General features: G+C 39.5%; 2 protein-coding genes across 7 annotated transcripts; one reads left to right on the forward strand and one right to left on the reverse strand.

Annotated features, from left to right (window-relative positions):
• Window positions 1-2,435: 2,435 nt before the first annotated feature.
• C18H17orf75 (chromosome 18 C17orf75 homolog) lies at window positions 2,436-13,574 on the reverse strand. The gene is made up of 10 exons (XM_032321585.1): window positions 13,219-13,574; window positions 12,407-12,487; window positions 11,445-11,570; window positions 10,135-10,278; window positions 9,828-9,885; window positions 8,220-8,339; window positions 7,240-7,304; window positions 6,751-6,887; window positions 5,150-5,253; window positions 2,436-4,621 (listed from the first exon to the last, which is right to left on the reverse strand). Exons 1-10 carry the CDS (start codon window positions 13,356-13,358, stop codon window positions 4,406-4,408), a joined length of 1,191 nt encoding a protein of 396 aa, XP_032177476.1. The 5' UTR covers window positions 13,359-13,574; the 3' UTR covers window positions 2,436-4,405.
• Window positions 13,575-18,198: 4,624 nt separating this feature from the next.
• ZNF207 (zinc finger protein 207) lies at window positions 18,199-36,965 on the forward strand. 6 transcript variants are annotated; one of them, XM_032321574.1, is made up of 12 exons: window positions 18,199-18,395; window positions 19,886-20,012; window positions 24,329-24,467; window positions 26,036-26,206; window positions 26,341-26,416; window positions 26,916-26,963; window positions 28,273-28,343; window positions 30,591-30,748; window positions 31,929-32,021; window positions 33,020-33,262; window positions 33,851-34,010; window positions 34,171-36,965. In XM_032321574.1, exons 1-12 carry the CDS (start codon window positions 18,355-18,357, stop codon window positions 34,329-34,331), a joined length of 1,488 nt encoding a protein of 495 aa, XP_032177465.1. In that variant the 5' UTR covers window positions 18,199-18,354; the 3' UTR covers window positions 34,332-36,965. The 6 variants fall into 6 exon arrangements, with proteins under 6 accessions (XP_032177465.1, XP_032177466.1, XP_032177469.1 ...); XM_032321575.1 differs by having other exon boundaries at window positions 26,039-26,206; XM_032321578.1 differs by lacking the exon at window positions 26,916-26,963 and having other exon boundaries at window positions 26,039-26,206.
• Window positions 36,966-71,724: the final 34,759 nt, after the last annotated feature.

A 71,724-nucleotide genomic window follows, 5' to 3' on the forward strand; every position in this document is an offset into this window, starting at 1 on the left:
TTAGGGGAGTCATTGCTCACCAAGCCCAGATATTCCCCCAGGGTCCAATTTCGTTTGCAAATAATGCAGATTCCCGGGTGCAGCGGAAGCCCTTTCCTGGAGTCCTTCATGCTGCTCCCAGGGCTGGCCAGAAAGCACCACACTCCTCTGCCTTAAAAAAACAGTGCCCAACATTGAATATCCGCCCCACCCCCCACCCCCAGGACTTGAGTAAGTGGGAAACAAAAGGAAACACAAGCTGCAATGTTTGTTTCTAAATATTTTTGTATTGTGTACATTCTGTATATTTTTGTTGTAACATATTATTTGAACACAGATTCCATTAAAGATTTTTTTTTTTAATGCCAACGGTGACTCGGAAAGTGGCCTGAAGGGCTAGCACTGGAGCCTGTTTTGTCTCGGTCTGGGTCAGGGAGGTGGGAGGCGGTGGGTAGCAGTGGCGCTGGGCCTCTGATGGACATACAGCACAGCTCTGGGAGTCGGTGAGGGCGCTGGTGTTCCTAGCTTAGTGGTTCTTAACCATTCTTGAATTGCTGAACTCTTTGAGTGGTTGATGGAAGCTGTGTTTTCTCTTGCCCTAAAAATGCGCGGATAGACAATTTTGTGTACAATGTGGAGGGGGGGAGGTGGTGTGTGAATAAGGAAACTGGTCCATGGCTTCAGGTCAGGAACTTCTCTGCCTGCTGTCCTGCTGGGCGCCCCGTCTTGCTCTTCTCCTCTAACCTAGATTCTAACGGGAGATTAATATCCTACTATCATTGGAATGATCTTTGAAATATCTAGGAACTTCCTTCTCTACCCCAATAGTCTATTATTTAGGTCTTTCGAGGGGCAGTCAACGCCTGAGGATCTTGAGGAAGGGATAGGAAGGTTCTCAGGGTAAAAGAACAGTTCGCAAATGGAAGAGGAGAACAAGAGGGGCGTAAATGCCTGGTGAGTTTAATAGTCAAATGGGCTTCAAATGGACACAGTCTGAGAAAGTGAAGTTTTTTCCCAGCTTTTCTAAACCGACGGCTGCATACATGGGTTTGCTATTCATAACCGTTAAATTTCATTGGGGGATTAAACAACCTTGTTACACGGAGCACGGGAGCTGTTCCCCATAATGTTGTCACATCGATTTCCTGTAGGTCATTGCAAAACAGTTCTAAAAGCTGCAGAAGGCATCCCAGAGCCAACTTAAGAGTACAGCTCAGGCTCAAGGTCAAAGAATTCATTCCTGCTTCACGTCCCTGGAGGGAAAAATCAGGGCCCTGTCTGAGGCCTGGTGCACCTCCCAGTCAGTTCCAGGCTCCAGTAGCTGGGGCACTTACATGCCAGCACCCTGGACAGCCAGAAGCTGTTTAGTAGCTTTGCCTTTGGCTTCCTATCACTTCCCCCTTAACTTTTCTGCTTCCTCCTTCCTACCAGAGCCTCTTTCTCCGGTAACTTCGTGAGACAGTGAATAGGTAACCCTAAAGACAGTTTACGGATTACTTAGTATGTGCTGGGCATTGCATAAGGCATTTTCTGTGGAAGATCCTCATTTAGTGCATGGCTACTTGGTGTGAAATGGTATCAGTATGCCCATATTTACACGAGGGGCAGGCTTAGAGAAGTGTAGTGACTCACGGGTACCTTGTGGCACAGATTGATTCGCACTGTGGTTCCCAAGTTCATGCTCTCACCCCTCTGCTGTTTGTGTGGGACTTTTAGGGCACTAAACCTGTGAAAGGGCCAGGGCGTTCGTTTCAGGACCCAGTCTCACTGCATTAGTAAAGTAACGGATGTTGGAACATTGATTTGGTGCTCACTTAACAGGATCTCTGCTTTATCAGCCCTTCTAGAATAGTTTTCAAGCAAATCCATAGCTATTAATTCATGGCCGCTCCCTATCACCACTGACTTCCGAAATCTAGCATTTATGCCATCTCAGAATGATCTGAAGTCTGGGTCACATTTAGGAAGTTTAGCACTTGCGGGACTAGAGCTGCCCTCTTACACCTCCAGGTAGAAGGACTTCATTGATGCCAGGGTGTGTGCGGGCGGGGGTAGATCTCCATCACTAAGAAGACACATGGTTAGGAAAACGTGGTCCTCGTCTTGTTTCCCGGATGCCTGCAGGCTTTCCTAGCATCTGGTTTAAGTGCGTCTCTGGTGAAGGACAGGCGTTGTGTCATGGTTAATAATGAATGAGAGTGAAGGGAAGTGATTTGGGTTATTGAGTTCTAGGTGTGTAACTTCCCTGGACAATGAATAAAACATCGTGATGGAAATTGCCCTCACACCCTGCCTGACGCCTCCTGCCAGGTGCCAAAAGGTGTATTCCAGGAGGGGATGTGATTGTCTTCAACAGATTCCTTAGCGTGACAAGTATGATCTCGCCCCAAACTTGCCGCACCTTCATAAAAATGTCAACTTGAGAATGGAGCTTGTTAAACAAAAATGACTCTTGATGAGAAGCTAGAGTGGTTTATTATTATTATGATTATTGTTACAAATATAATTACAATTAAACTGAGGCCATTTTTGATAACATGACGAACATATATTTCCTGTGTGTAGAGCACACAAATAATACATAAATGTATTCCACACCTGAACAAGTCCTTTTTAAAACTTTAAAAGTTAATACGTTAGCTTATTAAAATTTGAATACAGTCCATGTTTCTGGTCATGAGCTCTTTGGGTTTCTTCTCATGGCCAACAGGATACTTGATTCCACGTCACCATTTTCCTCACCTACAATAGTGATGGTTTGTCACAGACTTGTAAAAAAAGACTATATGGTAACACAGGGTAACACAGGGTACTGTGGCCTGCACCACAAAATATATATTTAGAAGTTCATGTAAGGAATAGCTAATGAAACTTTGACTATATCCAGAAATGGCTTGAAGCAGGTAATACATTTACCTTAAAATGCCATTTACATCACGGACTGTTGAATGAAACGTGAATTTGAAAATGAAAAATATGTTTTTTTGACTCCAAATGTTGATGTCCTAATGTTGTCTATTAAAAAATTGATTTCTAAATGAGCAACCGAGTACATTAGAAAAAGTCAGATTCAAGTGTAGTGCCTTGGAATTGCTTATTTCCCATAGTCATTCTGAATTTAATGCTATAAAAAATGCTATGTGGATTTTGTTTTCTACACTGCCTACAATCCAAGTTATTAAAATTTAAAACCATATGAGAGCCTTTATGAAGATCCTGAATTGTATTTCTCATTAAAGGAAAAGAAATGGCTTGGTGAGTCATGTCCCCAGACTTCTGTAGAAGAGAAAGCATAGGCCATTGTCAGTCATTTTCAAAGTTAAAACTCAGCACTTATGTATGAGTTTAGGAGAGGATTTTTACGGGCTTGTGTTCCTCTGAGCATTCTGAGGGCAGTGAGAATAAGACTTCTGATCTTCTAAACAAAAATCATTATCAAATGGATTTATTAAAGAGCTTTGCAGAACAAACTGCCATCACGAGTGTAGCTACAACTGGCTTCCTTGGGAATTATAAATGGCTCTAGCTGAGGACCCGTTCAGTTGATTCAGAGTAAAACAATATGAGGCTTGTAACAAATACACAGAAAAACCTAAAATCAATGAGTAACTCTGATATGAAGAATCTGTTTGCATTCTTTGTTACAGTTTGCTTGTAGAATTTAAGTACCTGGTTTCTTTTTTAACACTCTTGTTGGGAAACTCCAGCACTTTCGACAGAAAAAGAGAAAAGAAAATATAGGCTCCTGGCAAGTAGCTGTGAACAAATGAATGAAGAAAGGGGCTGGGGGCCACTTTGGCAGTAGCTTTCTGTCAGAGATGATGTTTTGTCTTGAAGCTTATGCATCTAATTTAATGCCTTACACACTCATGATTTGTGTATTGTCTTCCAAGCTGGCTCTGTCATCCATGCCATAATCAGACAAAAAAGAAAATCTATCCAAGCACCCACAGGATGCACAAATCTGTCTCTGAAATGGTGTCACAGCGCTAATCTGTCCTGAGACTAGGAGGACATTTTTTTTTTTTTTTTTAAAGAAGCTATAGTACATGGAGAAAGGAGTGTGACAATTTTTCTGGGAGGAAAAATTGCTAAATACTGCAGCTAACTCTTTAGAGAAGCCACAAAATTACCTTTCAAGACTTCTGAGCCTCAACCCCCTGAAGCCTGGAATTTATGGGGCCAGCAGTGCGCTAAAACGCCACGACTCTAACACACACACACACACATCTAAGGCTCAGTGAAAAATGGTCCTCGGATTTTTATGACTAAGTAAGTTAAATTTTAAAATTACAAAATGAAGACATCTAGAATGTGTTTGAAATAGTCTGAATTAGCAATCCTATGGACAATTACAACGACCGCAGTTTCAAACACCAAGGCTTGAAGGTGCAACTTCACAATACAGTTATCTTAAAACATGTGATCAAAAACTTTGAGCGAGAGCTTCTTTCATAAATTCTTCAAGGACAGCCACCACGTTTTTGGCTTCAGGCATTTCTTCATGTTCTACTTTAACAATCTTCAAAAGGATATCTCCACTACCACAGTTCTTTAGGAACATGTAACATTTAAACAAAGCATAATGATTCATTTCTGCCTGTCGGATAAATCTCTTCAAATTATTTGTGTCTTGTATGGCCTAGAAAAAAATTACCCAGTTAAATACGTGTTTAGTGAGATAATAATGAAGCCTGAAAAATCTATCCTATCCAGCTGAGAGCTTGACATATGTTGCTGAGATGTTTGCCTTTTATTTTAAATATTTCCATCATTCTTAGGGCTAATATGCTTTGCCCTTGGGAGAACACAATTTCTTAAATACCTTTAAAATCACCTAAATAAAGTAACAACACTCCTCCCCATCAGAATTTTGAACCTTAGGCATTGAACCAGTGCTTTCCAACTAAGATACATCACAAATTAGAAGATAATCCCAAGATACAAGCAAGCATTCAACCCAATTAATTGGAAATGCAATGATAATATAAGCAGAAGCTCCTAGAAAATATAGTAAATAAAGTAAATGCCTTCTGGGAATTCTAGTTTTGAGAATGTCCTATTTAATAGACATCACAGCTGTAAAGCAGATTTGTTACTCTGTCATCAGTACTAACGAAAATTGAGACAAAAATGTTATGTGGCATTTGGCACGTAGCCAATTAATTACCTTTAGTTTAAAGTTCTCCAGTACTTGTCGAAAAAGAAAAGGGTTACCTCCTTCAGTGCCATTCAAAAAAGCCTGCATCCACTCCTCACAAAACCGGTTGCTTCCTATGAAGTATTTTAGAAAAATTAAATAAATAAAACTGAAATTCTACCAATACAAAGGTTCCTTCCTTACAAAGCATAAGACATTTATTTTCTATTTGTTACTTATTTATCTTTAATGGAGGTGTAACTGACATCCAACTTATTAGTTTCAGGTGTACACCACATGTATCTATTGTGATTTTCTTTCTTTCTTGGTAAAAACATTTACACTGTATTTTTTTTAAAAGATTATTTATTTGAGAGCGAGACAGAGAGAAAGAACAAGCACATACAAGTGGGGGGAGGGGCGGAGTGAGACTAAGAGAATCTCAAGCAGACTCCCCACTGAGCAAGAAGCTGGACACAGGGCTTGATCTCATGACCCTGAGATCATGACCTGAGCCAAAATCAAGAGTCAGACGTTCAACCGACTGAGCCACCGAAGCGCCCCACTTAAGAGTGAATTATTTAAGAGTTCTCTAATGGTCTAAAAAAATAATCTATTTACCACCTGGCTAAGAAATACCAAATGGTTGAAGCCCTGAGTTGTGTCTTCCCCATCATATCCCCTGCCTTTCCCATCAGAAAGGATTATCATTCCCACATATTTCTTTCAACTTTTGTCAATTTTTTAAAAAAAATCTCTAAGGCCTTTATAGTATTACTTTACATAGGTTAAACTTAATGTGTTTTTCTTTACTGGCTCTTTGACTAAATAGTATGCTTCTGAGCTAGTCTGTGCATTTTCACTGCTATATGGGACTCCACTGTATGACTACAGTTTTTCAGTTTTCTTTTTTTCTTTTTTTTTTTTTTTAAAAGATTTATTTATTTATTTATTTATTGGACAGAGAGATCACAAGTAGACAGAGAGGCAGGCAGAGAGAGAGAGAGAGAGAAGCAGACTCCCTGCTGAGCAGAGAGCCCGACGCGGGACTCGATCCCAGGACCCCGAGATCATGACCTGAGCCGAAGGCAGCGGCTTAACCCACTGAGCCACCCAGGCGCCCTCTTTTTTTTTTTAAATTTTAAAGATTTTATTTATTTATTTGACAGACAGAGATCACAAGTAGGCAGAGAGGCAGGCAGGGAGTGGGGCGGGGGGAAGCAGGCTCCCCGCCGAGCAGAGAGCCCGATGTAGGACTCGATGATAGGACCCTGAGATCATGACCTGAGCCAAAGGCAGAGGCTTAACCCACTGAGCCACCCAGGCGTCCCACTTTTTCAGTTTTCTTGATGATAGACATTTGCATCCATTCTTTGCTATTTAAAACAATGCCTTTCTGAATATTTCTGTACTTGCCTCCTTACATACACATACAAGAGCTTCTCTATATACATAGGAGTGGAACTGCTAGGCATGATGGGATTTCTGTGGTTCTAGAATTGATAACTGTTTTTGGTGAGTGTGAGATAAACAGGTACAAGTGTACAAGGCAAGGGGGATAAATCTGTATGATGTGTTCTCAGGGCAAAAATAGGCTCCCACCAGGAAGGCTGCCTTGGGCTGTGGCTCACCTGCATTGTAGAACTGAGGCTGGGAGCCGCTGCAATCGATGACCACAGGTTTATGTGGCTCCTCGGTCATGGCCATGCACAAAGACGTCATGGTGCCTTCATGAATAAGGCCTTGAAGACTGGCCACACTCAGAAACCTGCCGCATAAACAAGTTCTTTTCCACACAAAGTATTGCAGGGTAGGAAGGAGAAAACAAATTCATTCTGCAGTGGGTGGGAGGTTTGAACATGTACTATCAGGCTTGCAGTGAAGAAGGTTCCCTCCTTACAAAGCCTTTTTTTTTTTTTAAAGATTTTATTTATTTGACAGACAGAGATCACAGTCAGGGAGAGAGGCAGTGAGGGAGAGAGGAGGAAATAGGCTCCCTGCCCAGCAGAGAGCCCGATGCAGGGCTCGATCCCAGGACCCTGGGATCATGACCTGAGCTGAAGGCAGAGGCTTTAGCCCACTGAGCCACCCAGGCGCCCCATTACAAAACTCTTCTTTACCTGTTAATGTCTCTCTTTGTCTTTTCATCTGATTCTTTAACTTCAACAGGAGTATAACTCAGAGCCTATGGGAGAAAAATAAAGCCTAATTGATACAGGATTCTACTTTTCCTTATGGAGCAGCTACTCGACAGTAAAAGTCAGCTTCCCCAATCAGAACCACACTGGAACATTCTTGACGGGCACTACCCAGTGCTCTCCAGAGCCTTGTTCGGTGGCTGCCCAACGACAGCCTAAAACCTGGCTTTATCACCCTGGTCTCATGGGACCTTCCAGTTGCATCTGAATTTACCCACCACATATTTGAATAAAAACCTGTCCATGTACTCTAGCCTTCCCCCATTGTCTGGATATTTTGTGAATTTTTCATTTTTTATCCGGACCTTTTTTTAAGTAATCTCTACCCACAATGTGTGGCTTGCACTTACGACCCCAAGATCAAGAGTTGCATGGTTTACTGACTAAGCCTGCCAGACACTCCTCTCTGGACTTTTTATATAGTTAAAATTCACTTTGGGTTTTTGTTTTCTTTCTCAAATTGTTTTGGAAATTACGCCTCTCCCAGATCACTTCAAAAGTATTATTTTAAAATGTTTTATCCTAGGGGCACCTGGCTGGCTCAGTTGGTTAAGGGTCAGACTCTTGATCTCAATTCAGGTCTTGCTCTCAGGGTTATGAGTTCAAGCCCTGCTCAAGCTGGGCATGGAGCCTACTTTAAAAAAATAATAATAATGTTTTACCCTATTGGGAAGATTTAGTATTTGCAATTCCACCTGAGTAATGGAACTTTCTAGATCTCAGTAAACAGAACGTGGTCTATTCTGATTACAAGCATAGTTTGAATGAATATTCAGCGGCGAGGGGGAGTGTGTGTATGTTCAGGTGTTCAGAGTGTTGAGAGAAAGTGAGTATGTCTTTAATCCAAACTCTGCCAAAGTGACTCTCTATTAAAGAAATGCTTTTGTTTAGGCGATACTTACAGCATGTAGCAGAAAGGTAAGCTTCTCCTGAAAGAGAAGAACCACCCTTTGGATTGGGCATACAACATCCTCAAACCAGCTGCTCAGGTAGGATTTTATGTGGTTCTCCAGGCCGCTTTCCTAGATCAAGAAAGAATGTCATCGCCTTTAATATAAGCATTCATTTTAGTAGACTTAACATTTTCTTCTTGATATTCTTGAGATTTTTTTTTTAAAGATTTTATTTATTTATTTGACAGACAGAGATCACAAGAGAGGCAGGCAGAGAGAGAGGAGGATGTGGGACTAGATCCCAAGACCCTGGGATCATGACCTGAGCCGAAGGCAGAGGCTTAACCCAGTGAACCACCCAGGTGCCCTGGAGATATATATATATTTTTTAAGATTTTCTTTTTAAGTGATCTCTACACTCAAGGGGGGCATCAAACTCATAACCCTGAGATCAATAATTGCATGCTCTATCAACTGAGCCAGCCAGGTGCCCAAGGAGATATTCTTTTAATAATCTCTATCACCCCAGCCCTTGGTAGTGCCTGAAACACCCATGCACGAGCTTAGAGGGGACCTGCTAAATGGCTGAAGGAGACAGCTCACTCACATTCCAATAGGATCAGAGAAGGACACACCCTAATTCATCAAAGCACTCCAGCCCACTCCAGCTGTCAGACATGCTGCCACGATTGCTGCCATGAGCACACCTGGCTTTCTAGGCTATACAGCTCACTGGGGACTAGTAGGAGAGCTCTACTCTGGGAGAGCAGCTCCCCCTCGACTCATTTCCCTGGCACACTCCTATGCTAGCCTTTTTTCTCCCACAGAATCTTGTAAGCACATGACAAGTAAAAGGAATTGATACCACATGTAATGGGTAGTAAAGTTAGAAGAGTTACGACTTAACAACTACTACACGCTGAATGTGTAGTTTTTTAAAAAGGTATGGATAATTTAATCAATATGGATGTGACTAGTTTGCGAAAGATCGACTAATTAAAAAAAAATGGAACTTTTCTACAAATCTTTGATGTTGGTTCAAGGACAGTTATACCGTTATATAGCATGTCTTTGGTGCCAGAGGCTTTGCGGACATTAATTCTGACCAGAACCTAAGTCATGTGAGCCTAGAAATCAGGAAAAGAGCGTCCTCTTTCTCACTTGGCATGTTACCACATACCCTGAATTGAATGGAATCCATTTTTCCTGGATACAAAACATTAGAAGCAGTCTTGTGAAACTTAGAGCAGTTACAGGACTATGTTCCCTGCTTCCCTTAACCAGCACCCTCCTATTAGCCCACAAAGCAGTACATTTTTAGAATTGGGGTGTCTTTGTGTCCACCTGTGTGATTTTAGATTTTATTTATTTACTTGATAGGCAAATCACAAGTAGGCAGAGAGGCAGACAGAGAAAGCTGGAAGCAGGCTCCCCACTGAGAAGAGAGCCCGATGCAGGGCTTGATCCCAGGACCCTGGGACCATGACCTGAGCCGAAGGCAGAGGCTTTAACACATTAAGCCACCCAGGTGCCCTACACCTGTGTGATTTAATAAGTAGAGCAGTTATACTGTGTTTATCCTCTCAGTATTACCAATTAAATCTTCGATCCCCTTACCTCACGGTTCATGTCATTTTTCAGCCCTTGAATATACTTGTCCAGTTCAAGCCTGAAAGTACGTTCTTAAGGAAGCAATAAAGGGTGCATCAGGACAATGTTTTATCTCTCAATAGGATACATAAAATCTTTCAAATGATGCAAACTGTAAATTAAAACATGCCAGGACAAACTGGCGGTATGAAGGTATGAAATGAAGTAAATAGAGAAGGGGTAGAAAAGCTCTTTGGAGGTTGGGAGTAATCCTCCTCCTCCTGGCTTCCCATGTTTTCCTTCCTGATATCCTCGAAGACCAAAGAAAGGATATAGCTCAAGTCCTTTTTCAGACCCTCCTAGAAAACAGACCACATACTCTGAAGCGTTATGTTCACAGTCCACTGTTGCTGCTTCAGGAAGCAGTTTTTCTTGCTGGAAAAGACAGTAATAACAACCAACCCGGGATTCTGGAATCCTAGAAAAGACAAGACAGTGAAATGTATTATTGTGCTAACTCGTGCATCTAGTTGTTTGTTTTTTTTTTAAAACACCATTTATAGATTTTATTTATTTATTTATTTATTTATTTGACAGACAGACAGCACAAGTAGGCAGAGAGGCAGGCAGAGAGAGAGAAGGAAGCAGGCTCCCCGCTGAGCAGAGAGCCCGATGTGGGGCTCGATTCCAGGACTCTGGGATCATGACCTGAGCCGAAGGCAGAAGTTTTAACCCACTGACCCTCCCAGGTGCCCCTCGTGCATCTAGTTTTATGGACTGCTCCAAACCCTGGTCATCTTCATTTGGCAATACTGTTAGATTGCAAACTAGGTCAGAACCTCCTAGACTTCTCCTTGGTTTGCTTGAAACAGCAGAGGAAAATTAACACGTACCATTATGGGCTTTAGCGAAAGCAGCACCTGGAATTTCAAAAGTGCCATTTCTTTGAGTTCTCCTCTCTTACGTAAAAAACTCGTGCAAGTCTTATTCTCATTCATAGTATATCCACGTTTAACATAAATATAAGCATGTTCTCTTTCTCCCCCGAAGCTTCACAGATCACTGAAGCTCCAAGCAGATATGACATGTTAATCCTGGGGCTTTATCTTTTGGCTGTGGCTTCATACTCCTGAGGGGACTTGGTGGCAAAACCATACTTCTAAAGTGAACTACAATCAAGGGGTATGATGGAAAGATGGCTGAAGTGAATGGAGGACTCCTATGACTAAGCCTGAACTCCATCAATGTGACCAGCTTTGTGACCTTAATGTCTTTTTTTTTTTTTTTAACCTTCATGTCTTCTCATTTATTTGCCCATCTAAAAATGGAAGTAAGAGTATCTGCTCTATGGCCCCTTTGTAGAGAGAATGACATCAAAGTTTGTGAAAGCACTTTACCAACTGTAAAGTATGCACTTTTAGTTTTGGTAATGAACTTATTGTCCCAAGTACAAGACTAAATAAGTACGCTTAGGTGGCAGAATCTGCCGTTCACCAAATTCCATTCCACAAATGTGTGTGTGAGACCCAGCTCGGCTGGGCCTAGCTTTACAAGCCTAGTAGGACCTGATCTTTTGCAATTTCTCCTTCCTTCTCATATTCAGCTCAGATTAAAAATTCCAGACACAGCACATTTTACACTTACCTCAGCTCCACAGATGCAACATTACCCAGCCCTTCAAAGACTGCTCCCTTAGAAAGACGCTTAGCAATGAAACTGCGCAGCTCTGGTTCCACTTCCGATGGCAGATTAGTATCCACCAAGGAGAGGCTTGACAAATGAGAGACACACATTCCTTATCAGTGGACTATACATTCACACCTCGTAAGTCAGAATATGACTAACAGCCAGAATCTCTTTAAGGGTTTGACAAAGCTTTTTATAGGACTCCTGTTGGGGAGGCTTCTAGATGTGTATGTCCCCAAGTATGATCTACCTCCTCAAACAGTTTAAAGTAGTCCTATCTTCCCAGCTCATTCTCTCTAGTATTATGACTCTACCGGGACCCCTAATCAGCCCTGACCTTACCTCCTTTTCACGTTACCATCACACTATTAAGACACCTAAAAAATTCCTTAAATCATCCGTCATCCAGTCAGTGGACATATTGTTGTATTATACCCTACTTAGCATCAAGTGCTAAGATTCATTCATTCATTTACTAAATATATACTAAACGTCTCCCCTAGTTATCTCTCAGGGTGCCAGGTAGGGAGACATCAATGTACCAAAGAGACAAAAATCTCTGCTGTCCTGGAGTTCACATTCCAGTGTGTAGCAACGCAGCTCTGAAAGAAAACTGAAGGCAGGGAAAAGGAGCATTTTAGATTTCTTTACACTCATATGACGTTGAATATTTAATGCAGTTCCAATCAAGATCGACTGCTTCTGGCTCATCACCAGGGGCCCTACGGGTATTTGGATCTGCCCAGCCTTGAGTGAGTGAAGGAAGGAGGAAATCCAGATGCAGTTCCTAGGGGACGGGTGGGCTCGGTGGTTTGAGTCGGGGAAAGCTGAAGGGAAATAAGGTACCCACTAATATCTACAAGACTGAGACGCACAGAAGATCAAAGCACACACGTGGGTTAGGGGCGAGCTGTTTTTACCTGAAATCATCACCAGAGGGCGTTTCTGCATTTGTGCCGCTTGCGCTTCCCTCGTCACTGTCCCCTCGCTGTTGCGCCGATCTGCACATCACAAAAGCAATGCCGCTATGAGTTATGGGCTCTAACTCAAGCGCGGTATGGCCCCCTCCCCGCCGGCAAGCAGGGTGAGAGGGTACAGTCCACTGAAAATGCTGCAGGTTAGAAGGGCGTCGATCCTCCACTGCCTACCCTAATGACAGGGAGAACCCATGCAACGGTGCGGACAAGAGCCCCTTCTCTCTCCAGGCCGTCTAAGGGGTGGAAGAAAGGCTAAATTAAACATTCACAAGAGTCGAGGGAATTTCCTCTAAAAACCAGACTTTCCAGGGCCAAGAGAGCTCCAGGAATGTCTGCCCCGACCGAGGAAAAGGGGGCAGCGGGAACAGAGGGCAATCAGAGGGTGGGGTGGAAGTGTGGATGCGTGGGGTTAATGGGAGAAAGTGGGGCGGTACTGACAAGGAGGACGGGGTGGAAACTGACATTAATGAGTGGGCGAGGCGCTGCGCCCAACAAGGGCAGGGGCGACAGGAAGGGGATGAGAAGTCGAGAGGGACAGCTGGAGCGCAGAGGCTTAGGAGGGGCAAAGTCCAGGCCGGTGGCCCTTAAGAACGGCGTGAGGTTAGGGGGCCCTTAGGGCCAGAGACTATACAGCTGGGCGAGGGGAAGGTCTTTGCGAGCTACCGGGGTTGGGATGCGGGGCCGGGGCGCAGGGTTGGGATGCGGGGCCCGGTGGCAGGGCCAGGACGGGACCCCAGGGACGCTGGGTGCTGCACCTGCTTCCGCGGTAGCTGTAGAGACAATAGTGGCTGCTGGGTGGCGGCTCGAGTCTCCGCTCCTCCGCGGAGCCTCCCTCCTCGCTGCTCTCTAGCTCCTTTTCATCCCCATCCAGAGATTCCTGCAAGGAGGGGAGCATCGCGGCGGCGGCTGCGGCGGCGGCCTCCGAGCGGCCCTGTGTTCCCGCCAAACCGCTCCCCCGCTGCCGTACAGTCCTCCCAGGCCGGGCTCGTGCGGCTCCAAGCCTTCGTGCACCTGCGTTCCGCCGGTTTCCCGGAGTCGCAGGCGGGGAAGCTGGCGGCCCGGGGCGGGGGCGCTTTACTCCCCGCAGGGGCTAGTCCGCGTGCGGAATTACCTCCCGCGACTCTTTCACCGTTTCTCTTTTGACTCTCTTTTCTCCTCTGGCTATCGTCTAAGACGTCCAGGAGACGTAATAAACATAGTACAATTAGCTAGCCACCTGGGAAGAGATGAATGGGCCCTCCGACTACCCTTCAAGTGCGTGGACACGTACTCATGTGCACCAGATTGATAAAAGATAGAAAATTTATTTTTAGGGACGCCTGGGTGGCTTAGAGGGTTGGGCGCCTGTCTGCCTTCGGCTCAGGTCACGATCCCAGGATGCTGGGATTTTGAGCCCCTCATCTGCTTCCCTGCCTTGCGGAGAGCTTGCTTCTCCCTCTCTCTCTGCTTGCCCTTCCTCCTGCTTGTGCTTTCCTTCTGTGAGAGCACGCACAGGCAGAGAGAGGGACTGAGGGAGAGGGAGACAAGCCGGGACTCCCTGCCCAGTGGGGAGCCTCACCCCTGGGTTGACCCTAGGACCCCAAGATCATGACTTGAGCCAAAATCAAGAGTCAGAGGCCAAACTGACTGAGCTACCTGGGTGCCCCAAATGATATGACTTTAAAATGCCCACTTCCAGGTAAGAACATGGGAGAACTTTGAAGAGTCTTGAAAAAGGCCTCTCTAAATATTTAAAACACTTAGAAACCACATGGAAAAAGAAAAATCTTTTAGGTAAAAACGAAACTTCTGTGCCACCTGAAGTCAAAACACAAATGACCACCCAGGAAAAATATTTGCAACATATATATATATATAATAGATGAAGGCCTGTCATTTGTCAATAAAAAGAAAGACAATAGGCAGTTCATAGAAGATATAAAAATGAGTATATAAGCAAATAAACTGTTCAATTTATTTTTATTTATTTTTATTTTTTTATTTTTTATTTTTTTTTAAAGATTTTATTTATTCATTTGACAGAGAGAGATCACAAGTAGGCAGAGAGGCAGGCAGAGAGAGAGAGAGGAGGAAGCAGGCTCCCTGCCGAGCAGAGAGCCCGATGCGGGACTCGATCCCAGGACCCTGAGATCATGACCTGAGCCGAAGGCAGCGGCTTAACCCACTGAGCCACCCAGGCACCCTCTTTTTATTTTTTTAAAAGATTTTATTTATTTATTTGACAGATCACAAGTAGGCAGAGAGGCAGGCAGAGAGAGAGGAGGAAGCAGGCTTCCCGCTGAGCAGAGAGCCCGATGCGGGGCTCCATCCCAGGACCTTGGGACCATGACCTGAGCCGAAGGCAGAGGCTTAACCCACTGAGCCACCAGGTGCCCCTAAGCTGTTCAATTTCAAATGAAATTGGTGACATATTGTACTGCTTTTCACCTGGCAGATTAGCAGGGATTTGAAATACCTTGTGCTGAGCTATGTAAAGAAGCATTCTCCTAAGCTGTTGATAGGAATAAAATTAATACACATGGTTAATTTTATTTCGTTTATTTTTTTCAGACTTTATTTTTTAAAGTAATCTCTACATCCAACATGGGGATTGAACTCATAACCCTGAGATTTAATAGTTGAATGCTCGGGACACCTGGGTGGCTCAGTGGGTTAAGGCCTCTCTGCTTTTGGCTGCTGTTGGTCCTGATCTCAGGGTCCTGGGATTGAGCCCTGCATCCAGCTCTCTGCCCAGCAGGGAGCCTGCTTCCCCCCCACCCTCTCTGCCTGCCTCTCTGCCTACTTGTGATCTCTGTCTGTCAAAAAAAGAAAAAAAAAAAAGTTGCATGCTCTACCAACTGAGCCAGCCGGATGCCCCAATATACATGATTTAGAAAGGAATTTGAAAATGTCTATCAATATTTCATTTTTTTTCTGTCAATATTAAAAAAAATTTTTTTTAGGATTTTATTTATTTGACAGAGATTACAAGTAGGCAGAGGCAGGCGGGGGGGGGGGGCGAGAAGCAGGCCCCCCACTGAGCAGAGAGCCCAATGAGGGGCTTGATCCCAGAACTCCGGGACCACGACTGGAGCCGAAAGCAGAGGCTTCAACCCACTGAGCCACTCAGGCGCCCCTCTATCAGTATTTTAAATTCACATACCCTTTGGCTATCGGTGCAACACCAGGATCTCATCAAATGGATACATTTATGTAAGTGTGAAAATACAAGTCCAAAAATATTCCTTGCAACGTGGTTTAAAATGAAAAACTAGATAATCTGAATGTTGGTCAATAGAGTACTGATATAAATTTTGGTATATGCACTGGTAGGCAGAATAATCACACACACACACACACACACACACGCGCGCGCGCACACACACACCCTGCCAGCATGTCCACATCCTAATCTCTGGAATCTGAGAATATGTTACCTCGCATAGCAAAACGAGTCTGCAGGTGTGATTATATTAAGGAACTTGAAATGGGACAATTATCTCGGATTATCCAAGTAGGCCCAGTGTAACCATAAGAGTCTCTGTAAGGAGGAGGGAAATCAGAGAGGAGGAGGCAGTTGTGATGTAGAGAGACTGAAGTGATTTGGGACCACAAGCCAGGAATTTGTGTATCCTTTAGAGGCTAGAAAAGGCAGTAAGTGATTCTTCCCTAGAGGCTGCAGAAGGAATGCAGGCCTGCCATTTCAGACTTCTGATCTCCAGGGCTGTCATATAATAAACTTACGTTGATTTAAGCCACTAAATTTGTGATTTTGTTATGGCAGCAATAGGAAACTAATACACATACATACCAGAAGACTATGCACCCATTAAAAAGAATGAATCCGAATGAGAATATGTGCACATATAGAAACACAATCCAGTATTTAAGTTTTTATTCTGGCAACACAATTGAAGGAGACAAGGCATGCACATGAGAAGGGCAGAATGTAATTACTGACAAGAAACTAATGCAGACAGATGATCTTAATGGAATCTCATTACTGACTTCTTTTTCTTTCTTCCATATCTTTTGTTTTTAAAGATTTTATTTATTTACTTGCTGAAGAGAGAGAGAGCACGTGGAGGAGTGCACAATCAGAGGAGTGGCAGAGGGAGAGGGAGAAGCAGATTCACTGCTGAGCATAAAGGCAGACTCCCACTCCATCCAGGACCCTAGGATCATGACCTGAAGGGAGGGCAGATGCGTAACCTACTGAGCCACTCAGTCGCCCTGATCAATCTATAATCTTACCTGTTATTTTATATTGTTTTCTCCAGCTTCAGTCTTAGAAACCACTGTAAGAAAAAGGCACTGGGCGGCTCAGGTGGTTAAGCAACTGCCTTCAGCTCAGGTCATAATCCCAGGGTCCTGGGATCGAGTCCCCTATCAGGCTCCTTATGCAGCAAATAGCCTGCTTCTCCCTCTCCCTCGGCCTGCTACTCCGCCTGCTTGTGCTCGCTCGCTGTCAAATAAGTAAATAAAACTTAAAAAAAAAAAAAGAAAAAAGAAAAAGGCTCTGACTGATGTGCAGAAGCCTTCATAGGTTGGCCTCTACCTCCCCCTGTGACTTCATTTCCTATCACTCTCTCCCTTGCTCACTCGGTGCTGGTCACATTTCCTGCTGTTTCTCAAACACTTCAATCCTCCCCTCCCCCCGCCGACCCCCGCAGTGTAACCGTCTTTTAATTTGCGCTTCTGTCTGGAATGCCCCCAGATATGTGCATGTCTTTTTCTTATCAGTTTTCTGCACAGATGTCCCTCCTGAGACGGAAAATGCCCTGTACAAAACACATCCCACACAAACCTCTCCTGTCATCCCAGCAGGTCTCTATCATGTCCCCTAATATTGTTTTAGTTCTTTTCCAGTGCACTGAATCACTCCTGACATTATGCATTTGTCTGTTTCCTCTACTAGAGCGTCAGCTTGCGCACCGCTCAAAGTCTCCTTCGGAGGTACTGAGGGTTAGGACTTACTTTTTCTTTGAGGGTGACTGCGTGGGGTGGGGGTGGGGGGACACACAAAGACACAGTTCAACCCGTAACATTGTGCTGTGAACACGGTTTTCCTTCTTCCCTTCCAGCCTAGATTCCTTCTTTTTCCCTCCTCCCTAGGATTCTCTTGCCACCAACCAGCCCCATCACTAGGAGCTCCAGCCCCAACACCATCAGCGTATTTCAGGCGCTCAGGCTCAAAGACTTGCGCTTTTTGCTCCTTCAAAGAGACTCTCTCTCTTCCACTTCCCTTGCTCCCACGGAGCCTTCAGAAAACCTTTCTTGACACCCCAATGACCGCTAAGACCCTTGTTAGTGCTCCCCTCCGGAGGTCTGCAGCACCTTGTCACCCATCTGTGAATTACAAGGCAGAGACTGACACTTTTTTAACAAAATATGTGACAAGCAAACGCCCAACACTTACTACAGGAAGGATTAATTCGAGCAATGAGACAATGAAAAGTTGGGCGTTCTTTCAGTATTTTTTATTTGTAGTCTGTCCTTAATTACAATAATAATTCTTTCAGTCCCCCCCCCCCCCCCCCCCCCCCTTCAATTACGAGTGTCTCGGCGTACCTCCGTAGCCAGCTCTCTCACAAAAGAACCGGAAGGATCAGCAAACACAAGCAACGAGGCCCGGGACAACTTAAACCAACAAGATGGCGGCTGCACCTCAGCCGCCACGAGTCTCCACCCACTCAGGGAGGTGGCCTGCGTCATGTGACCCTACACTGCCTGGCACCGCCTCCGGCCGCAGAGCCTGACGGGAGCAGAGCGGCGAACGAGGGCGTCGGCCATTTTGTGTCTGTTTCCTGTGGGACGCGGTGGTGGCCGTTGGGTCGGGAGAGTGAGCGGTATTTGCCTCGTTTTTCTTGCTTGTTTTTCCCCCCCTTATACTTTGTCGGTAGAGCGCGGTTATGGGTCGCAAGAAGAAGAAGCAGCTGAAGCCGTGGTGCTGATATCCTTTACCGGTTTTGAGTCGAGGCCGAGCGGGGGCGCCGGTTGGCGGTGACTGGGACTGGGCGGCCTTGCTCAGGCCTGTGGCGGAGAGTGTCTGGGATCTAGGCCTCGAGGTGGGTGGCTGGATGGCCCGGAGCCGGATTTGGGAATACTTCGCAGAAAATGAAGTTCCTAGGGCGACAGGCTCTCTGGCAGTTGGGGGTCGTGGGACTCCGTGACTCAGGAGGTTCTTGATTTGGTGCGCTCGTGGACCCAACCGCTGGGAGGCGGCTTGGACCCCTCCACCAAGGACAGTGTTCCCTAAGGCTGTTGGGCCACACTCCGTTGTTTTGGTGACGATTCAACAAAGGGACTTTCTTCGAGTATAATACGCCGATTGAGTCTATGGAAGATTAGGGGAGAGCTTCGGAGTCTCTCACCCACTTTTCCCGTTTTATTGTAGATTCGATGGCTTAGTAAAGGCTTGTGTTCGTCAACCCCGGTTTCGAAACACCCCCCTCCCCTCCCCCTTTTTTTTGACCGGGGTTTGGGGGAACTAGTTTCCGCGTCTCACCCACTGGCGCCTTAATCTTCAAGAAGCGTTCTCTTAGAGGGTGGAGTTTTTCGTCTGTTACCTGGCTTTATAAGTCTTAAAAAAAAAAAAGCTTCCTATTGCTTACTAAAACGTGGCGTATTTTTAAATACTTTTTCCGGAAACGCTAGTACACTTTACGATGAAATTGGTTTTGCTTAACTGTTTTGTACTAAAAAACGATCTGTTACAAAATTGCGTTTATTTCCATGCTAATTGGAAGATGGTCACTAATTTTCTTAAATATGCATTTAGGAAAATCTGACGAGTGAGATAAAAATTCTCAGTCTTATTAATGTGATTTGTGAGTTTAAATACACTCTATGGCAACATAAATTTAGAAGGAGTTGCAAACAACTTCATAGGGATATGTTCTTATTCGTTATGAGCTTATTTTTGGATCTAAATAGTATATTCTCAAATTCCAGATATTAAGTAGATTTTTAATATTTCAGTTATTTTTGTTCGTCTACTTAATGATTTCTATTTTGAAATTCAGTCCCGTCATAAACTTGGGTTGGGTTTTTTTTTTTTTTTTTTTTTTTTTACATTGAACTGTCCAGTCTACAGTGTGCATTTCAAATGTTGAAATAATGAAGAAAAAAGTCATTTTCACTTAAATCTCTTTTAAATGCAAGAATTTGACAAAGTATGTTGCTGATTACTGAGATGTGTTCATTTAGAGGTGGTGGAGAGAGATTATGGATTTCTGGGAAACTTTAAAGAGTAGAAGTACATGGCAAGATAATTCCGAATTATATAGTAAATACCAGAAACAAAGTTTGTATAAATTATATTTTTGGTTTTAGCTGTTTTTACATTTTAATATTCTTCCTCCTGTTCTCTAATGTATGACAGATTTTATTATAAGCAGCGTCAATATTATGCTGGTTTTGTACCTTAACAACATTGATCAGGTATTGTAATAGAGATTTTGATGATGAGAAGATTCTTATACAACACCAAAAAGCAAAACATTTTAAATGCCATATATGTCATAAGAAGTTGTACACAGGACCTGGCTTAGCTATTCATTGCATGCAGGTAAGGATTTATTTTTTCATTTTTTATTTTTTCTAATTTAATTTTTACCCCCTTACTTAAACCATGTGAAAAAGTTTTTTGAATTTCTCTTTGACAGCTGTAGGGTTTTGTTTACTGAGAAAGATCAGATGTGGTTAGTCAGCTTTAAAAAAACACTGTTTTTAGCCATTAAGAAGATAAATAATTGTGTTTTTCAATGTTTAAGGAAAATTTATGTTGCTGATGTTTATTTTTGAATTATTGATAGTATTTCTTATCCTAGGTTAGATTGGTGACAAATTGAGGTCCCAAAGTATCTGTACTTGGGTTAGAGAACAAGGATCAGTTATTTCAATTCTGTGGTCAGTCTGACCAGTTCTAATCCTATGAGAATTAACACATAATTAGCTACCATTACTACTGCCGTTGAAGGATTTGTTATAATATGTTGCCTGAGGATAGGTTTACTTCTTTTATTCCCTGGACCTCTTTTGGAATGGTAACGTTGTGTTTCATTAGATAATTTTTGGGTTTCTTGAGTTTTTTCACTGCTAGGTAGGGAAAGCTTTGCAATTTATATTTTTAAAGATCTAGTAAGTGCCTTTATGTCTTATTCAACGTTATTTTTTCTACTTTTGCCAATCCTAGAGCTGCCTGAATTTTTGCCTAATTGGACCCTAGAGAGATGAGAGCTGAGCAAATCCTTATTCATTGGAAACTACTGTTGGTAGGAGGCAGGGAGGTAAATTAAAATAAGATGTTGTTTCCCCAAGTTTAAAAATAAGTTTATAAAAAAAAATAAGTTTATATTGATATTTTCCATTCCAATTATATAACTATAACAATAATTTAATATTAATTAAAAAATATTTTAGATTTTGCTACATGCTAGACCCACAGTTTTCCACTGTGGCAATCACTAGTTACATGTGGCTACTTAAAAGACTCCTAGGGGCACCTGGCTGGCCCAATTGATTAAGCACCTGCCTTTGCTCAGGTCATGATCCCCAGGGTCCTGGGATTTCAGTCTCGCATTGGGCTCCCTGCTCAGTGGTGAGCCTGCTGCTCCTCCCCCTGCTTTCTTGCTCTCTATCTCTGAAATAAGCCTTTTTTTTTTTTTAAGGGGTAATTTAAAAATTAAAAATTAATATGTCAGTCATGTTATAGCCACATTTCCAGTGCTCAGTCACGTGTGGCTGGTGGATGACTGTTGTATTGGGTAGTTTCGATACAGAATACTACTATTTCTCACAAAAAGTTCCTGTGAGAGGGTATTGTGTTAGACAGTGTTTTAGGCACTAAGTATACAGCTGTGAAGAAAAAGTCACCATTGTGGAGTTTAGATTCGTGTTGTGGAAGAAAATAAACTGTAAATACTTAGTTTTTCAATGATAAGTGATGGCGAAGACTAAAACTAGGTAGGAGGTATAGGGAGGGCCACAAGATGGAGAGAGGCCTGGATGAGAAACTAACATCTGAACAGAGATCGGAAAGGAAGTGAAAGAGCCATGGAACAGCGAATGAAAGACCCTCACATATAGGAACATACTCCTATATTGAAGGAAGAAGGAAAGAGTAGCAATGTTTTTTATATAGGAGGGCTTACTATAGGACATTTTCTTCAATTCTGAATGAAATGGGAGGATTGAGTAGAAGGAGAGCATGCTGATGCACTTTCTTTTTTTTTTTTTTAAAGAATTGTCCTGGCCAGTAGACTTGAGATTAGACAGGCTGCAGAGTGCAGTGAGAACACTTAGGGTGACTAGAGTATTCCAGGCAAGAGGTGAGGGTGGCAGAGACCAGAATTTGCTGGTGGATTTGATGCAGAGTATAATAAAGTGAGGAGTTACAGATGATCTGAAGGCATTTGATCTGTGAGATACGGGTTACCATGTACTGAGATGTAGAAAGCTGCTGGAAGAATAGGCTTAGAGATGAGGACATCAGGTTGGTGTTAGGTTAATTTTGACAAGGTCTGTTGAATATCCAGATGGAGATGTCCTATAAGGAGTTGGTTGTGTCTACAATCCTGGAGTTCAGAGAGGTGGGAGCTGGAGATAGAAGTTTGGAAGGATACCGTATAAGGACAACTATTTTATTTAACTCATAATATTAGATGTCCTTTTTCCTTAGGGAGTAGAATATAGATAAAAAAGAGGTGCAAGGACTCTACCTTAGGCCACTCCCAGCATTTAAAGGTTGGAAGATTAAAGTAAACCATTCAGGGACATTGAAAGGGTAGGGAATCCAAGAAAATAGTGTCCTGAAAACCAAATGAAATGTTCCAAGGAGTAAGTTATTTAACTGAGTCAAATGCTGGTGGTAGGTCAAGGAAGAAGAGGACTGAGATTGAATGATTTCCTAGAACGATGGGGATGCAAGCTCGATTGGAGTGCTTTCAAAAGAAAAGGAGGTAGAGGGACTCTTTGAAGAGTTGTACTATACAAGAGCAGAAAAATGGAATAGAACTAGAAAGAGATTAGTTGAGAAATTATTTCAGTAACATTTTTAATAGACTAAGTGCTTCTATTTTTGTAGTCCTAGTGTAGTTGCGTAGCAACCTGTGAGATAGGCATGGCAGTTTAATCAGATACAGCCTCCAATTTTATAGGTGGTAAACCTTAGACATTAATAATTTAGTTGGTTCATATCAGTGCTTTCTCTTGTCTTTTCATACCAACTTCTAGGCAGGATTTTAAGAAATTTAATTCTGGCTGGGATATTGTGAGGTAGTTAGGTAAATCATGTTCTTTTTCCTTTCTTAGCAACAGCTTTTGAAATGTTTATTCTTGGCATTATCATTTAGAAGTAGAACAAAGAATAGTTACTGTGTATGTGAATGTAATTTTATTTTGGGGGAAAACATGAATTAATTCATCTACATTTGTCAAGAATAGTAACATTCCAAAAAACTTAGAAAACGGTGATTAAGTTGCTTGTTGAGTAGCTTTATTCATGGATCTTTTCATCACAGTGAGGAACAGTGGTTAAAAATTTATAAAAAATTACAATTTTTGAATTTGATTTTGCATGTTGCTGTTTAAAATCTTTGAGATACATATCTGAGAAGAAAATACTTAGCTTTCTTGGGGTATCTGGATGGCTCCGTGGGTTAAAGCCTCTGCTTTTGGCTCGGGTCATGGTCCCAGGTCCTGGGATCGAGCCCCGAATCTGGCTCCCTGCTCAGCGGGGACCCTGCTTCCTCCTCTCTCTCTGCCTCTCTGCCTTCTTGTGACCTCTGTCTGTTAAATAAAAAAATAAATAAAATCTTAAAAAAAAAAAATACTTAGCTTCCTTGACCTTCCTTACCTTTCTTTTCTTACATGAAAGTGTCTTGGGAGGAAAGGAAAATTGAGTATGGACAAGTATGTCCAAGTCATTATTAACCTAAATCAGGGATTCTCAAGCTTTTGAGCATGCCTCAGAATCACCTGGAGGGCTTGTTAAAGCACACATTGCCAGCCTTACCCAGGAGTTTCTGATGGGATAGAGAGTATACTGAGAATTTGTGTTTCTGATAAGTTTTCAGGTGATGCTGATAGTCTGGGCAAGAATACGTTGACATTTTTTAGCCTAAGTGAATGCAAGTGGCTTGAAGAAACTGAGACTGACAGGAATTTTACCATACTGGCAAGAGAGACCCATGTTTGAGGGTTGGAAACATCTGTTCTAGCAAAAACCATAGTGGAAAAAAATTGTAGATTTCCAGTGTTTTATAATAGCACTTCCTCCTTTTTGTGATCTACCAAATAAGTTTAGGATAATGACGGGATCACTGCTGTGCAGTGTTAAGTGTCTCAGGTAACACCTTAGTTACGGGTAATGCTAACTGTAAATGTCACTTTTATAATTCGTAACTACAGGCTTGTCTCAAGATCCATTCTTGGAAATTTTAATTCTTGATAAAAGAGGACTGTTTCCTATAAGTTTTATTTGTCAGACTTGAAACTTCTCTGATTTGAGTGGAATTACTAGTTCATTGCTGATACTTCAAGCAAGTAAGATTACATAGTAAGCTTAAATTAATATTTATTGAGTCCTTACTATGTGTTAGACGTCCTGCCAAGTGATAATTTATATTCATTGTGTTTTATTTAATCCTAAAAATGATCCTAGGTGTGTTAGGTACTATGGGTGGAGTAATCTTAAATGATTTGCCTAATCTACATACCTAGTTAGTGAGCAGCAAAACAGGATTGAGTCCATCCAGATAGTCTCACTATAGAGCCAGTTATGCTTAACCATTATAGTGAGTGTTTGCTAAGTAATTTCAGATTACTCTTAAAGGACTTTATGAGCACTTTAGTCTATCTAATGGAAGTTTGTTTTAATGTTAGGTGCATAAAGAGACAATAGATGCTGTACCAAATGCAATACCTGGGAGAACAGACATTGAATTGGAAATATATGGTATGGAAGGTATTCCAGAAAAAGATATGGATGAAAGAAGACGACTTCTTGAACAGAAAACACAAGGTAAATGCTGAGATCTTTGTTTTTTCTTAATTGAGCTTCACTAATGAGAGTATTAATAATTTGACATACAGAGTTAATAGTGGATGTTAGATTTATTCAAAACTCCCAATTTTGAGTTTTATTTCTTATGTCTTAATGTTTGAAGTTGTGTATTTGATTTGTATATATGTGAATACAGGTGGAATTAGCAAGTGTTGAGATTTTTTTTTTTTTTTAAAGATTTTATTTATTTATTCGACAGAGAGAGATCACAAGTAGGCAGAGAGAGAGAGGAGGAAGCAGGCTCCCTGCTGAGCAGAGAGCCTGATGTGGGACTCGATCCCAGGACCCTGAGATCATGACCTGAGCCGAAGGCAGCGGCTTAACCCACTGAGCCACCCAGGCGCCCCAAGTGTAGAGATTTTTGAAAACAAAGATTGCTTGTTACGATTTGATTGTATAAGTACTAATAGTAAAATATTTTTTTAGTGCTGTTATTTGTCTTGGAATTTGTGATCATTATCCAGATAGTGGAAGTTATTAACCACCTATGAAATTCCTTTATTTTTAAGATTTTATTTATTGTGAGAGATCACGTTCAGGCAAGGGGAGGGGCAGAGGGGAAGAGAGAGGGAATCTCAGGCAGACTCTGTGTTAACCACCCTGGCTTGATCTCACAATCCTGAGATTGTCACCTGAGCTGAAACTAAGAGTTGGATGTTTACTTGATTGAGCTACAGTCACCTCTTTTACTTTATGTCTTTAAGGTTTACCATTTATTTTTGAGAGGGAGGAAGAGAGAGAGTGAGCAAAGCTGGTGGGGAGCAGAGGAAGAGAGAATCTCGACTCTTCACTGAGTGGGGAGCCTACACTTGGGGCTCAGTCCCAGGACCCTGGGATCATGACCTCAGCTGAAACAGTCAGACTCTCAGTTGAGCGAGCCACCATGCGGGATCCCCATGAGTTTTTTCATTTGTTTGTTTTTATTAAGTGAGCTCTGCACCCGATGTGGAGCTTGATTGCAAGACCCCAAGTTCTAGAGTCACATATTCTACTTACAGGTGCCAGCCAGGTGCCCTGAAACTTTGTTTTAAGAAGCATTGAGGAGAGGTCACACCTCTTTGTTATAGTTTATCTTTATGGATGGAATAGAAAGTAATTTTTTTAAATAAAACTGATTTAGGAAAAATACTTTTACCTGTCATAGAATAGGGAAGGTATGTTAACCTTCTTATTTAACGTGGATTGGAAACCAATTTGAAGAGTAAAAACAGTATTGTGGGTTTTTTTTTTTTTTGTAAGAAAAATCTCATGAGCTAATTGGATTGAAATAATAATTATTATTTTTAAAAGATATTTTTTGAGAGACAGCAAGCAGGAGGGGCAGAGGGAGAAGCAGACTTCCTTCTGAGCAGGAAGCCGGATGCGGCCAGGACCTTGGGATTATGACCTGAGCTGAAGGCAGACTCTTAATGGACCAAGCCACCCAGCTGCCCTTAAATTATTTTTTTAAATGTTGAATGTCAGACATGCTGAGTTTTTCTTTTTTTTTTTACTTTATGGGAAAAACTAATTAAAACTTTTTTTAGCAGAGAGTCAAAAAAAGAAGCAACAAGATGATTCTGATGAATATGATGATGATGACTCTGCAGCTTCAACTTCATTTCAGCCACAGCCTGTTCAACCTCAACAAGGCTATATCCCTCCAATGGCACAGCCAGGACTGCCACCAGTTCCGGGAGCCCCAGGAATGCCTCCAGGTATTACATAAGATTTCTTAAAATTAGCATTTTAAGGAAGGACTTTATGGATGTAATGTAGAAGTATTAAAATCTTTCTCTTACCATTTCAGTATTTGTGATTTTTTTATTGTTGTTGAAATTCTTATTTATAGGCATACCTCCATTAATGCCAGGTGTTCCTCCTCTGATGCCAGGAATGCCACCAGTTATGCCAGGCATGCCACCTGGGTAAGAGAACTTTTAATTGACTTGTGGGCTTATGCCTAGTAATGATCTTTTTCAGCTTGGGTGTTATATGAATTTTAAAATGTTACTCCCCCCCCCCCCCAAAAGGTATGGGCTCCATAAATACTAAACTAGTCAAATAAAGGGGTCTACCAATCAATTAAAGGAATATAGATTTGTCTCTGAAGAGAATCGATTTTTGGGTTTTAGGATGTCTGTAGGCAGCCATCTGCTTCAATTGCATCTGATGTAATTAAAGTAGTTGGTTGTAGATTTGTATTTCTAAGATTCAGAACTGTCCATGACACTTTGTAGTTGTGACAAGAAGCAAACTCTGTAAATGATTTTATTTGTCAAATCATCAAGAACTAAAATGAATATGAGGTGCTCGTGCCTATCACTTTTACTTGAATATTGTTGGATGTGAGAGGTATACAATACACTTTCCCACTGTATTTTGAAAATCACAGTTAGATTTTGATTTTGTCATACATTTTCACAGATTGCATCATCAGAGAAAATACACCCAGTCATTTTGCGGTGAAAACATGTAAGCATCTCATTCATAATGTAATTCAGGAGGTATAATCATAATGTCATTTTTTTTATGTGTTTAATGGTATCTATTCAATTGACTTCAGAAATATTCTAACCTTCCTCACTAAAACTTCTAAAATGTGCAAGCTGGTTGACACAGATCTCTTAATGGAGGGAAATAAAACATCTGTGAGGAAATTGTAATAGACCCATATAAAAAGCATTTTTTAAATGTAGCTCTTTTTCCCCAAACTGCTAAAGTAATGGAATTTAGTTTAAAAAAAGGGAGGGGCGCTGTTAGTTAAGAAAGAATAGATACTCTTTTCAAAAATTACATGCTTTGTTATTATGGAAGTAATTCAGTTTTCTTACAATGAAATCTGTATAAAGAAATTTACTTTTTGATAAAGTTCTCATTTAAGAATTCACAAACTTGGAATTGTTTTAAGTGAATTGCATATTGTTATGTGAAGGTGAGCTCTTTTAGGGGAAAGAAAATAAATGTGGGTTATGTTTTTAAGTCATGGTTTAGTGTTAGGTAGCTATTACAAATAGAAATTAGGCAATTGTGTGAGTTTACTTTTGACTCTCTTTAATTTTAGTGGTAGTGTTTTTGGGGTTTTTTTTTTTTGTGACCCTCCAAAAGAAAAAAAGAAATCTTCACTCCACAGTGTACATTCAATATTTTTCCTTTTGAAAAATCTGATGACTCCAAAATAATTTTTTTTTTTTTTTAAGATTTTATTTATTTATTTGACAGAGAGAGATCACAAGTAGGCAGAGAGGCAGGCAGAGAGAGAGAGAGGAGGAAACAGGCTCCCTGCTGAGCAGAGAGCCCGATGTGGGACTCGATCTCAACACCCTGAGATCATGACCTGAGCCGAAGGCAGCGGCTTAACCCACTGAGCCACCCAGGCGCCCTCCAAAATAATTTTTTAAAATTTACATTCTGTATGGATATTTTCAAGTGAGACAAAAGGTGATTTTGATTTCTAATTACACATATTTTAGATGAGGCCTCTTTTATATATTAAGGAGGGTATAATTGTTTTTAGTGACTTTAAATGTATGAAAATGATTTGTCAGCAAAGACTGTTTTTTTTTTCCTTATTTTACTGGCAAACCCAAGAATTTGCTGGGTTTTAGAGGGTTTATTTTGATAGAATTGTTTTAGTGTTGTATATTCTTTCAGCTTGATTTATTTCAGTATTAAAGGTCAAATTCAAGTCTTATCTGTTGTTTCAGGCTTTAGCCAAAATATTTTCTGATGTTTTATACTATTAATTAACTTGGTTTGTTTCTTAAAATTTGCTTTCTAATAGAATGATGCCAATGGGTGGAATGATGCCACCTGGACCAGGAATACCACCTCTGATGCCTGGTATGCCGCCAGGTATGAAACGTAGATGGTTTCCTTTTAATATGATTGGCATGCTTTATTTTTCTCTTTTGAAGAATAGGTTTGTGGATTTTAGTGCAGTTGTAATTTATAATTACCATTGTTTGCTGATTTCACTTTGAAATTACTTGGAGAAGTGTTGGAATGGACCATGGCGGTTTTTTGAGTCTTGAAATGGATAATACATAGGTTTCAAAGCGCTCAGAATGAGTCACAGAACCTTTGTACCAAAGCTCATAATACCTAAGATGTGTTGAATTTGTGGGTTTGTTGTTGTTTTAAAGATTTTATTCATTTGAGAGAGAGAGCATATAAGCAGGGGGAATAGCAGAGGGAGAGGGAGAAGTGGGCTCCCTGCCAAGCAGGGAGCCTGACGTGGGGCTCGATCCCAGGGCCCTGGGATCATGACCCGAGCTGAAGGGAGGCGCTTAACGGACTGAGCCACCCAGGCGCCCTGAGGGGTAGTATTTGTTAGGAATATTATAGATGAATAATGGAGACTTTTGGCAAGTAATGGAGAAACCTGTCATGCCATATTTTAAAAATGTAGTCATTTATTGTCTCACTCAACAGAAAGAAAAGTGGTGGCTTCAGTGGCTGGTGATACCAAGAACCCATGTGTTTTTAAATATTCTTCTTTGCTAACCTTTTTTGCAGTCCACAGCAGCTTTATTGATAGTTGTAAAAGGAACAGGAAAAATAAGGCAGCAGTAAAATTTGCATCATTACCAGTGCAACCATTAATTTATAGACCGTAGTTCCACATATGTTATTTCTGAGATACTTAGGCAAAGTTATGTTGAGGAAGTTTGAAGAATGCACTCATGATGGATTTTAGGAAATTTTATTTCTGTCTCTTTTTTTTTTTTTTTTTAAGATTTTATTTATTTTTTTTGACATAGATCACAAGCAGAGAGAGAGGAAGGAGGCTCCCCGCTGAGCAAAGAGCCTGATGTGGGGCTCGACCCCCGGACCCTGGGATCATGACCTGAGTTGAAGGCAGAGGCTTTAACCCACTGAGCCACCCAGGCGCCCCAGGAAATTTTATTTCAAGTGCTTAAAGGAGAGGCGCCTGGCTGTCTCAGTCAGTAGAGCATGCAGCCAGTTTTTGATCTCAAGTTTTAATCTTGAGCCCTGTATTGGCTGTAGAATTTACTTAAGAAAAATAAAATCTTTAAATAAAGTGTTTTCAGGGACAACTTAGTTTTCTAGAAAATTTTTTGTGAGTATATGACCTATCAGTGTTTTTACAGTAATTTGAATTTGAGTTCAGAGAGTATCCAGCTGTTGGATGATTGCAGTAATTCTCTTTTGTGTTTCAAAAAGTTAGCCAAATCAGTAATATTAGTAAGCTTAATTGCTACTTTCTGCATATATAGAATCTCCGGTATTATCTTTTACTTCCTGGAGTTCTGAAATACCCAAAGGAATAGAAAGGTTGAGGCAAATGCCTAGGTTACTCAAGACTTCATTGAATTGACCAGTTTATCAGTAATTTTGTAGTAGAGAAGCGTTATTTATTTATTTATTCTTATTTTTCAAGATTTTATTGATTTGGGGGAGAGGGAGAAGGAAACCCTCTCTCTCTTTTTTTTTTTTTTTTTTTTAAGGAAACCCTCTCTTGAGTGGGGAACCTGATCTGGGGCTGGATTTTAGGACCCTGAGATCAGGACCTGAGCTGAAGGCAGATACTCAACTGACCAAGCCACCCAGGCGCCCCTTGATTTTATTTTTTATTTTTTTAGAGAGACCCCATGAGTCTGGGAGAGTAGAGGGAGAGGGAAAGAGAATCTCAAGCAGACTCCACACCCAGCATGGATCTTTATACGGGGCTTGATCCCATGATCTGAACTGAAATAAGAGTCAAGAGGCCCAACCAACTGAGCCACCTAGGCGCCCCTAGAAGCTTTTTTTTTTTTTTTAAGATTATTTATTTATTTACTTGACACAGAGAGAGAAAGAGAGAGAGAGAGATCACAAGTAGGCAGAGAGGCAGGCAGAGAGAGGGGAGAAGCAGACTCCTCGCTGAGCAGAGAGCCTGATGTGGGGCTCCATCCCTGGACCCTGGGATCATGACCTGAGCCGAAGGCAGAGGCTTAACCAACTGAGCCACCCAGGCGCCCCACCGCCCCCCAGAAGCATTTTTAATATGGTATATTTTAACAGAGTTTTGGTAAAAAAATTTTTTCTGAACTTAAATGTTTTGACATGGCCTGTCTTCCCAACATTTCTTCTCTGTAGGTATGCCCCCTCCTGTTCCCCGTCCTGGAATTCCTCCAATGACTCAGGCACAGGCTGTTTCAGCGCCAGGCATTCTTAATAGACCACCTGCACCAACAGCAACAGTTCCTGCTCCACAGCCTCCTGTTACTAAGCCTCTTTTCCCCAGTGCTGGGCAGGTAAGGTGAAATTCCTGAAAAGGAGTGCACTTAGGTTTAAAGGTAAAGTGTAGTTGTTTATAGAAATTCTTGAGATTGTCATTAGGCTTGTTTTTTGTTTCTAATCTTTTTAATATAATTTATTAAATAAAGAGAAGTGTCCTGTTCTCTTCCATGTTTGCACACATTGACTAGAGCCAGATAATGTAGTATGCTAATAATTTTTTCATAGCTTATGAACTCTGGTTATTCTTAGCTTTAGACAGAAATGAAAGCTTTAATTTCTGGGTACTTAAATACTTGATAATGTTTAGAGGTCCTCTTATGTCCTCTTGAACTATGAGTGGAATGAAACCAGAGTCAAAGGAGAAAATCCTAAGACCTTAGCAAATCATTTGTTGGACTCTTAGAACAGTGAGAAATGACAATGCTACACTTTTGCAGGAGGGGCATCATTTGACCTAGTTAGACTTAATCTTTCCCACTGAACTTGTGTTTTTTTAGAACTCAGAAACTAAAGATGTTTTTGGTTTTTTGATATATATTTACATACATAAGCATATATATATAGAATGTGTGTAATGGTTGTTACTTTCTCTATTTTTTTCCCTAGTTAAATTCAAAGTTAAATAGAAATATTTAATTGATTCAGAATTAAGATCAGGATGTGTGTTATTTTTCACTTTAACATTATCCCTTAGAGGTTTTTTCCCTCAATTTTTTTCTGTTTATAGTTGACGAAAATAAAAGCTTTACTTTTAAAGTCCTCTGTAAGCATATATCTTGTGTTTTTGAGGTGGGTGGGGATTTTATTTACTGAGAAATGTCAAGCTTTTGGTAAAGATCTTGTGGAGTCATTGATAGAGAATTGGAATGAAGTGTCTGTAGTAATGCATCTTTATTCTCGATTGAAGGTATCATTTTTCAAAATCACAGTGCAAAAACACATCCCAGTTTTAGGAAAGGAACTGGTTAACTAGGTTTATTGGTGTAGAATTAAAAAAAATTTTTTTTGAGGCTCATACTGTCACTTTGTTTATTGTAAATGCATTAACTGCCTGCCTCTTGAAATAAGTCAGATTTGATTGCATTATATTTTGCATTTATAAAAATGCAATCTAATACTAAAAGTCTACCACATGGCTTATTTTCACCCATTTGTTTGGAGACTTTTCATTGTTTCCTTTCTTTTATGCTACAGATGGGGACACCTGTAACAAGCTCAAGTACAGCTTCATCCAATTCAGAAAGTCTGTCTGCATCTTCTAAAGCTCTGTTTCCTAGCACAGCACAAGTACGCAGGAAGTTGCAGTTTAAAATTGTTAAATGGCTTTATAAACTTAACCCTTTGGACCCTACTTTAAAACTAAATCTTTTCCCCCAAAAAATACACTATGTTTAATTTTTTTAAAGTTAATGGTACAAAAATCAATGGTATTTCAAAATTTGAACTCATACTAATAGAAAAAAATGTACTCCAAACTCCTATGGTTCTAAAGGGTTAAAATTAAGCATGTAAGCAGTAAATGCGTTATAGTAGCCACTGGTTAGCCTGATGCATGATTAAGCTTTTTTGATTTATGCTATTGAATCTAATGCATCACATACAATGTAAGGAAATATAGTACTCTGCATTTGGTTCTAAAGTTGGCCTAGTGTTCATGTTTCAGATGTTTGGAATTATGAAAAGTAACACATTTATTACTGGTAACTTTATGCTTAAAAGATCCTACTAAGCCCTTTTGTCCATGGTAATCACCTAGCCATTGTTAATTGGGAGGACACTGTATTATCTGTATAAAGAGATCTCTGAAGGGACATCTTTAATGTGTCACCACTGATACTGTTTATGCTCTGCTTAGTAACTAAATTTATTTGTATTTTGTAATTTCTTTTTTTTTTTTTTTTTGAGGTGCTTGTAGATTGATTGAACAACTAATTTAGAATAGGGTAGAACACAATATTCCAATACAATGTAGTTCATTAGTTTGAAATAAATACAAAGCTTTGTAAAGCAAGTAAATTTTGGTGATAAAGGTAGATAATATCTTTGAAGTTATATGCAGTCTTGTTTCCACTGCTGAGTCTTGGATGTGACTTGGACTCCAGGGTCTTTTGATATTTTTACATATTATCTTGATGTTTTGGCATTTTAATTATGTTAACTTTGTTTTAATTTCATTTAAAGTTTGGTCCTTTATTGAATGTTAGTATCTCACTTTTAGGTTAACTATAATAGATATATTCAGCTTGGGTTTTGAAGTTTCCTTAATGAAAGATTGTGTTTTCCAGGCTCAGGCAGCTGTCCAAGGACCTGTTGGTACAGATTTCAAGCCCTTAAATAGTACCCCTGCAACAACTACAGAACCCCCAAAACCTACATTCCCTGCTTATACACAGTCTACAGCTTCAACCACTAGTACAACAAATAGCACTGCAGCTAAACCAGCGGCTTCAATAACAAGTAAGCCTGCTACACTTACGACAACCAGTGCAACCAGTAAGTTGATCCACCCAGATGAGGATATATCACTGGTAAGTTTTTTACAGGTTTTTACTGGCATAGTTTGAATACCGTTGTAGTAACGATTCCTCTTAAAGTATTAATTTGTACACCAGTGCTTTTGTAATCTGATCTAATGCTTACTGTGTGGTTTTCATTCTGGTTTTTTAAGAACCACAAAATAAAGTGAATATTGCGTGTTTTGATCTTAGACACACGCTTTTCCCTACACCCAGACTATATTTAAAAGAAGACAGTAAGTTGGGTTCTTAACTCTGAAAAATCATTTCGGTTACACATAAATTTGTAAATGATGAAATGGATAAGTGTGAGGTAGGACCTTTAAAGCTTATCCACTTTCTTCACTAGAGATTTTCTTACGTAGGCAGTATTTAATTCCTGGAAAGTTATTAGCCATTTTTCAAATATAAAAATAGGTGAGGTTTTCTTGAGGTATTGAGATTTTAAGCAGTTGGACTGGTTTGTGGAGCAAAAGTAATGGTTGGGAAATAAGGGTACATTTTTACAAAGTTACTCTGTAATATTTTGGGTGATTATCTTTTATGATTAATGACTCTCTGTATTCAAATCTTTAACATTGTGATCATATTTATTTGTAGGAAGAGAGAAGGGCACAGTTACCTAAATATCAACGTAATCTTCCTCGACCAGGACAGGCTCCCATTGGTAATCCACCAGTTGGACCTATTGGAGGTATGATGCCACCACAGCCAGGCATCCCACAGCAACAAGGAATGAGACCCCCAATGCCGCCTCATGGTATTTTTTTTTACATTCATTGTGTTTATGTTTATTGTATTTACTGTATTAAGTGGATTTTCTGAGTATACACAAATTTATTTGCAGAATACATTGCATTTAACAGCATAATGCACAGACCAACTCAATCTATTTTTTGTGTTTTAAATCTGTTTTTTAGGTCAGTATGGTGGTCATCATCAAGGCATGCCAGGTTACCTTCCTGGTGCTATGCCACCATATGGGCAGGGACCGCCAATGGTGCCCCCTTACCAAGGTGGGCCTCCTCGACCTCCGATGGGAATGAGACCTCCTGTAATGTCGCAAGGTGGCCGTTACTGATCTTACTTCATCCAGTCTAATAGGTTTGGAGATTAAACCTTTTCTCAACTTGTGCTGTTTATATAGCCAAGCTTCCGTCAATAAGGCTTCATTGTGACTTTAACAAACATTATCTTCCCACATACCAGGAACTATTGGACATTTATTTTACATGGGAAAAATTATTTGGAATAATAAAGCAGGAACTTTTCCTGAAGTTGCAATTTATACTGTATGGCTTCTTTTTCATGTTTCATCTAGGTTTTTAGAAGTGAAGTATAGTAAATTTGGTTCGTTATATTGTGAAGGCGCTGGAATTACATGAACATACCACCTTAATAAAGGCAAGTTCTGTAAGCTTACATTGCTATTTGTAAAGTTATGCCTTCACAGCATTTCAGATGCTGTTGGACTTCACGTCCCCAACCTAGCTTGGTGAGGGCTGTAACTGTTTCCGAGACCTGTACATTGGAAGTCTGAATGTATAACAATATTTAATGTATTTAGAGTTCCTCATGTTGCAGGGTTTAAGAAATCTGACCCACCAAGGTCATGTGACTTTTCTGTATTGTTAAACTTCATTGTAATAAAATGAGAGAAAAACTTACGCCTTTTTATTCATAACCCAGCTGTGGACCACTGCCTGAAAGGTTTGTACAGATGCATGCCACAGTAGATGTCCACATAATAAAATTCATAGTTACCAATGCAGTTTTGATATATCTTTGGATTCTGTCTTTGAATTATAGGTTGTTCCTTAGCTGCATGTTTAAAAACTGGACAATATATATAGAATTGTATGTTAGTGCTTAAGTTGAGAGAAAAACTTCAATACATATGAGTCATTACATAGTGGATATGAAATCTTTATATTGTGTCACCTTTCCATGCCCTTGGTGTCACTACATGTTAGATGTCTTAGATATTTAAAATGTAAACCTTAGTATTTCCTCTTCACTGCTGATGAAGTTTAGAGCCTAGTGCCAGACCCATTCATTTCCCTCTGATCATTTTTGAGACTGCAGTACTGCGTGGACCTCAGAAGCTTTTCAGGTGCAGACTTCTAGAAGCTTAGGTGCATGCAGTAATAGCTTTTTGCTGTTAATGGATTAGAATCTTTTCTGAGTGTAATGCCAAAATAAGTGTACCTCTGTTAGGATGGCTAACAGATGGATTCAAAATTTTATTTTATGTTCCTGGAAAATTACATTATTTCTTTGATTAAGATGACTATCTTCTGTTATTATAAAGCCTAAATGGCTTTCCTGTTAACCTTTTCATTCTTGGAAATTTGAATGTTACTGTGTCCTGTGAAGTTTTCTGTAGAGGTGACACTGCTGTTAGTGTTTTGTGTTGCAAGTCTCCTACAATAATAGCTCTTGTTAACCTTTTTTTGGCATCCATTTTTTTAATCTTTATTTTTGCAAGGTACTTTTATGATTAAGTATCAGATGATCTACACAAAGCATGATTATTAATGAACTCAAGTTGAGTTTTTCTCAACGTAAAGTTAAGATTTGTAGAAAATGGTAATTTTTTATAACCTACATGTGAAGGTGTAGATAATGATATGAAATCTGAGTTTTTGTTTCCAAAAAAGTTTTAACCTTGTAAGAAAACACTGAAAATTTTCAGTCATAAAAGAGTTGGTATTTAAGTGACAAGTAAAAGTCATTCATTCATTTAAACAAAACATTCAGCTATTTACAACGCTGAGTGCTGTTTTTATTCAGATATTTTGGTCCAGTGAAATGTTTTATAGCTCTTTTCTTGTACCATTGAGGTTCAGAAAACTCCATAGCTTGAAAAGACAACATCTCTGTATCATCAGGAATGCGTTTCCTTCTTCCAACAGCTAAGCCCCATGCCACTACCCTTTCCCTCACCAAACACCTGCCTGTTCAAGGAATTTTGGAATTAACTTAGATTTGGCAGCACATTTATCAGACTGCCAAAGAAGACCCTGTGTAAAAATCTGTAAGGTAAAAATGGCATGATTTAATTTAGAATGATTAAATAGGAAAGGAAGTGTTTTCCCAAACCAAATGTGTTGAAAGCATTTCATGTAATATACAGGCTTATCAACAAAGTACAAATGGGTTAGTGATGTTTCAAAACTTATGCAAAGCTTTATTTACATTTTATACAAAGATAACTGATATTTTATATCAAGGTTTGTTTTCTGAAGTCTGAAGGGGAAAAAATTACTTTTAAATAAGTTGTAGAATTTTAATTTTAATTAAAAGTTAATCCAAAGTGTTAATGCATGACACTTAAGCATACTGTCTCCTGTGTTGTGTTAGATATGGCCCAGGTGGTGCCCATTTGGTATATTTAAAGTGTAATTTGTGCATGCATCAGCATAATTAAGCTTCTAGAAAATACGTTTTACCTAACTGCTTCTGGGGTCCATAGTGTGGTTACATCATTAGTACAAATCATGTTGAGATAATAAACTCTTACTTTGACTTATGCTTCCCTAAAATAATAGATGGAGTTGAGTTGAAGTAAACTTCCATTTGCCCTCACTGTAGACATCCTTTAGGACTTGCTATATTCAGGCAGGCATTGTGATTGCCATAATTTAGGAAGTTGTAAAATTAATGGGACTGCCAGCTTTGGCTCTCCCTTAGTCCACTCCTATGTTGCCTTTTTAAAACAACAAAAAAACTAAACTGACGTTTTGTCTGGCACTAGTTTCTATTGTGTATAGATTTTACCTAATGTATGACAGAACAACAGCAGCAGGTGAGGATCAACTTTTGAGTGGCTGCTGGAATTACTGTTTAATTTGAATACTTGTATTTTAGTAATAATTGCACCCATTTATCATTAGGAATGGGGAAAATATTCCTAGTGTACTCCTGTTCCACTGATCAAGTTACATATTGAGCTTAAACTCAGCTTAATTGAACTTAGTTATTTGCGGGGGAGATCCCCAACAAAAATAAGTACGGGTTCAGAGTGGAATTATAGCAGACAGTAGTTTTTTTTTTGTTTTTTTTTGTTTTTTTTTTAAGAAAAAAAAAAAGCTCTTTTTTTCCTTTGCTTGCTTGATCATTGGGATTTTTTTTTTAATGCATGTCTTTTAAATTAATTGGGTAATGTTTTTCTAAAATTAAAATTTTCTTCTTCCTATAGCCCTGCCATAGGACAGGCTGAGGCTGAGTCTCAGTGTTGCCCTGTTCAGTCTGAGGCAAGTGGGATTTATTTTATTCCTTATAGGGGCTTTCACAGCTTTATGGCTGTTGGATATTTATGTCCCCAAACTTGCAGCAAGTTTGGTGAAGGCCCCTAAATTTAATTAAACTTAGGATTTTTATACTCTTTTGGCAGAGAAGGCTCTATATTAATATTCACGTTTGACTGTGGTGTTAATAAACAAAAGTATTTGATATATGTAATTTTATGTAATTTACTTTGTGTTAACAGCCTCAGTAAAGCTGGTATTGCTATATTGCTCTTTATTAGTAAATTAACAAAATTTGACGTTCTTGATTTGGAGGCATGAAATGTTTTGTTCAAATTTTCCACTTTCACTTTTAGGAAAAAGTTACTGGTCATTTTCTCTTCAAACTATTAAATTTAACTTCATGGATAAGTTTGATCATTGGAAATGCTACAGGACACTGAAATCTGCATTCTTAATCCCAAAGTTATGCATTGAACATTAAGGTTGCAGGGTCATGTGGAAATGCTTGTGATTTTTAATATTTTCAAACTTCACCACATTAGAGCAAATGTTAATGTAGAGCCCTTGTGAAGAGTGGGAAGATGGTGTGTGTGTGTGGTATGTATGCATATACACTACACATTTGATTAGATAAAGGGATAATAAAAGAGTTTGGGTATTACAAACCTGTCAGTATGGATAGATTCCTAATTTTCAGGTAGCCAAACTGAAGTTGAATCGTGGTAAACTTAGTACATTGAACTGTGGTTTTGGAACTTTTTTGAGGTTTGTTTTCAACCTTACTGAACAATATTTTTTTATACAATATGCACACTTGAAAAGTATCCACATTTGATTCCAACAAAAATTTGCTTTTATTTGGTGAGAAACGTGGTTATGTGTGTATGTTGTGAAGAGTAAAGAAGGAAATGGAACAGAGGCCAAAACATAAACCTGGATGACTTTTGTTTCTCTCTGTGTTTAAGTAACACATCTGTTCTGTTCAGATTGCATTTTCTTTTGAACAGTAACAACATACAGTACAGTGTTTAGCTAACCTAGGATTGTTTTCAGATGGTTTTAATTCTTGGAAGCATAAGGAAGTACACATTAAATGAATTCCAAATTTTCACCTGTGCAATTAGAACATAAGATTTTCTCTAACTGAATCATGGAAAAAAGATTTTAGTGTTTGAAAAAAATTTTGTCACAACAAAAGAATACATTTATAAACTGTTCGGTAATTATGCCTCTTAAGTCTCCTTAATTGGAGATGTTTTCTGTTGCACCCACCATCCCCCAGTATAGTGAAGCTGCTTGCCCTAATTCTAATAGTAATAGTTGAAAAAATTGAAATAGGCTCTTAAATACTTGACTGCTGGGGGGTTGGAGGGATTTTCTAAGGGTGGCATAATTTGTTGAAGTTAATTTTCTTGATATCTCTGAAGTAGAATGATTTTGAGAATTACATAATTGTCAGGTGTCTGTTACTTCCACTGATAATACTTGGTAAATGAAATGTTGAACTAGCTACTTTACAGAGATAAAATTTTGTTTTGAGTAAACAAAACTTGGACTGGGTAGGGGATAAAAAGTATTTAAAATATAAAAAGTTTGTATAAATCAGGTATGTCTTTTTAAAGAGGCAGTATTTACCTGCCTGATACTAAGTAGGTTTCGTATGTTATTCCAAAACAAGGTTGTTTTTCTCTTACTGTAACTTTTTACGGAGAACTCTTCTAAAAGGAGGGATTGAGTTCTAAAACTATTGACTCTAAGGCAGTTTTGTAAGTAAACATTCCCCCTAGTTACCCTTCTGCTTGCTGTCTCATCAGTTGAATATTAGTGAAGGTTACTTTTTCTGTTTTTTTTTTTAACACTTTATCAGTATTTTGTTTTCTGTCATCTGAATCATTTTAATTAATGACTTTGTTTTTCTAGCACAGAAATCCTCTCACTTCTGTGTGATATGTCTTGGCAAAATGAGAAACAGTTATTTGAATGGTGTTGTATATAGTATTGTGCATATAGTGATTATTCATAATTTTGTGATTAATGTTGAATTTTCAGAACAATACTTTTAATATCTTCCTGTTAGGCATTCCCTGTTAAGGGATCTAAATCACACTAACGTGTAGGAAATGGGGAATGTGGGACTTGAGTTTGAGCTCCCTAATTCTTAAAATATCTCCAACTTTTCCCCAGTATCTTCATGATATTACTTGGCATTTTTGATTAGAAATAATAATATTTGACAGTAGCATTAAAAAATAAGAATAAAGCTCAGAAAAGAATTGCTTTTTCTAAGTGCTATTGTTTCTGCTCTGAGCTGTATATGTTCTTGTTCAATTGGCCATAAAGGGAGGAGCCTTTCATTTTCTTTCTAACTCTGGAAAAATAATAGCTTGAAACTATATTAATTTGAATTTTTAAAGTATGTCTATGTATCCTCAGAGGAAATACCTTTATTCTACTAATAAGCAGGATGTAGAAGTCATATTAAGGTAGAAATTGAAGGCCTAAAGGAGCTCTTCACTGAAGCTAATTGGAACTATTACTATTTGAAGCAAATTGAATCCTGTATAAGTCAAGATTGTTCATGGTTAGGTTCTTTAGAAGGCATATAATCAGATATATTAGAATATGTTTGTGTATATGTTTTAATCTTGATCAAATTAACCACAGAGAAGATACATGTGAGTAAACTTTTTTAATGATTGATAACTTGGACCTCATCCATTAATTTTAAATGCTGTGTAAAGTTGTGTTGTGGCACAGCTTCATTAATGTGCTGTGTGTTTGGGCAGGGGTTTGTGTAATGCTGTGTAAAGAGGGGAAGGCCCTTTTTGGAATTATCCTGACCCTTCGGCATTCTTACCGTGTCTGGATTTTTGTGGGGGTTTTTTGTTGTTGATTTGTTCAAACCATCGTTATTGATAAAGAATCTGTATGCCTTTACCTTTGGTTAAATTTGAGGAGCTGGCAGTGAAATTATTGATGCCCAGCTTGGATAAAAATGAAGAGTGTTTCCCCAGTTTACTACACACAGACCAGTATTATCTGAGGTAGAGGTCACTATATGATGTTAGGCTTAAGAACCTTAAATGTAGTGAAAGGTATAGCATTCCTACTTGCAGTTTGCAGTTGTGATAAAGGTTTCACCAAATCATTTATTATAATGTAGCTTACTCTTAATATTTTGTTCATAAATATTTGAGCAATCAGATGAAAATAAAATTTGCAGCATCATTTCCTTTCTCTTTAATAAAAAAAAAAAAAAAAAAAAAACACTTCTTAACCACCCAAGTGAGTCAAGGGAAGTTACTGAAATTTCTGTAGGTTTGAGTTAGAATAGTTTGGGGCATATATTTATTAAGCAAAGCTTCCCTTTTCGTTAACTAGTTTATTATGTATTTACAGGAGAAACATTTTATCTTTCAGTCCATGTTTTAAATCTGTAATAACATGAAATCAAGTGTTTTGAAAATTGAATTTTAAACAATTAAAAGTTGCTTTCCTCTGTGGCATATGTCTGCATATACTTAAATTTAGAAATTACCATGTTGAGCTTTTCCCCCCAATACATGCCCCCCTTTTTTAGAGGAACCAGAATTTCCACATAATACACATATTGGAATACCTAGTTTTTATTAAAAGTGAGGTGTGTCCAAGAGATAGTGTTTTTAAGTCATTCTCATAAGGTCACTAAATTTAAGAATCAATGTAAGGTAACTTTTGTAAGACTTAGGGAAAAAGTTTAAAATGTATTTATGTCAGGTTCTGAGGAAATTTAATGCACATTGACTTTTTAAACTATGGATTGAACTCCTCAGTTTAATACAATTTGTGTTTTTGTTAACTAGCAGCAGAATTTCAGCATTTGCTACTTACTGGTAGAGAAGAAAATTCCCACAGCCCTGCCAGTACAGGTTAGTTTAATCTGTAAGTACCTGATGTTCCTATTTTTTTCAAACATATCCATATAACCCACACAAGGAAGAAAGCTGTGCAGTTACTTAAATGTGAGTATAACTAATAACAGATCCATTGGACACTTTTTAAACACTCAGTACTTGGGCCAAAGTAGCTAGGTTTGCTAACCTCAGTTGTGAGAAAGGTATAATACCGCTCCTTTATTATCTGGTTGTGGTTGACCCTAAGTAGATATCTTGTACATAAAAGGAAAAGATAGTGACAGTTTTGATTGGCTATACACACATGTTGGTATATAACAGAGTGCAGGGCTTTGGGTCCAGGCTCTTTTACTTAAGCCTCTCACTTGTGGTACTCATATTTTACCTTTTAACTTTTTACAGTATATATATCAACCCAAGAAAATCAAGTTTCCTCACCTCTAACAGTGACAAATGGTGTGCAGTCATAAACTAGAAAATGTTTTCATACTGGTTTTTTTTGTTTTTGTTTTTTTTGTTAAATGTTTCAGTAACTCTTGCTGTAAAGAAGTACTAATTTTGTTCATCTTTTTTGTAAACTATAACCTATTTTGTTGGTGCACCACCACTGTGTGCTCATTTTACCTTGAATTAAGAATAACAAAACTGACTTTTTAATATTCAGATGAAAACTGACCACTCATCAAGAAACCTAGACAGAGTCCTTGTGTATTCCTTTTGAGTGGCAGTGAAGTATACGGCTTGTAAAAGATCTGTTAAGGTTTTTATTACTGTTGTTGGTTCTACCAGAATTCATTGTTGTCTTCGACCATCTTTGAGACCTTTCTTTTAATCTTTAAATATTATGCTCTTATGTTGATAAACATTTTAAATACCGAGGAAAAAAGAATAAAGCTTACAGTTTGGTTTGTATAAACCTGAACCATCCTTCCATTCTGTAGCATTGCATGCATGGCTTCCTTCTCTATACCCTAAGTATAATGATGTCTAATTGAGACAGTCAATACATAAAACTAGTTGATCTTGTATTCTGTTAAATGGGGATGGTGATTAGCCACTGAAAAACAGACCATCTTAATGTTATTTGATATGAAAGTCATGCACTTAGTTAATTAAAAATCTCGATATATCAACTGATAATAAAATTATTTTGTAAGATATCCACCTGTTTTTTAATATAAAATTGCCTAAGGGCTTAAGTTTCATTGCCTTTCACAGTTTAATCTGTATAAGAAATGGCGTAGATACAGTGGAAATGGTTTTCCTTAAAACCATCTCTATAAAGCTGCTTTTCTGGTGAGTATTGTTTTATACTTCTATGTCACAGTTTTTCCTTTTAAGTTTAACTGAAATGGGATACTGATTGCAGAAGTGAGCAGTCTGAAATTTTACACTCTTTAGATAATACCTGAATTGGAAATGTATTTTAAAAGTTTATTTCACCTTCTGACATTTCCCTAATAAACCAGGATCACTTTTCTGACTTCCACTTAGACTGTAACATGCAATTTTTTTCTTTTGGTAAGATGGAAAAAATGTTTTTACTCCAGACTAGTGCTTTTTAAAAATGTTTTTAAGCGTAAGATTTTCTTTTTAGCTGACAACCAAAAGTTTTGTCTCAGTGCTTTTGGTTCCTAAACTGCACAGGTGTAAAATTTAAATATCAGAATTTGTCCCTTCTCCGTGGAGCTGTTGTTGCAGTGATTCGTGAACAATTAAAGCTGAGGGTAGGCTTGAAGAAGGGCTTGCCTGAAATGCTCCTGCAGACTAGTGCCTATAGGATTCTCTCTGAATGAGGCTTGAAAATTTCAAGTGTATCTTTAAATCTTTCTAACCTTGCATGGAAAACTTGGGTTAAAAATATTGGTTTCTGGTACTGTGTATACCAATAGAAATTAGCCTCTGGGTAGATTTCTAATCATTTTATGCCCTGTTTAGTACTGGATTTTTTTCTTTCTCTAATCTTTAGCCGCATCCTAGCTGTGTCAAAATATAAGCTAAGGATGTTTTCACATTGTATTTCTTGTTGTAATATTTGTAAACCAGCAATGAACAGGAAGCTGCTCCTAATGCTTTTTTAGTAAGGAAAATAATAGTCTTCTAAAATAAATCTGAAAATTGATGTTTTGAGTATGTGATAATGGTGGTGTATTCTTCTAGATAAACACTAAACAAAGTATGGACCCTCAATTTATGTCTTTAAGATTTAAAGTGAAGTTAATTTCTAAGGAACTCTGTCCTTTCCTAGCAAGGATAAGCAGACATTGAAAATGTGGTAAGTATGTAACTCTAAATGCATGTAATAGTGGTGAGAGTAAGTAGTCAAATTTCCATAGTTTAACATTTAGACGTGAACAAGAATTCTTGAATTTCCTTTGCGACTTAATGTATGTGTCTAGCATTTTTACAAATTTGTGTGCACAATGATTAAATTGAAATGTACCTTAACTCCTTTGTCTGGTTTGTTTTCTTTTTATTTTGTATGGTTCTTTAGACACTAATTGTATTTCAAGCTTTTTTCAGGGAAGAAATAAGTGGCTGATAAAGAGAATTTCAAGAAGAAATATTTAAATGTCACTATTTTAAAACCCAGTGATGACTTTTCAGTTTATATAAAGCCTTTTTTTCAGCTCCAGTTAAAACTGAAAATAGATAGCTGGTCAGAAATGGCAGGGCGGTGGGGGAGCCAACCTTGTGCTCTTTCTGGAATATTGTAGGAGTCATTATCTAATGGTAAAATGTTGTGAAGCTGGTATTTGATTTTCATTTAAGCAGTGCTTTATAAATTAAGAGAAAAGGTGGGATGTTGTATTTAATAAGATAGTTTATGGAACTTCCAAGTGAAAACATTTAATTGCTATACTGGGGAAGGTGATTTATTTCTGAGTAATATGTCCATTACCCTCCTAGGAATAACCTTCCTAGGATAGCATTATTTTATGAAATATTTGAAGATTCCAAAAGGTTGTAGGAAAGAGGGGACCCTTTTCAGTTCAGTCTACAGTCTTCACTCTAGCATTGTACTGGCAGGGAGGGGAATGGAAAAGCAAGTTAGTTATACACGGGATAGAGGATGGTAAGGAGGGCCTGAGCAAGCAGGAGAGAATAAAGGACGAGTCCCTTTGTATGGCTAAGTGATCTAGCTAAACAGAAAAATGTGGCTAGTAGCATACATTTTCTTACAGGGCATCTGGGTGGCTCAGTTGATTAAGTGCTGGACTCTTGATTTGGGCTAAGGTTAAGATATCAGGGTTGTGAGAACAATGTTGAGCTCCATCCTAGGTTTGGAGCTTGCTTGAGATTTACCTGCTTACGATTACCCTTTCCCTCCCCTACCCAGTTAAGTAAAATTTTCTTGCACGAGTATTAGTAATGTATTTTCTCACTGTGATGTATCACTTGGAAGCTAAGGCAAAAGAAAGATGAAGTGAATGACCACAATTACAGTATTTACTAATGTTGAATTTTAGCCTGTTCTTAGGGTTTGGGGGAAGAGATGTTATCTTAGTGTATAGCCATACACTAAGAGTGAAACTCCAAAAGGCACTGAAATTTGTTTCTCTTTAAGGTAGTCTGGGGGGTGTTTGCTAGGCTTTAAGAAAGCTAAAACTATCATTTGAGAAATGTTTTATTTTTATAGCCGAAGCAGTTTTCAGTTTGTGTTTTCATCTAAAAGTTGAAGGATTTTTGCTCCTGCATTATTAAAAGTAAGCTTCTTTGTCCCTTGATTATGGTTAACCATTAATATTTGAGCACCTGTTATTTACAAAGATGAATAAAATCTTTCATTTATTATTTATGATACTTGTCTGAGCCCATTTTATTAAGTGTATCCACAACAGTTTATATTGGGAATGATGAAAATAATAAGCATCAGCTGTCCTGGGCAGTTTTTGGTGTGGAAAAGGCAGTTATTTTCATTAAAAATGGAAATGTCTTTCCGGAGAAAGACGTAAGTGAGGATGTTTAGACTGGATATATGCGTTCTGTGATCAAGTATTGAGGTTGAACAGGTAGAATGAATCAGATACAGCATAGTGGCTAAGCATAAACTTAGATCCTGCCATCAAATCCTTGTCCATTTGTTTAGTAGTTTTATGATTTTCAGATATTTCTCTGAAGCAATGTAATTATAAATTTTCTAGGCTTGTGAGAAAAAGTTTCTATATGTAAGTGTCACACTAATGGAGATTACAGGGGTTTTAGCCAAATCAAACCAAAACTTAAAATACTTTCTTAGAGTCTAAGAAGGATGCTAATGTAAGGAAGTAAAAATGCTCCCAATGGAAGTTAAGTTTGAAGAAAGGTATTTCCACCTGCACTGTGTCAGGGAAAAGGTGGCATTTGAACTAGGTCTTGAAGGATTGTTAGGATTTGGACAAATTGAAAATAATGTTCAGAGAAAGACTGGAAAATCTAACTGAGTGAAAGTTGGAGAGAAGGGGATATGGTAATTTGAGACTAACATGTAATGGTTCTTTTTTTTTTTTTTTTTAAGATTTTATTTATTTATTTGACAGAGAGAGATCACAAGTAGGCAGAGAGGTAGGCAGAGAGGAGGAAGCAGGCTCCCCGCAGAGCAGAGAGCCCGATGCGGGGATCGATCCCAGGACCCCGAGATCAAGACCTGAGCCGAAGGCAGCAGCTCAACCCACTGAGCCACCCAGGCGCGCCCCACATGTAATGGTTCTTGAATACCACATTTGGGATACACATTTTCTCTAGGGATTGGAGAGATTTTCATTCTTAGTATTAAAAAATAACAGTGACTTGGGGCATTTGGCTGACACTGGAGGGTCTGTGACTCTCGATCTTGGGTTGTGAGTTAAAGGCCCCACCTGAGGTGTAGAGATTAAATAATTTACTAATACTGGCTAGAACTGTGGTTTTGGACTTCACATCTCTTCAGAAGTGCCCCCAAGACTCTGCTCCTGCATTACCCAAGACTGCCACCATTTCCTCATCACTGTTGTCCTGGTGATGTGGGGTAGTAGAATCTTTAGGAACTGTAATTGGTTCTGACTGCTGCTGAGTTGGTCAAGTTAAGAGAATTTCTCCAGGCGCCTATCTGGCTCAGACAGTTTAGCATGCAACTCGATCTCAGTCAGGGTCATGAGTTCAAGCACCATGTTGGGTGTAGAACTTCCTTAAAAAACAAAAAACACAAATTTCTGTTCACCAAGGCTAGCTTAAAATGTTTTTAGAAATCCTCTATACCACACGCCTTTATTTTCCCTGGTCGCCTTCCAGTAAATACCTCAATTTTTTTGCCATTTTTCCCAATGGTAAAACATTGCTCTGTCCCTCAGTAACCTTTTTGATATGCCCACATAAGTCCCATTGCATATAATTGAACTCCTCTAATTTCTGCATAGAATCTTCCTGAGACCTTGTTCTCCACAAAGGTACAGTTTCTAACAGTTGTCTGAAGTGAGTGTGATACTCATTCTTCCAGATTTTTTGTACCTGTAGTGTGAGAGAATCTGCTCTCGTTGCTCATTATCTAAAATGGAATGAGCCATTTATAAGTAGCTTTGTTCCATTTGTCCTCAGGACATCTTTGTCCCTCTGCCTTCGACCCACTGACATCTGAAGTTCCCCTTCAATGAAGACTTTAGTTATATTACTTAATGTAGTAGGTGCTCAGTAAATTGTTTGAGTAAATGGTTAATCTTTCTTTTTGAATATTGGTTGTATAGTGCTGCACTAAGGACAGTCACATAACCTTGCAGTTTTATGTGTTAAGTGTATAATCACATTTTAGTGTTTGCTGGGTTCATGATACTGCAAAGCAATTCTGTGTAAGGATATAGTCACCTTTCCCTCATCTGTTCAGATTTTTTGTGTGCTCCCAACAGCACCCTGTACCACTTAAACATGCGCTTGTCTGATGACTTTTTTGCTCCCTAATTCGTGAAAATAGTAAAAGCCATGGCCCTTAACTTTTTAAATTTGTTAAAAGATTTATTTGACGGAGACACAGCCATCTTGACACAGCGAGAGAGGGAACACAAGCAGGGGGAATGGGAGAGGGAGAAGCAGGCTTCCCGCTGAGCAGGGAGCCCCCTGCAGGCCTCAATCGCAGGACCCTGGGACCATGACCTGAGCCAAAGGCAGATGCTTAACCAACTGAGCCACTCAGGTGCCCCAGCCCTTAACTTTTTGAAGATTTTTTTTTAATTTATTTAAATTTAGAGAGCACAAGCAGGCAGAGAGAGAGGGAGGGGAAGCAGGCTCCCTGAGCAGAGAGCCCAATGCAGGGCTCGATCCCAGTCCTGCGATCGTGACCTGAGCCGAAGGCAGCGGCTTAACCAACTGAGCCACACAGGCGTCCCGCCCTTAACTTTTTAGATACCATCTCTATGAAATAACCCATAGAAACCTACGACTATGACTACGACTACACTTGCTTTGGACTAGGTACATTTAACCCCTTTTATTGTGTTCTGGAATACTACCTCCTGCTTTATTTTTTTTAGATTTTATTTTTTTAGAGCAGTTTTAGGCTTACACCAAAATTGAAACGAAGGCACAGGGATTTATCATATGTCCTCTGCCCCCACATATGCATAGCCTCTCCCATTATCACCACCATTGACCAGAATACTACAAGTTTTACTAAGAATGAACCTATGCTGACATATCAGAATCATGCAGAATTCATACTTTACCTTTGGGTTTGCTCTTGGTGTAGTGCATTCTGTGGGTTTGAATAAAAGTAAGATGGCATACATCTGTCATTAATACAGCATGTTTTCATCATCTAAAAACCCTCTATGATCTGCGTATTCATCTCCACTCCGATGCCAGGCAACCATGGATTTTTTTTTTCTTTTTTATTGAGGAACAGTTGCTGTATTGTATTCAGGTGTACAGCACAGTGACTTGACAATTGTAAACGTGAAATGTTCACCAAGGTAAGTGTTATCATCTATTACCATATGTTTACTACAATTTTACGGGCTATATTACTTGTGCTGTACTTTTCATCCCCATGGCTTACTTATTTTATAACTGGAAGTTTGCGTCTTTTAAATCCCCTCACCTATTTTGTTCATCCCCCTCCCACTTCTCTGGCAACCTTCAGCTTGTACTCTTACACAAAGTCTTATTTCTGTTTTTGTTTTGTAGATTCTACATATAAGTGAAGTCGTATGGCATTTGTCTTCCCCCGTCTTTATTTCACTTAGCATAATACCCTCTAAGTTCATCCACCATGTAAATGCCAAGATTTCATTATTTTTTATTATGACTGAGTAATATTGTATATATGAACACTATCCTTTCACCTGTTGGTGAACACTTAGGTTGCTTCCATATTTTGGCTACTGTAACTAATGCTACAGTAAACATAGTGGTACATAAAGCTTTTCATATTAGTGTTTTCATTTTCTCTGGGTAAGTACCTAGAAGTGGAATTACTGGCTGTGTGGTATTTGTTTTTTGTTTTGTTTTGTTTTGTTTAGAAACCTTCATACTCTTTTCCATAGTGGCTGTATCAACTTACATTTTTACCAGCAGTGCACAAGGGTTTCCTTTTCTCAAGCGCTCTCACCAGCGCTTATTTTGATTTTTTTTTCTTTTTTAGATTTTAATTTGTCAGAGAGAGATGGCACAAGCAGGGGGAAAGGCAGGCAGAGAAGCAGGCTCCCCACTGAGCAAGGAGCCCGATGTGGGACTCGCTCCCAGGACCCTGGGATTATGACCTGAGCTGAAACAGCTGCCCAACCAACTGAGCCACCCAGGCGCCCCTATTCTGAGCCACCCAGGCGCCCCTATTTTGATCTTTATATTGTCTCTATTTTTCTTTTTCCACGGTGTCATAAAGTTGGAATCATACAGTATGAAGCCTTTGCAGATTGGCATAAGCATTTAAATTTCCTCTATCTTTTCCTGACTTGTGAGCTCATTTGTTTCTGTTTATTATTGTTTGAAAAAGATTTTATTGGGCAGAGTGCGTGTGCACAAGTGGGGCAGGGGGAGGGGCAGAGGGAGAAGCAGGCTGCCCCCTGACCAGGGAGCCTGACATGGGACTTGATCCCAGGACCCTGGGATCATGACCTTGAGCCCAAGGTAGACGTTCAACCAACCAAGCCACTCAGGCATCCCTAGCTCATTTCTTTTTAGTGCTGAATGATACTCTGCTGGATGTACCACAGTTTATGTATCACCTGCTGAAGGACATCTTGGTTGCTTCCAGGTTTTGGCAGTTATGAGTAAAGCTGCTATAAACATCCGTGTGCAGGTCTTTGTGCGGACATAAATATTCAGCTTCTTTGTGTAAATGCCAAGGAGCACAATCTAATTGCTGCATTGTATAGTAAAGATATGCGCAGTTTTTTAAGAAACTGCCAAACCATCTTCCACGGTGGTTTAATCGTTTTTCATTCCCACTGACAATATGTGAGTTTCTATTGCTCCACTCCTTGCCTGCATCTGGTGTTGCCAGTATTCCAGATTTTGGCCATTCTAATAGGTACACAGTGGTGTCTCATTTTAATCTGCATTTCCCTGATAACAAAATGTGGAGCATCTTCTCATACGCTTACATCTCACTTGGTAAGCTGTGTTCAGGTCGGTCTGTTTTTAAATTGGGTTTCTTGCTGTTGAGCTTTTAAGAGTTTCTTTGTGTATTTTTTTTTTTTTTAAAGATTCTATTTACTCATTTGACAGAGATCACAAGTAGGCAGAGAGGAGGAAGCAGGCTCCCTGCTGAGCAGAGAGCCTGATGCGGGGCTCGATCCAGGACCCTGGGATCATGACCCAAGCCGAAGGCAGAGGCTTTAACCCGCTGAGCCACCCAGGCGCCCCTCTTTGTGTATTTTTGATATACACGATCCTATATAAGGTGTAGGTCAACTATTTTCTTCCAGTTTGTGGCTTATCTTCTGATTTTCTTGATAGTTTTTTTACAGAGTGACTCTTACCTTAGTAGTCTCTAGATTATTCCTTTTGGAGTTTTTTCAGCTACTTTTCCTATTTCTCTTTATTTTAATGATTCCTCTTTTCCCTCAGGATAAAACATGAATGATTGGAAGTAACATTAGGGGTAAGAATAATGAAGGACACTCATGTTTTACTTCTCTCTTTGGCTTAGAAGACCGTTCATAATCTGACTCCTGCTTGTCTTCCTGTCATTTACTGCCATTTCCCCATGGTCCTCAGGTCAAGCTTTTTTCTGTCCATATTTCCGTATCTCCTCCCCTTAACTCTTTGGTTTGATAACTTCTGCTTCCTCACTTACCAAAATTTAATTTAGAGGTTATTTCCTGTTACAAATCCCTGAGTCTTCTTCAGACTTTCATATGTGCTTTCATTGCTCCAGCTCTTTAACCTTTATGTTGTCTGGAGTAGGAGGCAGGAGTAGGTCTTGTTCGTTGCCTCTCTCAAACCTAGCATGCTGCAGCATGGAACTTCATTAAAGACAGGTACTTAGGGGCACCGGGGTGGCTCAGTGGGTTAAAGCCTCTGCCTTTGGGTCCGGTCATGATCCCAAGGTCTTGGGATCGAGCCCCACATTGGGCACTCTGCTCAGCAGGGAGCCTGCTGCTTTCTCTCTGCCTGCCTCTCAGCCTACTTGTGATCTCTGTCTGTCAAATAAATAAAATCTTTTAAAAAAATAAAAATAAAGACAGGTACTTAATAATTGCTGAATCCAACTAACTTGCAGGAGTGGGTTAATTGATTTCATCGAAACAGACTAGAGGTCCAAATAAGCACATGCCTTTATTTGAACATTGTGCAATTTAGATGACTCAGTCATGCTGTTCTTTTAAGGAGGGTCTTTAGAAGGTACTTATTGATTGGCTAAGTAATAACCCTTTTAACTGCAAAGTTCTCTTGGATATAGTTCTGAAAAACGATTTGTGTTTTTGCAGGAAGTTTGGAAGGATATATATATACACATATATATATATAATATATTTTTTATTTTTATTTTAAAAATAATATAATATAAAAATATAATAAATATTTTATACTTATTATATATATATATATTTTTTAAGACATCATTTTTCCTGTATGATATCTGCCAGAACAAAAATTCCCATATCGTACATGGTGAAAGATAAGCGCTAGGATAAAATAGAGGTAGGCTAGGTTAGGGATTGCAAGCTTAAGATACCGACAAGAGGGGCACCTGGGTGGCTGTCAGTTCAGTTAAGCCTCTGCCTTCAGCTCAGGTTGTGGTTCTCCGAGTCCTGGAATCGAGTCCCACATGGGGCGCCTTGCTCAGCGGGGAGCCCACTTCTCTCTCTCCCCCAGCTTATGTTGCTCGCTCTCTCCCCCATCTGTCTATCTCTCCCTGACCAATCTTAAAAAAAAAAACAAAAAAAACTGCAGGAACCAGATAGGTAATGGATACGAATCAAGCCAATTGGAGTGTTCTAAACAAGGTTTTATACCATGTGTAATGTTTAGTCAGGGTTGCCAAATCTCATTTTTCTAGGGAATTTAGAAACCTTTTCAAATTTGGCAAAAAGATAGATTTGTTTAAAAATTAAAATGCCTGGGTGGCTCAGTGGGTTAAGCCGCTGCCTTCGGCTCGGGTCGTGGTCCCAGGGTCCTGGGATCGAGCCCCGCGTCGGGCTCTCTGCTCAGCGGGGAAGCCTGCTTACTCCTCTCTCTCTGCCTGCCTCTCTGTCAACTTGTGATCTCTCTCTCTGTCAAATAAATAAAAATTAAAAAAAAAAATTAAAATTAAACATACTTGCAGGCCAGTTCTGTGGGCTACCAGTGTTGGACTTCTTGACAAGAAGCTGATGTTTGTGGGAATTTAGCAGGTATCAATAGCAGGAAACCCGGTCCTAGAGAGAACGATTTGATTATGGACAAGGGCCAAATGATCTGTCAGCGTGACAGAGCATGATGTCGGGGGGATCGAGACTGGTGCAGATGAGCCAGTAATTGGCCAGTGTGGTCCAGCTACAGGTTGTAAGTGGGAATAAATACAGGTGTTTAGTGTTTAGCATCATTTCAGTTCCTTGGAGGATTTGGGGGGCAATGCAGTACATGAGTATTGAGATCACAAAAGCAAAACTTGAGAACAATCAATGAATGTGTCTGGGTGGGAGAGAGCTTATCTTGGAAATAGTCATAGTAGGTGACTGAGTTTATTACTTTGGTATGTCAAAGCAGTCATTCTACCTGTGGTTCACAGTGCCTTTGCACATGGCACTAAATGTTTGTTGTATTGAGTTGGTTTACCTGTATGATGTCATCGCCAAATCAAAAAAGCTCTGATAACAGGGTGTTGACAAAGGATATCTTGATCCTCTTTCTCAATCAGCAAATAATGGTGAGACAAAGTATTTAACTCTAGAAGTTCATAGTTACAAAGGGCACATAGTCTTTTACCTGGTCCCTGGAAATTTGTAAAGTTCCTACTGTCTTTTTTCTTATTTTTAAATGAATTTTTATGGGATGCCTGGGTGATTCAGTCATTAAGTGTCTGCCTTCAGTTCAGGTCATAATCCCAGGGTACTAGTATCAAGCCCTGCATCGGGCTCCCTGCTCAGCGGGAAGCCTGCTTCTCCCTCTCCAACTCCCCCTGCTTGTGTTCCCCCTCTTGCTGTCTCTCTCTTTCCCGGTCAAATAAATAAATAAAATCTTTTTAAATTTTTTTTTAAAAAATTTGCTGTATTGCATCACTTTTTTTTTTTTTTTTTTGAGATGTTATTTATTTGGCAGAGCACAAGTAGGCCAAGCAGCAGGCAGAGGAAGAGGGAGAAGCAGACTCCCTACTAAGCAGGGAGCCCGATGCTTTCCATCCCAGGATCCTGGGATCATGACCTGAGCTGAAGGTAGACGCTTAAATGACTTTGCCACCCAGGCACCCCTGCATATCACTTTCATTTTTATTTTTTAGAAGATTTTATTTATTTGACAGATCAGAAGTAGGCAGAGGCAGGTAGAAAGAGTGGGAGGAAAGCAGGCTCCCTGCTGAGCAGAGAGCCCAATGCTGGGCTCAATCCCAGGATCCTGAGATCATGACCTGAGCCAGAGGTAGATGCTTAACAACTGAGCCACCCAGGCACCCCTGCATATCACTTAAAAATCAAATGTGGATTAAATAAAAAGCCTTCCCTGGGAAATAGTTCCCTGCCCCATCTTTGGTCACAGTCCTAAGGAAGAATTTTTTTTTTTTAAGATTTATTTGACAGAGAAAGAGAGGGAACACGAACACAGGGAATGGGAGAGGGAAAAGCAGGCTTCCCGTTGAGGAGGAAGCCCAGTGGCGGGGCTTCATACCAGGACCCTGGGATCGGGACCTGAGCTGAAGGCAGACGCTTAATGACTGAGCCACCCAGGCACCCACCAAGGAAGAATTATTTTTAAAATACTTTATTTATTAGGGGCGCCTGGGTGGCTCAGTGGGTTGGGGCCTCTGCCTTCAGCTCAGGTCATGATCGCAGGGTCCTGGGATCGAGTCCCGCATCGGGCTCTCTGCTCGGCGGGGAGCCTGCTTCCCCCTCTCTCTCTCTGCTTGCTTCTCTGCCTACTTGTGATTTCTCTGTCAAATAGATAAATAAAGTATTTAAAAAAATACTTTATTTATTAGACCAAGATTACAAGTAGGCAGAGAGGCAGGCATAGAGGAGGTTGCAGGCTCCCGCCTGAGCAGAGAGCCTGATATGGGGTTCTATCCCATTACCCTGAGATCATGACCTCAGCTGAAAGCAGAGGCTTAACCAACTGAGCCACCCAGGTGCTCAAAGGAAGAATTATTTTTAACAATATTTCTTTTGGCTTCACCTTAGTGTATTTGAATAATATCCTTACATTATTGACTTGTTAACATCTGTTGATATCCACTATCTTAGGTAAGGATTTAGCTCATTTGTTCTGTCTCTACCACAGTTTCCTCTTTATGTATGTAATTATATCACATATTTTTGTTCTGCTGTTACCTCTATAACTTACATCTGTTATTCCTGTTCCATCAGTTGAAGACAGTATCTCAAACCCCACCCCCCAGCAAAGGTATCATCATCCTTTACTCTTCTGTTTTTTTCCACCCTTCACATTGTACTTTTTGCAGTGTCATGGTTGGGACATTTTGCATTTTGTTCTGTAAACAAGGTCTTTTGTATATAGTTTGATTTCTAAATTTGAAATTGATGAAGATTTCTTGATGGTAAATAATACTTAAAAGGCCAGGAAATGTAACGTGATTGCATTTCTTTTCCAGCAAAGCTTTTAAGGAAAAAAAAGATTAATTTTAGAGAGAGCACACATGGGTGTGGGAGGGAGGGCAGAGGGAGAGAGAATATCAAGCAGCCTCTCCGCTGAGCACACAGCCCAGTGCGGGGTTAAACTCAAGACCCGGAGGTCATGACCTGAGCAGAAATCAAGAGTAAGATGCTTAACTTACTGAGCCACCCAGGCGCCCCTCTGTCTATTTTTATTACATCCTTTAGTCCTCAGTTTTTCAAAGACAGTGTCAATCTATGGAATCTTTTTGTGTGTGTGTGTGTGTGTGTACTTTTTATAAGAAAGATCCGTTACGTATTGTAACAGAAAATTCTTTGCAAATTCCAGATGCTTTCTGAGAGGTGTCTCCATATTCAGTACTGAGAATTGTGTTCTCCGCCTTCTCTAAAGTGACACATACTATAAAGCCATGTTAACCTTCTTGTTTGGCAGTTGAGAATACTGGGGTTAGGTCAGGAAGAAGCAATTTACAATGCATATATATACAGAATATTTAAAGCTTTTAGTTGATGAGAAAAATATCCAGTGGAAAAAAGGGCAAAAAGTATTGACTGGAACAAAAGGCTAGAATGACCAATATATATAAAAAGTCGACTCCTAGTCAGGAAAATGCAAGTTAAAACAGTGAAATACCATTTCAAAAGCCTGTCAGTTCGGTAAAAATTTCATGATAGGGGTGCCTGGGTGGCTCAGAGGGTTAAGCCTCTGCCTTCCGCTCGGGTCATGATCCCAGGGTTCTGGGATCAAGCCCCGCATCGGGCTCTCTGATCAGCAGGGAGTCTACTTTACCCTCTCACTCTGCCTGCTTCTCTGCCTACTTGTGATCTCTCTCTCTGTGTGTCAAATAAAAAAACAGTCTTAAAAAAAAATTTCATGATAACGTTGGCAAAGATACAAAACAAAATACACTATTATGTACTGCCAATGGGAATATGTTTTTGTTAGGGTACACATTCTGGCTGTTGTAACAGAAACCCAGCTCTAATAAGGTTTAATAAAGTGGAATTTTTCTCTCCTGTAATAGTCCAAGCATGGGGCTGATAAAATGTTTGTGACAGATCTGTCAACTTCAATAGGCATCTTCATTCTCTGGTTCAGGATGGCTACTCCAGCTACTGTAGTTATGGTATCTGCATACCAGCCAACAAGAAGGGGAGGGTCTGTATCATCTGTTTAAGGTATAATCTAGAAATGGCCTAGTTATTTTTTGTCATGTACCGTTGGCCAGAACTCAAGTATGTGGCCACAGATAGTTATAAGGAACAATGAGAAATGGTGTATATTCTAGTTGGCTACACATCAGTCTAAAATTGGGAGGACCTGTTAATAAATGAAGAGGAAAATTAATATTTTGGACCTCTCAGCAGCCGGTGCCACATGCAGTAAACTAGTTCAATCATTTTGGAGAACAATTTGGCAAAATTCAGTGAAGTTGGAGATGTGCATATTCCTAGACCTTCTGTATAAGGAGATGCACAAAACTTTATTGTGGTATTATTTGCAATTGAAAAGTTGGAAATAACCAAAATGTTCATCAGATGGACAATGGATCCATCAAATGGGTATCCATCAAATGGATAATTTAAGTATATCTAGAAAAATACAGAAAAATATAGCCATTAAATATATGCAGAAAAATATAGCCATTAAAATGAGCCAGGCATTGGATGTATCGCTATGGTAAACGTCAAATAACATTGTGCAATGAAAGGTTAGGTAAAGGTGTGTACAATATTATGCCATTTCAGTGTTGGAAAACATGGAGCATGATAGTATTTATGCATATGTACATGCGTAGCAAAAGTCTGAAGATGCCCATGGGAATGACAAATACCAAATTAAGGGTAGAAATTCTCTTGTGGAGTAGGGTGGATAAACGAAGTGCTTCAAGTAACAGCAAGGTGCTAAAGCTGGGGGTGGGTGTGTAGATACACTAAATATCATTTTATTATTAAGAAAATAACACATGCTGTCATGGAACACAGAGTCCAGTCGAAGAAACAGAACTCTCTGGCACTTTGAGCATTCAGTCTATGCTCATTTTACGGAGATGCAGAGAGATGAACTGCTGGGAACAGAGGTAGGATAGGGCGAATTAGAACCTGTAACCCAGATTAGCAGCAAAGGTTTAGTTCTTTAAATTGTAACATTGTAGGCTACTGTTTCTTTAATAACACAGGGCACCTGGTACCTGGCTGGCTCAGTTGGCAGAGCATGTGATTCTTGATCTTGGGGTCCTTAATTCAAGCCTCACATTGTTTGAAGAGCTCATATATATATATATATATATATATATATATATATATATATAAAATATAAATATAAATATATATGTATATATATATTTATATAAAAGTGAGCTCTTCAGACAATGTGTGAAGAAAACAATGACTTGTTTTTTTCCTGACTCGTAAATGTAGGTATATATGTTTCTCACTTTTTAAAAAGCAGATTTTATTTATTTCAGAGAGCTAGAAAGAGCATGAGCAGGGGGAGAAGCAGGCTCCCCACTGAGGAGGGATCCCAACACCAGGCTCTACCCTAGGATCCCAGGATCATGACCTGAGCCAAAGGCAGACACTTAACCAACTGAGCCACCCAGGCACTCCTGTTTCTCACTTTTTGGACTTGTTTGCTTGAAATTCATTTTAGAAGTGAAGGAAGGTGGGGTCATATGGTAATACGACATTTCGTCTTTATACTGGGAAATTGAGATGTAAATTTCTAAAATATTTAGTCATCAGAGCTATAATAAATCTCCATTTTATCTTAAAAGTGTTCTTTAAATTTTGGGGCATTAGAGCTTTATCAAGAATTCCCAGGGCGCCTGGGTGGCTCAGTGGGTTAAAGCCTCTGCCTTCGGCTCAGGTCATGATCCCGGGGTCCTGGGATCCAGCCCTGCATTGGGCTCTCTGCTCAGCAGGGAGCCTGCTTCCCCTCCTCACTCTCTGTCTGCCTCTCTGCCTACTTGTGATCTCTGTCTGTTAAATAAATAAATAATCTTTTAAAAAAACTTTAAAAAATATTTTAAAAATCTTAAAAAAAAAAAAGAATTCCCTACTTTCCTGAAAATGAAGTCTGTCTTTTTCAATGTATTATACTTTATTTACATCCCTTCAATTCTTTCACTATAAGCTGTGCCATGTGCAACCAAATGGCATCTAGTGATTTCCTTTCTTTTCTCCAACTCAATTAGTGCTATACTTTTTACACGTTTTCTTGAAATTAAGATCTGCAAAGAGTACCAGGTACTATGTTTTAAATTGACATGACCCTAAGCAATACATTTCACTTAATTTTATTGGGGACAGAGTGAATCTACGTGTGAAAGAAAAAAGGTGATGCCTCTAACTTAAGAAATTAATTACTTGATTACTTTGTATTGAAAAATGTGTTCCTGTAAGTTTGTTTCAGTTCACTCCTCTCCAAAATGTTTTTCTAATCTTGGACTCTCCAGGGCCCAGGTAGGTGCTCTCTTTGTAATCTCCTAGAATTTGGGATAAAATGGAATTTAAATTTACCTCATAAGATTATTGGGAAGATCAAATGAGGTACTTATGTGAAGTCTTTACAACAGTTCCTAGCTTAATAAAAATAGCTGTTTTTCTTAATAGTGCTTTGAATATGTATCACCTATCATCCGCTGAGCAGTATGTATTAATTGAAGACCTACTATGCCAGATACAGTTGTGAGTAAAATGTGGTTGGCTTTAAGTCAGAACCCTAATGTAACATTTACAACTTCTTAATTTTAGAACTAATATATCCTTTTGAAAAGAATTTATTGTTTCTAACCAAAATTCCTAATGGTGCAGTATTTTTATTTGAAAAAATAGATACGATCAGCTCCAATGGGAGGTCCCGCTTTTTCTTTTACTTTTTTTTAACATTATATTTGATACATACGAAAGAATACATGAATGTGTTTGTTGTACTTCTGCTTTCTTTAAGTTGACATATACTTGCTTTTACTTTGCTTTTAGAGTTTTATTATACATCCACTTACATCTAAACAGCATATTGTATGGTGCTGTTTCTCTCTAAGGTTTGTAAGATTGGAATCCTGGGACGATAAGTCATTCTAAGGTTCATCTGTATTGTTTTGTGTGGCTGCAGTGCATTCATTTCCACTGTTGTATAGTATTCCATTTTGTGACATCCAGAATTTATTTATTTGTTTATTTATTAACATATATTGTATTATTTATTTAGACAAATTAATTTAGAAAAATTAAATTTAGAATTTATTTATTGATTTTCCTTCTGATGGATATTTGGGACTCCTGTCTTTTGCCTTTACAAACAGTTGCTGTAAGCATTGTAACCTATGCCTCCTGGTGCACGTAGGAAAGTTTCTCTAGGAGTGAGTAGAATTGATGGATAATAGGATACATAAATGATGAACCTGATAAGAGGATGTCAGATTGTTTCCTAAAGTAGTCGAGTCAGTTTATACCCCACCAGCAATGTGTAAGGTTTCCCAAGGATCAATATCCTCTTCAACATTTAACATTCTCACATTTTTGTTTATTTTTAATTATTTCCCTCCCTCCCCACTCTGGTTCTCATATTTAAAATTTTTTTTGCCATTTAAGTGTGCATAAATTACCTTTGGTTTCATCTTTCACTTTTTTCAACCAGCTTAGTCTCTTTGCTCTTCTTTCTCAAACGAAAATAGGTTTTTTCTTTGTTCTGATTATAAAATTGTCTTATGCATATTAACTTTTTAATGAATATTATGTGCCAAGATGTGCTTCACGGTCCAAAGAGAGAAATAAAGAGAGAAGGGAAACAAAACAGGCAAGCCTCTCCCTTCATGGAGTTTTCATGCTAGTGTGGGAGGTTAGCAAGATAAAAAAGATAATTTTGAATTTTGATCCTTTAAAGTGCTGTGAAGGCACTTCACAGGGCAATAATGTAATAAGACAGGATAAAATAATAGTGGTTGGTGGGGAGGGCACTGCTCTAGGCTGGACAATCAGGGAACGTCTTTCTGAGGAAGTCTATTAATTATACATGAGCTCTATCTAAGTTGTGAGGAGATACCCAAGCAGAGGAGGAGTTAGCCATGTGACGATAGGCTAAGAGAGTTGTAGACAGTGGGAGCAGTAAGTCCTAAGGCCACGAGGTGAGGAACCAACTCTGGCAAAGCTTAAAGAAGAAAATGGAATTTATCCTCAATCCACTCATCCAGACAGAGCATGTTACCATTTTGATGCATGTTCTTCCAGATATTTCTCTCTATGTGTTATGGTATTTCTCTCTGGCTTCTGGTATATTAAATGGTAGAGTCTTTGCCATTATGAGTGGTTACTTTTTTTTGTATGTTTAAATAATGTTCATATGTATCGATTTCATCAAGAATGAAATTGATTCACTCTATTAAATGTGAGGAAATTATCATACTTTTATTTCTTCCCATCCTCTTACCTAACCTGGTGTGTGTGTGTGTGTGTGTGTGTGTGTGTTGACATGTTAGTTAATATTATTGTGGGCTTATTCATGAATTGTGGCATATTTAAATCGAGCTTTGTAGCCATAATTACTATACTTACTTAGCTTTAAAAGTTTAAAGATTAACTCTTAGTCCTTTAATATGAGAAGTTCCTTGGGACATCTGGCTGGCTCAATTGGTAGACCACATGACTTAACCTCAGGATCGTGAGTTCAAGCCCCATGTTGGGCATGGAACCTACTTTAAAAGTCACATAACTGACATTTCCTTTTTTAGGCTAACTCTTCACTCCATTCTTTGCCCTTTAAGCGAGCCAGGGAGCCAGGACATCATGCCCAAGACACAGGGGTTGACTAAGATGTTAGCTTCAGCATTTGCTTCCTTTCAATTTGCTACTCAGCCTTTTATTCCCAGATCACATGTTCTAGGTCATTGAAAGTCTGACTTTTTCCTATTTCAGATTCTAAAATGTATGTGGAAATGCAAAAAACTTAGAAGAGCAAAAAAAAAAAAAAAAAAACTTCGGAAAAAAGAATATAAAGTTGAGGGAATTGTAAACAAAATCAAAAATTCCAAATAAAAAATGTGTTTTCTTTTTTCATTAGTTGGTTGGCTGGATGATAAATTCAGGTACATTTTTGAAGAAGGTGTATATAGTTGGTATATTTTTTGACTTTCCATATTTGAGAATAGTTTTTTACTGCCTTCCAACATGATCAACAGTTAGGCTGGATAAAGATTTCCCATCACTACTCTAAAGGTTTTGTACATACTGTTGTCTCATGTTGCCAAGGGGAGACCAAAGCTCCCCACCCCATTTGTAGATAAACTAATTTTTGTTTGTACTTTAATATGATTTTTTAGAATGAGGTAAAATTGGTATATAACATTGTATAAGTCTAGGGTATAAGACTTTCTTTTGAGAATTTTTTTTGAAGATTTATTTATTTTGGAGAGAGCATGTACAAGCGGGGGCCAGGGACAGGGAGAGGGGGAGAATGAATCTGAGGCAGACTCTGCACTGAGCATGGAGCAGGATGCAGGACTCAGTTCCACAACCCTGAGATCATTACCTGAGCAGAAACCAAGAGTTGGACGCTTAACTGATTGAGCCACCTAGGTCTCCCTCCCCCCCCCCCTTTTATTTTAAAGATTTTTATCTTATTTTTTAATGCAGTCTCTACTCCCAAAGTGGGGCTTGAACTCAAGACCCTTAGAGTAAGGGTTGCATGCTCTACTGACGGAGCCAGTCGGGAGCCCCATATATGACTTATTTTTAATCCTTGAAGTTCACTACCTTAACCAGGAACTACATACTTTTTGTAAGATTTTTTTTTTTCCTTGGTGTAAGTTGAACCTGTGACTTACTTCAGCAGCATGAAATTAAGTTAGAACTCTCAGGGTTCCTGTGCAACCTTTGGAGCATTTTTAAGCTATATTGAAGAGATAGGTACTGGTCCCAAGGCTCAGGGTAGGGATATGGCAAATCTCTGCAATTAGTAGAGTCTTCCTGGCTTCCTGGAAGGCTATTTTGAGCAGTATTTTGAGGCAGACTAGGCTTATTGGGGAAGAGTACTGTGATTGATTAGTGATGTCTGCCTCAGGTGAGGGAGAGCATAGTGGCATCTGTGATGCCAGGACACTGCCATCCCTAAGAGCTATCTTGGATTGTGCCCTTGAGAAGACACCAAGACGTGGCTGGAGATCAGTGGAGATCAGTGAGGGCCCTTTAAATCTGGTGATGCCCACCAAAAGCACTGGAGACCCAAGTCTGCTAAGACTACAGATCCAGAGAACTGGTTCTGCTTTTTCTGTGTTACTAGTTCAGAAGCCCTAGAAAACCCCGTGACCTACAGCATAATGTCCAAATGCCTCCTTAGCCTTTTATGGCTTTCCTGTCCTCTTTGATATATCTTATGGTGTAGTTACCCCAAACTAATCACTATTCCCTATACATTTCTATAGTTTTTTCTTAGCATTTGTCTACTTTACCATGGTATATGGAATGTTCTTAAAGAATTAAGATGTCAAATTTTGAAGAAATCTTGGTATCCTGTCAGAGGCTCTTAATCCTGGGTATACACCAGAGTCACTGGGAAAACTTTATTTTATTTTTTCTTAAAACTTTATTTATTTGACAGAGAGAGAGAGAGAGATCTCAGGTTGGCAGAGAGGCAGGCAGAGACAGAGTGGGGAAGCAGGCTCCCCGCTGAGCAGAGAGCCCGATGCGGGGCTCGATCCCAGGACCCTGATACCATGACCTGAGCCGAAGGCAAAGGCTTTAACCCACTGAGCCACCCAGGTGCCCTAGAAAACTTTTTTTTAAAAGGATTTTACTTATTCATTTGACAGAGAAACACAGCACAAGCAGGGAGAGCAAGAGAGGGAAAAGGGCTCCGCCCTGAGCAGGGAGCCTGATTCGGGGCTCCATTCTAGGACCCTGGGATCAGGACCTGAGCTGAAGCAGACACTTAACCCAACTGAGCCACCGATGTGCCCCTCACTGGGAAAACTTAAAAATATGTATTTTCAGGTCTCATGCCCAGAGGTTTTTACTTTAAGAGGTCTGGGGAACAGATTTGGTATTTGCATTTTTATTTTGCAAATTTTATTTCTGTATATTATCCTTTACTCTTTGCTCATATGTATATCTGTAATAGTGCACATAATTTTATAATTTGCAGTTTGTTGCATTTTTCTATGTTGCTGCAGTATCCACAATTACTGTCAGGAAAAGCTGAATAATTGAGTTATTTACTTATTTCTTATTTATTGATAACTTAAGTTCCCTAGATTTTACTTTTATAAATGATTATGCTATGAATATCTTCCTGCATCTAACATATGATATTTAAAATGAACCAAACTGGACATTTGATATAAGAATAAGCTAAAGCCTAGAGAGGTAAGTGGTTTGCTTCTTGTCACACAGCTAAGAAAGGGAGGAGTGAAGGTCAAACCTGATCTTCTGACTCCGGGAGCAGTGTGGCTTGTACAGGACACATTTCTTTTTTAAATTTTTATTTATTTTTAAAGATTGTATTTATTTGACAGAGATCACAAGTAGGCAGAGAAGCAGGCAGAGAGAGAGGAGGAAGCAGGGTCCCTGCTGAGCAGAGAGCCCGATGCGGGGCTCGATCCCAAGACCCTGGGACCATGACCCGAGCCAAAGGCAGAGGCTTTAACCCACTGAGCCACCCAGGCGCCCCAGGACACATTTCCTATACCTTGTCCTTCTGTCCTTTCTCTGTACAACCAGATCCTGGTCATCCCACAAAAGTTTGTATAAATATCATTTGCTTCAAAAGTCTTTCTTCACTCATCTGCTTGGAAGAAGTTAGTCATCTTGAGTGTCCTTCCTTAATTATCTACAGCCCTTTTTTCCTTTTTCACTTTTGACCTATGATAATGATACTTCTATGTCATAGTGCTGTTGCTAGAGGCAGTACGTGCAGTGCTTAGGATTTGGGACCCCAGAACAGTTCAGAGTTCTAATTTCAGTACCACTTCCTAGCTATGTGAACTTGGGCAAGTGACTGACCCCTAAACCTAACTTTCCTCATCCTGAAAATGGGATTTAGTGAAACAGCAAGTGTAAAACAGCAAACAGCATGCAATTTATTTTAATATTTTGTTGATGTATTTATTAATATAACTTATGACAAAATATATATTTTTATCTATATACATATATAAAATTCATGGCAAGCTTCTTGAGAGCCAAATCTAGTGCTTGATATAGTGTGTAGGTACATAGTATGGGCACTTAAAATAATGATTTTAAGTATTTAATATAACATTGCTGGTACCTTTCTAAGTGAAAGCTAACCTCACATTGCTGGCAACCATCCTAACTAGCTAGTACCTTGTACCTTGTCCATAGTGCTTGACCTCTCAAAACCTAGCATCTTGGGGTTATGTATATTCTGATTGGGCATTTCTGGTCCAGACGCAACCTTTGTGAAGCCAACTCATAAAAATATATATATATATTTTTTTGAGTTGCAAGAAACTTTTATTTAGAAGTTGAGACTGGATTTGTTTCTATAATTTAGTGACCAATCACTTAGTTTTTTTGTATTTTGGTTTTTTTTCCAAGCCCTGAGTTTTACTTGACCAAGAAATTTGGATCTGAAATAGATGTGTTTCGCTTTTTTTTTTTTTTTTTAAGTTAACGTTGGGCATATTGTTTAAAAGTTTTAATATTGGGTTGCCTCAGTGGCTCAGTTAAGCGTCTGCGTTCAGCTCAGGTCATGATCCCAGGGTCCTAGGATCAAGCCTCACATTGGGCTCCCTGCCCAGTGGAGAACCTGCTTCTCCCTCTTTCTTCTGCCTGCTGCTCCCCCTGCTTGTACACGCACGCTCTCTTTCTCTCTCAAATAAAATCTTAAAAAATATATATATATTAATATTTTTAAGGAAATTGACAGGAGAAAAAGGACTGAACTTGTCTTTAAAACACCTTGAATTTATATTTGTATCTCTGTATATACAAATTGTTCCTTTCTTGGGAAGCTCGGCAGGTTTCTGTAATTTGCTGTTTGTGAATTAATGTCCGCTTCTAATACTAAACAATAGAACTAGAGCATAGCACTAAGATATCTAAGACTTAATTTCTTGGATCTTCATCCATGTTGGTGATAGAGTCTGTCTTACCCCCTGAATGCTTGGACTTACGGGTATGGCTTCCTGTATAACCCGGGTCCCTGATCTCCACTGCTGGAAGACTGCCCCTTTTTCTCAACCACAGACCCCGCTAAAACCTCAGGCTAAGGACCAATGTCTTCCCAGCCTTCAGCTGTTGAACTCATTCTGACTTGGGATAGTTTGAGTATCTGAGCCCCTGTCCTATGTCCACCTTCTCTGCCATAGCCCAGCTCTCAGAACTGACCCTCTTTTTTTTGGCCTAATTGATGGGAAGTTTGTTCTGCTTCATTCTCACCACTGCAGTCTCTGACCCCTCAGCCATTTGATATGGACTTCCCCATCTGCTGTCATATCTCTCTTTTGATTCTTAACAAACTGCTAACCTGGCTCAGTTTCCATGTACGACAATAGAGCAGACCAAAGAGCCATAGGCGGAAGTAAACTGGAGTTGGTATTTATGCCCCTCCCCCCACCGCCACCGCACTGCTGCCGCTTCATCCATGATGGGCTCCCTCTGCCCAGTGCTGCATCACTGATCTTTTCTTACAAGCTAATTAGGTGGGCCTGGACATTTGTTTCCCTTCTTCCCTTCTGGTTCCTGTGAATCCATAGAACATTTTAGGGTGCTGGCAAATAAGTGATTGGAATGTGAAGCCTTTCCCAGCCCCCTCTATCAGAATTTGGCCTTTCCTCCTCTTGGCATCCATAACTCTTGTTATTTATTTGCCTCTGTTATGGTACATATTTAGTGGAGAGTAAATATAAAAAATAACTTAAACCTGATTTTTTTTTTCTGATGACAAGATTCCTCGTTTTTTAGAAATGTGAAAATAAAGTGTGACTTGTGATTGAGATATTAAAGTGAGTTCATGCTTCAACACAGTTCCTCTGCCTCAGACACCCAACAGTAAGAGAAAATGGTTTTTTTTTATTTATTTTTAAAAGATTTTGTTTGTTTATTTGACAGAAGGAGATCACAAGTAGGCAGAGAGGCAGGCAGAGAAAGGAGGAAGCAGGCTCCCCGCTAAGCAGAGAGCCCTATGAGGGGCCCGATCCCAGGACCCCGGGATCATGACCCGAGCCGAGGGTCAGAGGTTCTAACCCACTGAGCCACCCAGGCGCCCTGAGAAAATGATTTTTTAAAAAAACAGATAAAATTGTGTGACAAAAATGTAAGAGAAGGCCCTAGTGGTGAGTGGACCTCACTGTGGGACTCGGGTTCCAGGTCTAAACCAGGGTGGGCAGGAGTATTACCCCTGTTGGTAAAACCAGACTTCGCTGAAAGCTCTGTGATTGAGGCCGGTGAGCTAGAAGAGGGAAGTGAAGCCGAGGCCTGTGAAAGCAGACTGATAATATGGTTGGCTTTATGCCTAGCTCTGTTGCTTTTCGAAAAACGGGGCCCAGGGACAGTGAGGAAAACATGGTATTTTGTTTTGTTTGTTTTATTTATTTATTTTAATGAAGATACTTCAGTTGCCCAGTGGCACAGTAACTGGACTTGTGATGAGGGCATCAGAACACAAGGCTCAAAACACTAAGACTTAGCTCTTGATTGAAGGCCCAGGAGGAACAATTAGAGACACCTGCAAGCCTTCCTGGTAGTTTGGGATAAAAACAAAGGAAAGGAAGAGATTTCAAGTAAAACCTATCATTTGTACATCTTGGGACACTTGATAGTAAGGACAACCAAAAACCAAAACAAAACAAAAACCAGAACGTGAATTACATCAGTTGAAAATAATTTATAGGACAATGATATATGCTCAAAGAGATAGATAAAAGAATCATTCCACTTAAAAAGAACAAACGTGGGGTGCCTGGGTGGCTCAGTGGGTTAAGCTGCTGCCTTCGGCTCAGGTCATGATCTCAGGGTCCTGGGATCAAGCCCCACATCGGGCTCTCTGCTCGTCAGGGGGCCTGCTTCCTCCTCTCTCTCTCTCTCTGCCTGCCTCTCTGCCTACTTGTGATCTCTGTCAAATAAATAAATAAAATCTTTAAAAAAAAAAAAGAACAAGCGTTATGAAACAAAACAGGGAGTAATACAATAAGTTCTTATAAAAAAAAAAAAAAAGATCCTAACAGGAATTTTGGACATGGAAAATGTGATTATTGAAATAAAACATGGAAACTCTAACATGGACATGTTGAAAAGAGAATCAGTGAATTGGGAGATTACCAAAGAATTTTCCTTGACTGGAGCAAAGTGGGTAAAAGGGTTTATTAAAAGATTCCAACATGTATCTACTTCAAGAGCAGGATCTCTGAGCCTCAACGCTACTGACATTTTGAGCCAAATAATTCTTTGTAGTAGGTTCCCTGTGCATTGTAAGATATCTAGCAGCATCCCAGGCTGCTTCCCCCTGGATGCTGGGGACCCCCTCCACCCCTGCTGTGACCATGAAAAGTGTCTCCGACACTGCCAAATCATCCTTGATTGAGAACCACTGTTCTAGAGGAATAGAGTGGAGAGAACAGCAGACAAGTACTATCTGAGAAGACAACCACAGAAATGTTTTCTAGAATTCAAAAATATGCATGAGTTTTTAGATTAGGTGTGCCTCCTGTGGACCAGGGTGGATAAAAGGTAAGTTACATGTCATTGTGAAAACTGCCCTCTGGTTAAAGATAATGAGAGAAAAGACATTATCAATGAAGGGCTACCCGTCGGTCCGCTGACTTTTCTGTAACAAAGACTGGAAAACAAGAAAGTAATGTCTCTCAAATGCTGAGGAGAAAATATGTCAACCAATCTCACAACCCATGAGAAAGAGTTGGATACTTAACTGAGTCATCCAGATGCCCCCAAATATAACCATTTTTAGACATGATTTTAATACAGACCCTCATTTCAAAAATTATGAAAAGATTCACTTGTTCAAGAACAGTGAATCCAGAGGCAAAATGTGGGAGGCAAGAAGCAAAGGTAATTTCTATGATTGGAGAAGTGGTAGCTTAAAAAGTAATCTGAACATAGAAATTGACTTACAGGGGTGACTGGGTGGCTCAGTGGGTTAGGCCTTCAGCTCAGATCATGATCTCAGGGTCCTCGGATCGAGCCCCACATTGGGCTCTCTGCTCAGCAGGGAGCCTGCTTCCCCTTCATCTCTCTCTGCCTGCCTCTCTACCTACTTGTGATCTCTCCCGCTCTGTCAAATAAATAAACAAAAATCTTAAAAAAAAAAAAAAAAAAAAGGAATTGACTTACAGGTCAGTATAAACCAACTATGTCAACTATTGACTTTAAAGTACATTTGTGAATGATAAAAGGCTGACAGAAAAATTTAAAGCAACAGTTCTCAAATGTGTTGATCTTAGGATCCCTTTATACTCATAAAAACTGTTGAGGGCCCAAAGAACTTTTTTTTATGTGGGTTATGTCAATATTTACCATATTAGAAATTAAAACTAACATTTAAAAAAAGTACTTAGAATAATAAATCCAGGACAAGTAAATATTTTTTTGAAAAATAATGTTTCCAAGGCAAAAACTTAAGGAGTAGCATTATTTGTACATTTTTGCAAATCTGTTTAGGATTTGGTTTAATAGAAGACAACCAGATTTTTATATATTAATCATTCTTTTCATTCATATATGTGTATATCTATGAATTACATTATTCCTAAACTCTAATTTCTGACTTAAAATACATAGAGAAAATTCAGCCTCACACAAATACGGAATTGGAAAAGGAGTATTTTGATAGCCATTTTGCGTAAAAGTTACATTGGTGGTGGTGGTTACAACAAATACTAAGTTTTTCTTGAAGTGACAGGCTTGCTTTGTAAGGAAAGATCTGTCACATATCTACTGTAGAACCATGGTTTGTCTATCAGCTCTTTAAATAAAATGTTCTTAAAAAAAAAAAAAGTTCTTTGAAAAAAGTGGCTAATTAAGTTCAACTCAAATGATCACACAAGTACTGATCCATGAGACCACCATCGTACTTCTGTGTTTGGGAAGAGTGCTTTATGCACATTTTCCATATCACTCAGAATTTTTAAGATATGTATTTGTGGGTCAAAATTTAAGAAGATTAGCAATTTGTACTGCCTTGGCCCAGGGCATTCTTTTTTCTTTCTTTCTTTCTTTCTTTCTTTCTTTTTTTTAAAGATTATTTATTTATTTATTTGACAGAGAGAACGATCACAAGTAGGCAGAGAGGCAGGCAGCAAGAGAGGAGGAAGAAGGCTCCCCATGGAGCAGAGAGCCTGATGTGGGGCTCCATCCCAGGACCCTAGGATCATGACCTGAGCCAAAGGCAGAGGCTTTAACCCACTGAGCCACCCAGGTGCCCCAGCCCAGGGCATTCTTAAGTGTAATTGGCTTTTTTTTTTTTTCTCCTTTTCGATGAATGCATGACAAGAATACAATGACCCCTGGGACAGTTTGGTACCCGTGCCTGCATTCAAGCTAAGGCACCAGCTGTTGTACTCATCACTGCTTTTCTATCATCAATGCAGACGTCAACAGAGTGGAAAAAAGCAAATTCTTAGTATTACAAAAATAGCCTTAACCTTGCAAATTCTTGAAATGGTCTTGGGAAACATACTCTGAGAACTGCTTTAAATTGTGACAAAGGACTTGTTCAGTGGTGTGCTAAGAACCTCTTAGTGTCTAGGAAGAACACAAAGATAGCTATACAACATTCAGAATAAATGTTGAGTGTGTCCTTTAAGAACAAGAGTCATGGGGCGTTTGGGTGGCTCAGTTGGTTGAGCGTCTAACTCTTTTTTTTTTTTTTAATTGTATTGATTTATTTGACAGAGATCACAAGTAGGCAGAGAAGCAGGCAGAGAGAGAGAGGAGGAAGCAGGCTCCCTGCTGAGCAGAGAGCCTGATGCGGGACTCGATCCCAGGACCCTGGGATCATGACCTGAGCCGAAGGCAGAAGCTTAACCCACTGAGCCACCCAGGCGCCCAAGCGTCTAACTCTTGATTGAGGCCCCCCATGGGCTCTCTGCTCAGCAGGAGCCTGCTTGTCTCCCTGTTCTTCTATCCCTCCCTCTATTTGCATATGTGTGTGTGCATGTTGGCGGGCGCTCTCTCAAATAGATAAATCTTTTAAAAAAAGTCAATTCTGGGGAAAAACATCTATGGTTTGCAAACAAGCAGAGCTATAAAAGAATATAGAAATCTATTAATTCAGTAGAGGTCAGGAAAACTGAAAAAGAGGGATATGCAGAAAACAGTGTATAATATGGGAACATAAGCCCAGGTATAGGAGTAGTCACAATAAATGAATTAACTCCTCCATGAAAGATCATTGGAGTTAAAACATTTATATGCTGCTTAAAAGAGCTAAAAACTAATATTGAAAGAGGTAGAAAATAAAATGAAGGCTACTACTAATTAAAAGCTTGCACAGCAATATTATTAGACAAAATAGCTTTAATTTCAAAGATTAGAGAGAGCACAAGAAAGCATGAGTTGGCAGGGGGCAGAGGGAGAGGGAAAAGCAGGCTCAAGTACAATCTTTAAAAAATCAATTTTAGGGGCGCCTGGGTGGCTCAGTGGATTAAGCCGCTGCCTTCGGCTCAGGTCATGATCTCAGTGTCCTGGGATCGAGCCCCGCATCGGGCTCTCTGCTCAGCAGGGAGCCTGCTTCTCTCTCTCTCTCTGCCTGCCTCTCTGCCTACTTGTGATCTCTCTCTCTGTCAAATAAATAAATAAAATCTTTAAAAAAAAATCAATTTTAAGAAGATACTATAATTTAAAACTATGCATTTTCCAATGTATTCACTGAAAATTGCAAAGGGAAACTGACATATTCCCCGCTCATGGTGGAAAATTTTGATGCAGCCCTATCAGAAATTGGTATAGAAGACTATAGAAGAAAAATCAGCTTACCAAAAACAAAAGCATTCTTTTTTTTTTTTTTTAGGATTTTATTTATTTATTTGGCGGAGACACAGGAAGAGGGAATACAATCAGAGGGAGTTGGAGAGGGAGAAGCAGACTTCTCGCTGAACAGAGAGCTGGATGCCGGCCTCGATCCCAGGACCCTGGGATCATGACCTGAGCCGAAAGCAAAGGCTGAATGACTGAACCACCCAGGTGCCCCAGGAGACTTTATTTTCTTGTCTAGTTTTCCTAACTAGAATTTAAGTTTCGTGAGGGCAGGGATATTTGTTTCCTGCTGTTTTTTCCAGAATCTAAAACTGCCTAACACATTACAAGCATTCAATATTTGTTGAATGAGTAATTGAATGGAAGTTCCAACATCAGAAGATTTACCAATAGGGGCACCCAGGTGGCTCAGTCATTTGGGCGTCTGACTTTAGCTCAGGTAGTGATCTCCAGGTCCTGTGATCCTGCTACGAGGGCGATCCTGCTCCGAGTCGGGCTCCCTCCTCAGCAAGGAGTCTGCTTCCTTCTCTCTCTCTCTCCCCCTCTGTCCCTCCTCCTTATTTGCACTCTCTCTCTCTCTCAAATAAATCTTTAAAAAAAAAAAAAAAAGATTTACCAACAGATTAAAAGAGAAAAATCATATGATAAGCTCATATGCAGGAGAACAATTTGATAGAATTAAGATAAGAATGCTCAGTAAAGTGGCTTCTGGGTGCTCAGTGTGTTAAAGCCTCTGCCTTCAGCTCAGGTCGTGATCCCAGGGCCCTGGGATTGAGCCCAGCATCGAGCTCTCTGCTCAGCAGGGAGCCTGCTTCCTCCTCTCTCTCTGCCTGCCTCTCTCCCTACTTGACAGATCTCTGTCTGTCAAAATCCTAAAAAAAACACAAAAACCTGTTCTTAGAATTATTAAAAATTCTATTAAAAAAACAAAATGCTCAGTAAATGAATAGAAGAGAAAACGTCTTTAACCTAATGATAAGAAGCCTAGACTTGACATCATATGTGATAATGCGACTTTAGGAACATTTCCATTAAAGACAAAGCCAGAGCAAGGAAGTCTCTGCTATTACCTCTTCAATTGTGTGCTAAGACAAGAAAAAATACTAAGGGGTATAAAATTGGGAAATGAGAGCCAAGCTATCCTATTTGCAGAGGGCATCTAC

Source organism: Mustela erminea, chromosome 18 (genome assembly GCF_009829155.1).
Source record: "Mustela erminea isolate mMusErm1 chromosome 18, mMusErm1.Pri, whole genome shotgun sequence".
Taxonomy (NCBI): Eukaryota; Metazoa; Chordata; class Mammalia; order Carnivora; family Mustelidae; genus Mustela; species Mustela erminea.

What these genes read in the sequence shown, in the direction of transcription:
- C18H17orf75 (XM_032321585.1), bottom strand. Translation starts at nt 13,358, where the DNA reads ATGCTCCCCTCCTTGCAGGAATCTCTGGATGGGGATGAAAAGGAGCTA. An exon ending in TACAGCTACCGCGGAAGCAG is followed by an intron (nt 12,488 to 13,218) that starts GTGCAGCACCCA and finishes TGTGATGTGCAG; the next exon opens with ATCGGCGCAACAGCGAGGGG. An exon ending in TGGAGAACTTTAAACTAAAG is followed by an intron (nt 4,622 to 5,149) that starts GTAATTAATTGG and finishes ATTTTTTTCTAG; the next exon opens with GCCATACAAGACACAAATAA.
- ZNF207 (XM_032321574.1), top strand. Translation starts at nt 18,355, where the DNA reads ATGGGTCGCAAGAAGAAGAAGCAGCTGAAGCCGTGGTGCTG. An exon ending in AGCCCCAGGAATGCCTCCAG is followed by an intron (nt 26,207 to 26,340) that starts GTATTACATAAG and finishes TCTTATTTATAG; the next exon opens with GCATACCTCCATTAATGCCA. An exon ending in TCATTTTGCGGTGAAAACAT is followed by an intron (nt 26,964 to 28,272) that starts GTAAGCATCTCA and finishes GCTTTCTAATAG; the next exon opens with AATGATGCCAATGGGTGGAA.